Here is a 72089-nt window from a genome sequence, read left to right as displayed (position 1 = left end):
TTTTCACAGCAAATATTGGAAATGTCCCCCATTAGCCTCCAAACATGCTTGCACACGTTTCTTCTTGTTCTCAAATACTCTCACAAGTTGTTCATGTGGAATGCTATGAGCAAAAGCTCGAATAGCTGTTTCGAGTTCTTGTAGCGTGTGGTGGTTAGCTTTATAAACAAAATTCTTTGCATAACCCCAGAGGTAAAAATCCGGAGGATACAAGTCAGGAGACCGAGGTGGCCACAATCCCTTTGAAATTATTCGATCTCCAAAAAACTCTTGCAGTAATATCATGGATTGGTGAGCTGTATGTGCTGTAGCGCCATCTTGTTGTATCCAAGCATTACGAATTTCGTCTTCCGTTAGTTCTCCCATGAACTGGTGAATAATTTCACAATAACGAGTTGAATCTATTGTTTGTCTGAAAAATATGGGGCTATTCTTCTTCTGGATATTGCAATTCACGCCCTACCTTCTGGTCATGCACAGGAACTTCATGTATGACATGTGGGTTTTCTGCACACCACAAACTTGAGTTCTGGGCCTTGACGTAACCTGATAAATCTAACCAGGCCTCATCAGTAAAAAAAATATATATCCAAAACATCGTCAGACTTGTCCATAACAAATCCTGTAAACCATTCATAATGCTGCACTCGTTTTACACTGTCGGGAGGAAGTAACTGCTGCACCGCTCTCGCCTTATACTGGATAAGACGCAGTTTCTTACGATCCGCCTTTTGTGCCGTACCAACACTTATTGCTTCTTCCTGGGCAAGTTTTTGATGTGGTTTATGGGGGCTACGTTGCATTGCATCCGACATGTGTAGCATTTTTTCTTCATCGAGCACTGACGGCCTACCACTTCGATCATAGTCCATTACCATTCCAATGTCTAAATTTATCGATCAGTGCCCTTACAGTGGATCTGACGATTCGGAACAGGTATATCCGGAAACCTAGCTGCAAACTTATCTTTGACTGTCTGTTTGTACTCGCCTTGTTCACGGACCACATGTTCAACCCAGGAATATTCGTTATTCCAAAGTTAACACCATTGTTTCAGAGACCGCTAACTAGATGCAACAATCACTTCAACGTCACTTTGCCCACTGAATCTAAGAAAGGAACTTCACGCAAGGCGATAATATAGCAGTTTTGCAAACCTTCGCATAAAATTTTATTTCATGTGACTTTGAATGCAACTTTGACTTGCCACGATTCAGGTGTATAGAAACTTTTTGAACGCTCTGTATTTGTCATGAATGATCTTTTAAACAGTAAGTATTTTTCACATCTCTTTAGAGTTAACACCTATAAGGTTGCATTCAAGTCAAGTTTTGCATTGAAGTGGAAGTTACTTCTTTACGATAATATGAGCATTATAAGTTAAGTAACTAAAATAGCTTCTTCGTGCATGCCTTAACTCTCACGCCAATGCTCCTGGTGTAATGCAACTATTCAGTCCAAAGTTATACATGTTTCGTCATTTCCGAACTCTACGGACAGAATTAGTAGCGCCGTCTTGTAATCGAGATCATTTTGGTACATGAATTTAGTGGGGACTAGGTGTGAAATTTCCTTTATTTCAGGAAAAATGTGTTATTCGGACAGAGGAAATAAAAATTCCCAAAATTTCAAGATCCACAGCTCAGCTTCTAGAAATACTGTGGACACCTTGCAAGAGGTCATATATATATACAGATGGTGATCAGAAAAATGGAAACACCTGAACGAAATATCAACTTACCAGATTAATATGGTGTCGGGCCACCTTTCGCCTTCAGAACAGCCTTGATGCGACGTGAGATGGAGGCATAGAGGTCGTGAATGGTAGCAAGTGGAATTTTTCACCATTCCTCGTGCAGGGCATCGGCCAGTTCTGTGAGAATGGATGGAGGTGGAAATCGTCGCAGGGGTCGTGTTTCCAAGACGGACCACAGATGTTCAATTATGTTGAGATCTGGGGATTGGGTGGGCCAGAGGGGTTTTGAACTTCATCCCGATGTTCCTCAAACCACGCTACAACAACGCCAGCTGTGTGAATGGGTGCATTATCATCCTGGAAGATGGCGTCATTGTCCGGGAACAACATCCGAACCATAGGATGCAAGTGGTCTCCTAAAATTGCGACATAATCGTTGGCAGTGATTCGTCCACTAAGTGTGACCACAGGACCTAATGAAAAACATGATATTGCGGCCCACAGTATCACGAGCCGCCGCCATGTTTCACAGTTGGGCGGAGACACTGGAGATCATAAGCTTCTTTGGGCGTTCTCCACACATAAACACAGTCCGTGGTTGGGAATAGGGTGAAGGATGACTCATCCGACCATATCACACGTTTCCAGTCCTCAGCGGTCGAAGTTGCATGGTCGCGGCACCATTTGCGGCGTCCGAAAGCGTTATGGTCCCTGATGAGCAGTTTGGCCCGTGCAACACGACCCCGTAAGTTCATGTCATGTAATTCGCGGCGGACTGTGATTGTCGAAACAGGGTGGGGGAGGTGCTGATTCAGTTCCTCCGTCACTTGCTCCGCAGTGGCACGACGGTTCTGCGTGACAATGCGCTTTAATACCCGGCATAACCTGTCACTCATGATTTTCTTCTGCCCACTGTTCCGCTTCCCCGATGTGGTTTTCCCGTGTGTTGTGTAGGCCGTCATCACCTTCGACACTGTCCCACGCGACACACCTAACACAGTAGCCACTGCCGTCACACTCACTCCACATAACCGCGCACCAACAATTTGCCCTCTTTGAAAATCTGAGAGGTCTCCCATTTTACACTACTTCCGTCTGCTGCAGCCACTGGACACTGCTGTTCCACTGCGCCTGACGTAGTATGGAGACCGACCTAACACACCACCACCAGCGGTCCAGCGCTGCGGGCGCCACGACACCACTTCCAACCCATACATCTGACGTGTGTGTTGCCAACTACAGGTGTTTCCATTTTTTTGATCACCATCTGTATATATATATATATATATATATATATATATATATATATACGAACTATCTTCAGCGAAAAAGATTTCGCTGTTTTTTTAACCTTATTTTCAATTAACAGTAATGCGTTTCGTATTTGATCAGTACGCTGATACAGGCAAAACATATATAAAAGGTTTAATTAACAGTCGGAAACCAGAAAAGAACATGGAAGAAGAAGGAGAATATATCAATATGGTGGAAGATTAGTATAGACTAAAGATTACCAAGATGCTGGCAAAGTTGCAGGAATTAATGAAAATTTCCCATTCCAAAGTGTTTCTGAAAAGTCAAATAGTCTCCTCCTTCCGGAGTTATAAAATCCTCCGTTTCTAACTATAAATTAACAAAGGTAGGATTGTATGTTTTCATTTCACACATGGATTTGCAATATGTAATAACCTGAAGTAGTGTGGTTTCACAAAACAAAACTTTCTGTTCGGATGGACACAGTGCTAACCTTGTAGTATCACATAATATGTTGAACAATGCCCCTTGCTGCTATTTGCATGGTACAAAATTTCAGCATTTTTGGTCAATTAGATTAAAAGTTGCAAGGCCGTATCAAGATAAATGGTCCTTTCTATATAGATATCATAAAACATATTTTTACCTACATATACTGTGTACATAGTTCTGAATCTAAAAATGCTCGTGTTTGAAATTCTGTGTTATCAGTTCTCTAAATCCAGATTCGGGATGTAGAGAAGAGAAGGATCATTGATTACAAAAATATTTGAAAGCAATACTTTTCCTTTCCGTGAGCGTCGATCCCACCGGGGACACCGGGGACGTATCCCCACCAATATGTATAAAACGGTCTCCGTCCCCATCAATATTTAAAATATCTTAGGTTAACTACGACACAGAAGAGACTCAATAACGTAACAGTTTGCTACGTTTACTAAATAATATTGAGCAAAATGGATATGAAAATAGTAGCACAAAAGTTTGTTTCCAATTCTGAAAGAAGGCAGTCAGTGTTTGGCCCTATGAAGGCGGAGGGGAGTAAACTGTAAAGTAAAGAATTATTTTTTTAGATAGTGAACAGAAAAATGAGTTTAGTTTAGGTAAAAGAAAAATGAATTTTTCAACTATTTTTTAAAAATTATACATTATTGAGCCTCATTTACATTACTTGTAGGCTTTAGGCGTAAAACTTCACTTCACACTATAATCTATCATTATTTTGTTTTTGACATATATTCGTATCATTTAAATCTAACTAAAATTTTAAAAACAACGTTTAATTTTACCGTTTGAATAACAGCAAAGTGTACATTGTATGTGTGTCTTTTTAGTACCACGTTTCAGAAAAAGACTAGAATATCAAAAGTAAAACCAAAACAAAATTTTTACGTACTTGAATATGTTGGCTTTTTAAGTCAAAAATGCTTTAAACTGCTATGCACGATAAGTAGTTTTTAATTTTAGGGGAGGACTCCCGCACTCCTGAGGTTATTCCATACACCCCTGTCCGCCTGGTAGTCTGTCCCCCCAAGTGTTATTTGCCGCTGATGCCAATGTTCCTTTGGGACGACGTCGAAGTGTACCAAGAAGAACTTTACGCAAATAATATACTTTCAATATCATTTCTTAAGAAAACATTGCCTAGAAATGTAACAGAAATTTCTATTTTCCTCTTGTGCATTTCAACCCTGGATGAAATTTAACACATTGTATTGAACACTTCTAATAATAATGTAATTCGATTTAAATTGATAAAATCCCGATCTGTGTTCCACTACCTGGCGAAATGTTATCAAATTCAGTAAATAGTTTAATATAGTTTAATATAGTAATTAAAGTTTTATATCACATGTTTGATATCATATATGTGTAATATGAGCCACGGAATTTGTCTGGTATGAAACAGCTGCATTTTCTTACATATGAATACGCACTTAGGTATATACACAATGATTTGATGATTTACTTGGTAAAGTTTTCTCTCTAGTTAAGGATTTATCTAGAAAGTAATTTCCAGGGTGAGGTTGAGTTTTTCTTTTAAAATGCCATTTGTTAGATATGCTTGACAGAAACTTAGCTCTCACCGTAGCTTATAGACAGAGCACTTACCTCTGTTTCGAGAGGATTCTGCTTTTATCCATACCATATAAACAATATCACGGTTATTGATTTTCTAGGATTTATCCTACATTCTCATCCCGACAATTTTTCATAATAATTTTCTTTCATTTTTTTTTAAATAGTATGGAACGTAATATCAATATTTCATTAAACGTTTCTTTAAATGACGAAACATTTTTTTTCTTCTAATACAAACTTGCCAATTCATGGTGATATGTCTTGACACATGTATTTGTCCACCACAAAGTTAACTTTTCGCTAGCTGGGATCGAACCAGAGACTCCATGCACTAGAGGTGAATTCTGTGCCACTGAGACACTGCCTTATCTATAATAATATATATTTATATTCATATCCATATATATGCTGTCCCTAATCACCCATCAAATTTCAAAAACAAATATATTATTATAATTTATTGACTGAAAATGCAGTACAATATTTTGTGCTCGAAAGAACAAGATATAGTATGCAGAATGTGGAATGGAAATTTGGATGAAGATAGTCAATAGAAAACTCTATTATAGAAGGGTGTATATGTTAATAGCATAGCAACAAACTCGATATTTCTTAAAGTAACGCTGAATTCCCAGTTGATCATTCTGCCTATAGTGCGTTTAGTGTAATGAATGCTAGTACATCTGTGACATAAAACTTTTTAGATATTGGTATAGAGAAAACAACAAAACAGTTCAGTCGTGAAAATCAGAGTTCATTTGCACTTAATAAAACTAGCATGCTAAAAATATTAGCAGAAGTGTCTTCTTATAATTGTAACATCTTATCTGGGCATTGAGGCAGTTTGCGCCTCATTAGGACAAGAAAAAATAGAATAGAATAGCCTCAAAGAAAACGTTTTATGGCAATGGCTTGATATAAACAATGTATTTCGACCAATAGTAGATCTGTTGTGAAAGAGTTTGCGATTAAGAATATAGATAATGGATGTTCTACTTAATTAAACATAATGAATCTTCAAATTGTTATCCCAGCACTATCAAAAATTGTTTACACAAAATTAATTTTTCAGAATACTGTCCAATTTCTTCAATAGATAATCAAATTAATGCGTACTTCCGTCTTTCATTAATTCAATTCTTCTTTTTTCCTATATAAAGACTCTCCATTCAGATTCTTTCTTGTCATCAGCCAAAATGGGTAAGTAGCTCTTCAAACATTACTTGGCCATCTGTACTGCTACCAAACTGTTCTGGTTATATATATATCTAAGTTAACTAGCAGAAGTACCTAGTCTTAGGATAGAATGGAAATGAGATTATAGCAGTATGTTCTAAAAGTTTAAAAGCACCATTTTCAGATATTGGTTGCCTTTAGTTTGAATTCACATATGACCTTTAAAACCACTATTGCCCTTAATAATTTTCTCAATATTAACAATCAAACCATTTACGTGCACGTACAAACAGTACATTCCTCCAGTTTCATGAACGTTTTCTTATTTTTAACAAAATTGTTTCCCTGGAATTTTCCTGAAAAAGCTTCCAAACTCCGAGACATGGGTAAACAACTATATCATAAGGAAATAATTAATTTCACAGCATTTGAAACTGTTAACAACTACAGGTTTTCCTTATATGAAACGAACATCAGTTAAATAGATTACTTGCCGTAGACATTATTATATGCGGCTGTCAAATTTAATTCCGTTCTTTACGTACTTCTAGTTTCTGGATCAATTTCTGAAGAGGGTACCAGCTACATATAAGCTTCAGAACTAGTACTATCTCGCAAACCTCCCATAAACTTTAATTTAAAAAAATACACACTGTATAAATCTACAACAGAAACCAATTTGGTAGAGGCATGTGATGTACAAGCATTCCTATTCTGTTTGTGCAAATAAATGGCATATACTTGTCTCAGGAAATAGAAATATTTGATACAAAGCTCTATATACTGATGCATTTTGAAACCATTTTGAAACTTACGATCAATAGTCCAAACTCATTTTCCGGTTTCTACTAGTTCAATTGTTGCGAGAACATATGAGAAAAGAAGATTTCGTGCCAGATTATACACTATTCTATCAAGGAGTTCTGAAAATACAGTTATCAGTCACTTAACCCATGAGTTGGGAAGGAAAGCGTGTACTGCATGCGATATGTTGCGATTGACCTTCAGAACATTATAATTAGCATACTAAACTTTGCAAATTTATAAGCTTACTATTCATCTAAAGTTGGGCCCGGAAAGTGTACTTAATAACGGTCTCATTTACGGCGAGAGTGGTCCTCGACTCGAGTCCTTTGGGCACACTCGATCGAAAAGACGTATCAGGTTTTGCAGGACATTTATCCGTATTAGCTATCTCCTTCGTTTTTTTCATTCGGGCCATCCAAATAACAGGTACCTATCATATAGGCCCAACACAGCTTCCATCCTACCCCATTACGTTCTTACTTTCCCTCTTCCCTACGTAAATGCTTAGCGAGGGATGAATTTTCTCTTATGAGATTGGTCAAGGCCGTAGATCCTGTTAATGCACAGGAATATGTATAGATAAAATATAAAATATTCACTTTAAAATCTAAAATTATATAGATATCATGCAGGAAGGAATTCTTGCCGTAGTAACAAATATACTTAAACGAAGTGTGATGTACATTGTTCACTATACCAGTTACAAATTAAACAAGCTATTTGTAGTGAATCCACTCAGATACACTATTGATCCATATATATATATATATATATATATATATATATATATATATATATATATATATATATATATATATCGATAGATAGATGCATTTCTGACAGTTTTGCTAATAAAAATAAATACAAATTAAATAATAGAAAATGGAACAATATTATTTTTTTCAACATAATATCGTGAAAGTATAGCAATTACGTTCAAACTAATAATTTTAAACTAAAAGACAATTATAAGACTATTAAATTCTAATGTAAGTACATAAAGGAAAACGGTTGTACCATATTTGGAAAAAAATATTTAAATCATATCAATTTTGAAACATCTCCAGAGCTTAGCACAGAACTGATTGAAATGATTTTTTAAATTAAATTTCAATAACTAATAACACAGAATACCTCAACTTACAGGAGATAATGGCACGAGAACCTGTCAATGATTAGTGTATGCGGAAGTTGTTTTATTGAGCTGAGCGAAGCGAAGCTCTTATACTCGGGTTAGCCGTTTGGTTGTCCGCAAACTCCTCCTAGACCGTTTGGCCGATCTCAACCAAACTTAGCACGCTGATAGAGTATGTCGTGCTGAGTGACATCATAGGTCGAAATCAAACATCCGATGTACCATCGAGGAATAATCACCGAAAAACGCTTGCTCCTAGACCGTTTGGCCGATCTCAACCAAACTTAGCACGCTAATAGAGTATGTCGTGCTGAGTGACAACATAGGTCGAAATCAAAAATCCGATGTACCATCGAGGAATAATCACCGAAAAACGCTTCCTCCTAGATCGTTTGGCCGATCTCAACCAAACTTACCACGCTGATAGAGTATGTCGTGCTGAGTGAATACTATTTTAGTTATATTTCTCAGTATGTGTATTAATAAAACAAAGAGTTTTCGACACTAAAACTATTCCTGAAACGCCAGTGACTGAATTCGCACCATTTCAATTGCCGCAAACGATCAAAGAAAAATGTGTGAAAAAGTCAGAAAAAACTGATTACGTAGTTTTAGCACGCTCAGCTCATTTCATTGCAATCGGATATATCCATTGCATTCCTAGTTTTAAGATTTCCCTCATGTGTTTGTGTTTCGTCTTTAAAGTATTTCTGCCATATATTAATAAGTCTTGATGTTTCTGTACATGTTGTAAGCATCAAAATATAAAGGTTAATCAAAAACTAGTTTTAGTTACGAACTATGACTTGAACAACATGATTAAGCTCAAGAATTGTCTGGATGATTCATTTACAATCCCTTACATTATAAAAAAATAATATATGTGAAATAATTGTTACTATATTCGTTAAACACATCTATAATATTTTAACACACCCCCTAATACGTTAGCACGCGCAAGCTCATATCGTAAACATAAACTTATTGAGTTGGTTTTACACGTAAAGCTGTGGACTATGAAAAATACATTTCAAAATCTTGAAAGTAAGCATGAGTCTTGAAAGCTCATCCATCAAAAAGAAAAGTGAAAATTTAGTATTATAATAAATACGTCTTTGCAGTGCCGTAGACCAATTGGATTTAGGTGTACCTAAACGCCTAACAAAATGTTGTGTTAACATATTTCATTATATACTCGTATGTTTGATGGAAAAATAATTCTGAAGAACTTTCATAGGTGTTGTTTAGAAAGTTTAAAAATAACGTGTTGCTTATCTACATTGAATAAATACTAACTGGAAGTGTAATGGTGTTAGAAAGAGCTCATATTTCTTATTCATATCAATCTATTTAAGAAACCATTTCCATAAAAGATGAACTTGCTTTTTGTATGAGTATGGAAGTATGTATGATCTTTATGTAGAAGCTGTGAGTATTCGTAGATTTTGAGGTGTGTCAATTTGCGTGGGTGTTATGGTAGTTGGGGTGGTCTTTCGAAAGTTCTCGAATTTGAAGGTTTCGGGTATGGGGCTAATCGGAAATGACTTCTTGCAATTGTTGAAGAAGCCAAGATATCCAGATAAACAATTTGATACTTTTATGTTTCTTAAATATTGGAAAAGGATATATCTTCTTTGGAATTTTTCACTTTATTTTGTCTGGTTTGATCTGGCTTATAACTATACGGAAAGTAAGACTCACATCCGAATCCATGTGGTACGTTATCTTTTTTTTTTTTTTTTTTTTTTTACTTCGCGTTGCCATATACTAAAAAGGTAATTAAGTCCGAGACAATTACTGATTTGTTTAATTACTATTCAATGAGAAAAAGAAGACTAATAGAATACACAAATACTAGATTTGTATTCTCTCTTGAGGTGTTAGAATAATGGAGGTCATAGACATGTGTAAGACATAAACTTCTCATTTGGCGTACATGTAGATCTAGATATGAAATACAGTTGTGAAACAAGAACTCATGAAGAACTTGAAGAGGCATTTCATTGGATTGTTGGTTCACTTCAAGATCTCCAAACTATTAGTAATAAATTGCTGATGTTTTATGAATATACTTCTTGCACTCCAGATTTTAAATAAGGCGAGGTTTCTAGAACTCCATGTATCCAATAGAACAATAGTTTCTAGAACAATAATATATATATATATATATATATTCATTTTAAAATTGCTATTTTCTAATATTAATATAATAACAAGACTTATTTCTATTGTCTATTAAATACTATTCTGTATTAAATGCCATTATTGGATATTTCAGCTTTGTTTTACTATTTGTTGCATACAATTAAGCTTTCAAATATAAGCTGAATAGTATTCTTACGTATATTTTTCCACATATATACAAGTTTCTTTCTAATATTTTTAAACACACTCAATTTCCCAAATATTATGTTCGTACGTACAGTTTTTTTTATTTTGCGTGGAACTTTCGGACAATTCCGGTCGTTTGTGAAGGATACGAACTTTGCGATATACTTTGCAATCAGTGCAACGAACAAATGTCAAGAAGGAACAACCTTTCATTCGGCATCTTGATTGTGTTCTCTTTTCGGTATCTTGTTTGTGTTTTGGTATTTTCAGGCATGTGAAGAGCATTTGCGTGTCCAGAGCCCTCACTCATTTAACTGCCTAAACACTTCTACATCTTTTCAGAGAAGGAACATCATCATCCTAAGCAATAGATATTTTGAGAAGTTATTTCTAGATCAATTTGACTTGAGTTGTACATTGTGTGTCCCACAATCGTGAGTTTAAAACCAAAATACAATAGAGTGTTCTTCTTTGGCTATTTATTGTCTTCAGCATTTCTCCGGTATTCACTCCAGGCAGATGAGATGGTGAAGTCGAAAACATGTGTATTACTCGTACTGTCCAATTTTAAGTTCTAATTATCATAGCATATTTACTAAGAATAATAAATAATAATAATAATAATAAGTATGCACCCCCAAACGTTATTCTAAGGAGGGCATTTTTCATAAGAGAAACATTGGTAAATGCAAGAAGATTGGATTATATTTTACATATATTTGTTCAAACCGCATATTTCGGAACTTGATTTAATCAGAAGAAAAAATTTACTCTCTCCGAATTCCCCTTTACCTAAACCAATGTGCGTAAATGCTTATAACGCGTATTGACAGATTTTGAAGGGGAAAAGGTAAGATATTAATAAAGGAATGAGAAATAAAATGAACGTAGGTAAGTGTCGAAAGTAAGCCTAGTGACTTTTATATCAAAATTGATACATTAAATTTAAGAGAAAATAAAATGATCTTAAAGTAATTTTTTCAGCGATTAATCAAGAGAAACATAAAAACTTATTCTTGAAACTAATTTTCATTCACTGAAGGAATTGAAAACGGTAAAATGTTAAGCATTTCCTTCCTTTTTCTGCTTCATTCTGTTGAACCCGCCAAATAGACACATTCAGCTCGCTGATGTTACCTAATACGTGCGCCAGGAACAAATACAAAAATAACCTGAGCAGAGACACTTCTCCTTTAGACGAGGAAATTTGTCTCATTTAGTTCTATGGTTGTATTAAATGGTTGTATCATATATGATACAAAGAGTCTGAAGAGGATATAAGGGGAATGAGGATTAATTATGTTTCTAGTTTGTTTGTATTATTAAGTTGCGTTCAGTAGCGAAAACGAAGAGAAATGTAACGCAGGGAGAGAAAGAAGTTAAAAATATTATCCGTGTATAATATTAAATATTAACGGTAGATGATAGTAATTTATACTATATATTAACTCAGTATTATACACTTTTCTTATCTGTTTCAAATAAGTAAATGTATGAATGAGCATGTAATAGCAAAAGGCTTTGCAAATCAATACCTAAACAGTTCTACAGAAAACTGTCGTTCAACATAGTCCACATGATTATGAAGACATTTGCGCCATAGTCGAACCCATGTATCTATAACATTGTGGAAACTTTAAGGGTTTACTTGTTGACCCATGATCTTAAAGCTGTTTTAACCTCACCCAACTCGTTGAAACACACTATTATTATTTGTAGTATTAGTGAGGTAATTTTCATGGTTCCTTTACTCAAATAAACATGACAACCATAAACAACTTTTTTTTTTTTTTTTTTTTTTTACGAAAGAAAGCAAATGTAACCTGAAAAAAATAAAGATTATAGTCGTTATTCTAGGATTTTCTACGGTTCAATTTCTGAAAAACTGCGAAATATAAATGTCATTTAGTGTTTGAATATTTCATTTTAAAAACGCAATATATATGAAAATAGAACAGAAAGTGAATTCCAGTCCATTTACTTGAATTATTAACTAGAATACATATATTCTAATGTTGAAAGATTGTTTCCGGAAGATGATGACCTCTTAAGAGGATTGGGCCGCGGTGACTCAGTGATAAAGCGTTCACCTCTGGTGCGTTGGGTCCCGGGTTCGATCCCAGCCACCGCCACGTGAACTTTGTGTTGGACAAACACCGTGTGCGTGGGTTTTCTCGCGGTTCTCCCGTTTCCTCCCACTTTCTTCATTCCACCATTTCATTCATTACTCATCATCACCGTATCCTTTAGCCTAACCGGCATAATCGTGGGACGTAGAACGCAAAGATTTCATTTCATTTTTTCATTTTCTTAATAGGATTCCGTATGCTGAATGTTTTTTTTAATCACTTATACCATAAACACAAGATAAATTATCTCAAACATTATAGCTACCAGTTACAATACAAATCTTGTTTAGTGTAGTTTTCATCGCCATAACTAATTCTGAAGCATGGATTTTTTTAAAGTAGTCCAATACTCCTAACTCCAACTAACTTTAAAAATCTCTGTTAGCTTTAGTAATGTAACAATGATTCTGAGCATGTTTGTAAAGCTATTAAAAGCAAAAATAAAAATTATCTGAGGTTAATTTCCTATACGTGGATTGGTTTCAGAGTTATACACAGACAAAACTTAAAACATAGATTGAGAACATTCAGGGTAGTAGGTAACTCCACCGACACATTTTGGGTGGTGATTCCTTATATGAAATGAAAGAAAAAAGTTCTAATAAATATATGTGGAAAAACCACTCCTTTCAGAGTTATGAACAGCCGAAAATTCCAAAAATCATGTTTCGAAACGCCCTGCTTTAGAAACTATAGAACCTATCCCAGGCGCCCAGGCGGCTAAAGGAATTACACAGGAAATAGTATGAGACCTATCTAAATATCCATGTTTTATCATCCTCCGTTATCGGCGAAATGAACGCGCCATTAGTACTTAAAGAGTATCCCTATACCTCAACTTCCTTTTTACAGTTCGTTTCACCGATAATGGACCACAGTAGAAAATAGATATTTAGATAAAGCGCATACTATTTCCTTTGTAATTCCTTAGACCGCTTGGGATTGGTCCTATAGTTTCCAAGGCAGAGCGTTTCGAAACGTGAATTTTTGAATTTTCGGCGGCTCAGAACTCTAAAAGGAGACGTTTTTCGTTCCATGTTTATTAGAACTTTGTTCTTTCATTTCATATAAGGACTCACCTCCCAAAGTTTGTCGGTGTAGTTACCTACCACCCTGTATATTTCTTTCACTTTAAGATAGTATATTTGAAGATAAGGATAGCATATTGTGATTATAAATAATGTTTCTAGTGTATTCTCTGTTAAATGAATCCAAAGCGAAGTCGAAAATACTGTATGTCCAATCGTAGAAATCGATAATACAAAAACCTTTAAAATCTAAGGAATAAATTCTGACTGCGAACATATTGATAATATCACAATTGATTTTTAAAGGGGTACCTTTCGGGACCTTCTGGATATTGTTTAGTATAACATTTTGAGAATGATCACCAATTTTCTGTTAGTTATTAGAAAGTTTCAAATAGAAACCTAAACGCACCTAACTACTCTGAATATTTGCCATATTCTTGAAGAACGTTCGGACTAGTTAGGCTTCAGAAACTTCTTCAAGCTATCCTACATTATTATGGATGTTTCTGTTAATAACATTGTATTTGTGTTCTTGCTTTGCGACTATAGTCATTTTCATGGTTGCAGTTTGACTTGAAATAGATAGCGTTCTCTGAAGTTTTATGTTTCATGTATGTTGTTTTTATTAATGTCCCTATTCTTTGGCTATTTTTGTTGTTCCCTATTCTCTTTTATTATTCAGGATTTCTGTTTTAGTTATAATGTTGTTCATGTTGTTTGCTTCTTCACATCGACCTTATATGTGACTTAGACTTTTAACAAACTTTATATTTGATTTTAAAGAACTTTTCTGAACTGTATGTATCGTCCATTTGTCTTTTCTGAACGTGAACGAATATAATTTCTCTTAGCGAACCTATTAATCATTATAACCTATCAATGAACTAATACTAAATACTGCCCGTTGCAGTTCCTGATGTACACTCTTGTTCATCTTGTGACATTTAAGGCTTTAATATTCTGTCAGCCATTACTCAAGTAATAGGTTTTTTATTTTATTTCTTGTCATCTTTATGATTGTTTCTATCAATATTTATATATTTGTTTCATTGCAACGTATGGATGAGCTATTTATCACACAATATACATGTACTTTATGTTGTAGAATATAGGAAAACTGTGCTTTCCTGTGCGAAAACCTATAGGACTTGGGATGAAACTAGACTCAGTGTTATGGACTAAAACTTTGAAGGCTGCCTATACAATTTAGCGAGAAGTGTACGATCTGGCCATCCATTTTCGTTTCCACTCATATATTAGAGATATCTCTCCTTTGAAAATCCGATTATTGCAACAAATCTTGCAAAGATCGGGCATCACTAGGAGGTGTAAGATTCTGTACAAGGTTAATATCAAACAACTCTTAGTCATTAATAGCGCACATATATGTTTCATTGCAAAAGTATATTCTTGATGAAGTGAGAATGATCTGCGTGTGCAATTTTCAATATTTGTTAATATTATGAATACGAATACCGTACTTAAAATCCTTCTAGAAAGAATTTAAGAGAACGAAAGAAAAACTACTAAATAAAATATCTGATTACCTTAATTTAATACATTTTTGTTGACTGGTAAGAGAGAAAAAAAGAGTAAAAGGATTGATTTCTATAACATTATTTACAAAACAAAGAGATCCTGACTGACTGAATGAATGAATGGAAGTCTCGCTGGTCAACTTTAGATCAAGCCGCTTATGTTAGAGACGTGAAATGTGTTTAGTACTAGGACTGATGGCGTAAGGAGTACTAAAAAATTGCAAATTCGACTACTAAGGATGGTGGGAAATAGTAATAACTAATGTTATGATAAAATATCTGTGTATCTGAATCTCTGAATATTAAAGACATAAAATTTGGTGGGAGACTCGGGATCGATTCCCGTCGGTATCTCATGTGGTTCGTATACCACGTTAATCAGTAGGTCTCGTTTCATGCTCATGAAATGGACTTTAAACTCAAAATCAACTCAATAAAATTTGGTGTTTCAACTTTTCATTTAAATTAATGAGAAATGAATTTCAGATTTCTTAAATGTTTTATCTGAAAGACAAGAAAACAGGTTGCGAGGAGGAAAGAGATATGGATAAGAATTTTAATAATAGGATTCCCAAATCTGTGAATCTCTTAAGTTAGGAGACATTAAATTTAATATATAGAATCCGCATTTAAAATAATTAGACATATGCTAAGCGCATTTTGATTATATTTTACTTAAAATAAAAGAAAAGAGAGGGGAAAAGTAGTAGGAAATACAATTTATGACTTGAAATGGAAAACGTCCCTCCACGGAGATTTTTGAAGAGGAAGAAAATACTGTAACTTCTACCTTTTTTGTCTTATTAATGTTTTTTCTTGCTCTCCATTCTTAAAGTTCCAGCTACATATAAACAATTATAACATAACAGTTAACGCGTGAAAATTAAGTTTATAATCTATGGACTTGGGATGTTTTTCAACTCTGGTAATCAATTTCAAATATTTTGTGTTGGTAAGTACTGTTACATTTGAAAATGTGAATAATTGGTTGCATTTCAATATACTAGTTGAAACGTGAAACTCTACATATATGGATGAGTCTTCCACCCGCAGTCAATTTCTGAAATGACGCCACTGTATTGTGTTGTAATGTCGTTGATTGATGATTGTGATCGACATATTCTTGTGATTGTTATGATATTACATATAAAATGTACCGAAATCAAACAGCATTGCCGAGACGAAAGATTGCAATTGCTATTTAATATCTGAGACGCTCCTAAATTTGCTTTCTCTTTCGTTATGACTAAGGTCAGTAGTACTGTTCCCTCCTCTCACGAAAAGTTTTTTAAGGGTTAGGGTAAGTATACAGGTATATACGGGCTTACGATACTTTTTATGTGCTTAGAGGGACTTTTTTACCTGTTTGTGGCCCGATAATTACGTAATTTTACCCATAATTCACCTGATTTTCCATTAAACAAACACAATTCATTTTTTATTTTCCCTGTTCATTTTTATTAGGCGTTAAAAACCCCTATTCAACTTTTATTAGCCAGCAGAAAGCCCTGTTTATTTATCAGTCCACAGGAAACCCTGTTCATTTTTATAAGCCCACAGAAAGCCCTGTTTATTTTTTATCAGTCCTCAGAAAGCCCTGTTTATTTTTTAACAGTTCACAAAAAGCCCTGTTCATTTTTTTAGCAGTCCTCAGAAGGCCCTGTTCATTTTTTATCAGCCAAAAGAAAGGCCTTTTCATTTTTTAACACTGGTTCATGTTTATATTTTATTACGCATTAGAAAGCACTATTTATTTTTTATTAAGCAATAGGAAGTTTTATTTATTTTTTAACAGTGTTCAGAAGCACTGATTGTTTTTGTTTAATTTATCATGTATGTGTGACCCTTTGCTGGCGCCCTTACTGTCTGGTTATGCTGCGACTTTGCTTTATACGTTTACCGCTTACTTTGTATATCTTATCACGTATGTGTGACCTTTGCGCTGGCAACATTACCGTCGCGAGTTTTTCGCCCGCCCGCTTTGTATATCCGCCGCCCGGCAGTCGTGGACGCTAATGGTATTTTCCTTTATAGATACCGGCACACTTTGTATGTTTATCCAATACTTTAGCTTAAGTAAAAAGACAAAATTCACTTACCTTTGATAACATTTCCGCTGCTGCCTATTTTCAGGTTGCAGTTGATGGTTCATTGATGTTGACAATTTTCTTTATGACGTAGAAGAACTTGTTGCGCGAACCGAAAGCATACAAATATTGCGATACCGCAGTTGTAGTTTCCGGTTTTAGGGTATATTTATAACCTCAGTCAACTATTTGATTCAGGCTATTATTGAATTTAATAAAATAATAATTAATTGGATGAATATATAAATTTGATATTCTAATTTTATGAAAAACATAATTATTGTGCACTTATGTATTGAAGAACTTTTAAAAAGTACGAAAACTGTACGTTATTGCACTATGTAGCCGGATATTTTTATGTTACGTGTTAGACATGTGGATATTATCTGAAACTAACTATGTTTACAAACGCGCGTTGCATGCTGGTAATTGTTTACTACTCTTTTCTGAAACTTTGGCTTATTTGATATTGATTGTGCGCACCATTTGATTGAAGGATATTTGCTGATCCTTACAAGCTTCAACTATGTTCTTTATACACAACACTTTTTGTTATTGTTAATACAGCTTGAATTGGAATTTTCATTTTTATTATTATTATTATTATTATTATTATTATTATTATTATTATTATTATTATTATTAGAATTATGAAAATAAGTATTATCTTCATGTCCCGACCAAAGTTCACCCGAAGTAAGTGGCACCACTAGGTATATACAACTATTCTGCAAACGTTCCACAATCAGTGGACTCTTCTATAACAGTGCGCAATATGGTTGTCTTTCTAACGATTACTCTTCAAAATATTCAACCAATTCATCGTTCGTATGTGATAAAACAAATCACCCATGCGGCAAAAGAAATATTCCATGTTACATTTCATGCTACTTATTCTGGTCAAAATGTCTATTTTCATACAACATCTTTGGAAACTACTGTTTAACCTACTGATCATGGATATAGTCTTTATATTTCTCAATATTAGATCCATTCGTCAAAATAAAGTTTTATTCGAAGCGCTGTTAGTGGAAGAAAGAGCTGCAGTGTTTATCCTTAACAAAACCTTCCTCACTCCCTCCATCATTTGTTATTTGTCTGGTTATACATTAATTCGTCAGGATAGCACCTTTTCTAGAAGGCACACAAATGGAGGAACAGCCGTGGAATTTTCTCCACGTATTGCATCACGTCAAAATTTTTGTAGGCTGTTAGATCTTCCTGAATATCTCATCATTACTTTATGCTTCCGTAATATAGCTATAACCCTTACTACACTTTATATCAAATCCATAAAGCCGTTAGCTATTGTAATCGTGCAACACATTTCCAATAATTATAAGAGATTCATAATTATGGCCGACTTCAACATGCACATCTGGTCAGAAAGAGACAGATCTATCTTTCAAATCTTTGTCATAACTCACATAATGGTTATCATCCATGATCTTTCAACCCCCCCTAAGCCTGAATCACAATGCATAGCAGATATTGTCATTACTTTTGTTAATCTCGTTTCACAAATCCCTATTGTTATTCTCGATCCATTATGAAGTGACCATATTCCTTCAAATTACAACTTAATACTCATCATACGACTCAATCTACAGAATTTCGAAGAACTACCGTCCACTTTGACAAATGCAACTGGGGAACAATACAGAACATACCTATCGGCAGCAGTAGAGCCTTTCCAATCTCCTACATCAGAGGATGAGCTGAATCACGACATTCATACCATCACAAATTTAATCCAAGCAGCTAGTTCACTTTACATACCAGTAAGTATATCAACGCCTTATCAAGCAACATTGCTACCAAAATATCTCACATCTATCACTCGCTCTCGTCTGTTTTATCGTGACTACCAACGTACAAAAATCCAAAATCACTCCGTCATCACCGACAACTTCAGAGGATTGTCAAGAATTACATCTGTGCTTACAAGCTACGATGTCGGGTTAAAATCTGTAATACACTCTAACATCACTCATCGTAACAAGTACTGGAAACATTTCAATGCTCTTTGGGAAAAAAAGAAAATATAATGCATATCCATTAGTACTTGATATTGATCGATTAAATAAATATTCAAAATAATTAGTCTTTTAGTATAACAGCAAAACATCGTAGTTTGTCATTCAAAAAATCTAATAATTTAAATACGCTGTAGTGCATGGTAATGTTATATACTGAGTCGAATTTAACGTCAATATACCTTGTTACTATGCAGTCATTTTAAAGATATTTATGGTTTAATAAATAAATATTTGAAAGTAAAACAGTTCAATCTGTCATTCATGCAACTAATAATTCAAATAAGTCAACAGATGTCACTAGTTGCTCTATCTCCTATCTAACATGAGTAATCTTGGCATTGTACTAATCAAATATTAATCCTTAAATGTAAACCTGATATATCTTATAATGAAAAGGAAACAAATCAATCTGGCATTCACACATTTTAATAATTCAAATAAATTAATAGATGTCGTTAGTTGTATTGCCTTCTATCTAACATATATATATTTCAGTATTGTAGTAATCAAAATACCCCCACCTTTAATGTAAAGCAAATATATCTTATGACAAAAAGAACAAATCACACTGACATTCACGTATTTAATAGTTCAAATAAAATAATAGCTGTAGCTAGTTGCGCTGCCTCATATCTAAAATAAGTGACTAATGCCGTAAACAAAAGTGTCTCCATAAATGTAAACCAAATATATCTTATTATAAAAGCAAATCATACCTATCTGCCAATCATATTTAAATAGCTTTAAACAAAACAATAGTTGTCACTATTTGTGGTGGCCCGGCTATCTATTAATTAAGTGTCGGTAGTGTACTCTTCAGTTAGCATTACGTCTAATTATAATGCATTTATGTTATAAAGTAATATGTGGGAGTCTGTCAATTATGTGTTTAGTAGCTCAAGAGAATAATACTTGTCACTATCTGTGGTGCTTTGTATCTAAAATAAATAAATCAATAAATAACAATATTCCAGGAATCATCTCTCAATCCTAATATTCAAAATCAATTAGTTCTTATTATTGAAGCAATACATATCAATATATCTCTCAAGATCATAATAATTCATAATCATAGCATTTCGTAGTAAAAACTATAACTCCAAGAATATAATAAGTCTCTACCGTACATTTTCACTGATCAACTCAAAACGTTCTCCAGTGGATCATAATATTGGTCATAATTAAGACTGTTACTTAATTCCAGTTGAACAAATCTAAATAACATTAATAAACATACCATTTATAGATACTCAAAAGAGTCGGTATCATCAATATTTATAAATAATGTACTTCTATCTGCTAATTACAATATTAATAAATTAAAGTTATATAAATAAAATATCTCCAATCCAGTATAATAGCTGTCACTATTCTACTAATCAATTGTCCTTGCTCTTAAAACGTAGTAACCATCTACTTCTTAAAAGACTAGTAATTTCAAACCTACAAAGTATAGTTTGAACTTGTGTTCCTAGTAAACCGTAATTAGTATTAGTTATCAATAGTTCATACTTAACCCGAAAAAGCTAACGTGACGTAAATTTTACGAGCGAGTTGTATTATTTTGATGTTCCTTCCCCTCGCCCGACGAAAATGGAGTAGTCCGCTGAGTTCCGTTTTCTACTAAGCCTGCATTGTTGGGCAGTATTTACTTTCTTTAGTTTCCGGCTGTATTTCTATATGAACTCGTTAGCAGGCCGTAAGATTTACGATACATTAGGAATAACGCTAGGATTTTTTAATATTGTTTACTATTATTTTCTACTTCTAGAGTGAACTTACAGATACATTTTAATGAAAATGTTGGTTTTATTTTATAGTATTTATTCAAGGAAAGTTAAGAAAATGTATCGAACGGGTATTGGTGACAGAGCCTGATCGAGACTTATAATGCAACGAAAGGAGGCGTTGATGCACTGGACCAAATTTGTCGTGCAGCCGTAACACCAAACGATGGGCCTTGTGTGTCTTCTTTTGGGATAATAAACATAACCCTGGTTAATGCCTACTTCATTTATGTTCACAACGTTGTGAAAATGGGTCAAAAGCCTCTTTCTAGAAGAAAATTCGCCATGAAAATTCACGGCAATTTTATTGAGCCATGGCTCCAAGAACGGATTCAATACTCAAATTTTCCCCGGAAACTCCGGCAATCCATTGCTGATATCCTGAAAATACCGGTGCCAGAGAAGAATGTTGTCCAGTCCAAAAAACAGACTCGCACAATTTGTGGGATTTGTCCATCAGCCAAACGGAGAATGACGTCAATGTATTGCTGCCGCTGAACAGGCCAATCTGAGAACATCGTGGGAAATGCTGTGTGTACTGCGCGGAAAAAGTTTGAACAACCAAACTGGCTGCAAAAATGTTCACTCATATGTATTCTTACAAACTGTAATCATTAAAGTCCCAGTTTGTAAAAAGATATATATAGTTAAGTTTTTCTAACCAGTCGTAAATTTTACGATACGTTAGCTTTAACGTAACTTTTTGAACATGTTAGCTTTCCAGGGTTAATATTGTGTCATATTTCAAATATAAAATAAATTCTAATCCTGCTGTAATATCTGCAAATAGTCTCAGAAAACTAATTTATCCTAAATGTATGCAATATTTAATACAATAAAGTAGTAAATCAGTGGAAGTACCATAACACATAATTAAAGTTCTAATCAATATAATAAGCAAATATTATTCATTGCTAAATTGATGCATAGTTCTTTGTCTTCAATCTTACTTCAACTATAGTTACTAATTCTGATAAATAGTTTCTAATATGGCCTAATGTGATATAACAAAGTAATTTGTAGTTGTTTCTGGTAATGTTACATGAATATAATACACTAAACTGGTTTCAAGTTTAAATAGTGTGATTATAATTCAACAAATTTAAAATCAACATCCATAAATAAACCAAATAACATCAAACAAAGTTTTATCTTGCAATCTGAAATTCCAAAATCTTAATGCACACAAGCTTCCGTGAATTCTTTTCCAGATAACCAATAACCCGTATGTCTAATATCCGAACAATAAAGTATCAATCATTTTCACCATAATACAGTAATAACGTGTAGTTAATCTGTATCTCTATACAAACTAATCTCCTAAAGAACCTAGTTCAGCAAAATACAAGATGTAGTCAACCAAATCTTCATATGGTGGTTCTGTAGGGTAATCTTTTACCACAATACAAGATATGTCAAATTCTAATATTATCGTGCATTGTAAATTTAAATATATCTACACTATACTAAATATCAATGTGCCATATATCCATCACACGTCAATTTGTGAATCTCTAATTCCCAACTTCAATTAAACCTGTGTCAAATATTCTGTCAATAACAATATATTCTAGTTTTAGATATAATCAAATTCACATATACCCCATGAAAATATTTTTTACGGTAAACAACTAAGACACTTAACATAAAATTTCGAAACAAAAACAATTTTTACCTATAATGGTTCGGTCACTGATTTAAATGTATATAAATTGAGTCAAATAAAACCATATAGATTAAAATATTGTTGTGCAGTATAGAAAATAAATAATTAGCTATAACATCCAAGTGTTAACCAAAAAGCTTGTAAATCATATCCACTTGTGAGTGCAAAATTAAATATCCGTAGTATATTTACTTCAAAGTATAATAATACACTCCTCAGCAAGCTTAAACTGAAAACTCCCTATAAAAGGCATCAACTATGATCTTCGGCTAAATTAATAGTCTCGGTACTGTATTCATTGTAAGTCATAAGTCCAGATAATATATAAATAGTTCTGCAAAACTATCTATCACAAATTAAATAACTTTTACCCCTACAATTATCAACAATTTCCCATTAAATTCGCTTCAATGAAATACCCTCTATTCTTACTTATAGTAAACACACTTCGTAATTGATATCGCCAATACTCTTGGTTCAATTCTGGACCATATATATTTGAATGGACAAACATTTTACATATGGAATTTTCTCGGTATTCTCCCGTTTCCTAATACATTTTCATTCCACCATTTCATTCGTCTTAAAAGAAAAAGTCACCACAAAATGTTCTGATACAAGTTACCTTAACATGCATAATCGTAGGACGATAAACTTAAAATTATTTAGTGTTCGATTGTAACCTTTGGACCGTAAAATTTTTAGTTCACTTCCTGATAAGACTATCAAAATCAAATATTTCTGTAATCATATCTTCATTCGGTAAACAGATATTCATTTCACCTACAAGAACAATAACCATCATGCAATAAACGTATATACCATTCAAACGTTGTAACAGGATTTCTAAGTAAATTCAACTATAAAGTTTCCCGTTATAAAGAAAAAATTCTAACTTCAAAGCATAATTCAAATAACTCCAATGTAAATCAAACCGTTAATGTTAATTTCATGCAAGCAAAACAGCTTAAAACCAATGCAAGTTTTAGTAAAATTAGTGCCATACGTAGTAAATATAGTTTAATTATTAAAATTGACGCTTGACTTGACAATCCATAATCTCGCCAATATTTTGAATACGAGCTGTATTAAATTACTAATAAAATTATTAAATTCGGGTCTTATATCTTGAATGTCTATGTATTAATATTGTAAATGAAAATGCAGAACCCTAAATAAAAGAATAAGTATCTAACAAAACAAAAATATGGGTATCCTTAAAATCCATCCTCCAAAAATATCTAAAATACAATTTCAGTTTCAACTATATTCGTCCTATGTATTGAATGACTATTCTTATGCATATGTAATATAAAATGTAAAAAGCGCAAAATTAGGTTGGTAAACAAGACTTCTACGCATTTTCAAATTGTTTGTTCGATCTTACCGATTACATAACTGATAAGATATACACACTAAACATTAAAATCTAAATATCACAATCCAAAAGTTAACTAAAATCATATGGTCTCCGCACTTAGTAACAAAATAATAACTGTATCATACATAATTGTAACGTGCAATTTCACATTTAAATAATAGGGGTATGCAATAAAAAATGATCGCATCTACATGTTATGTACTGTTATTTCTATATCCAATTTCATATACTAAACACGCAATCACATTCTTATAATAATTTCCTGCAACATAAAAAACTAACTCTCTTCCAGTCATATATATCCTGACATAACGGAGTAGTAATTCAAAGAGCTCAAGTTCCAATTCTATTTACGTAAGATAATACTTATTTTCATAATTCTAATAATAATAATAATAATAATAATAATAATAATAATAATAATAATAATAATAATAATAATAATAATAATAATAATAATAAATGAAAATTCCAATTCAAGCTGTATTAACAATAACAAAAAGTGTTGTGTATAAAGAACATAGTTGAAGCTTGTAAGGATCAGCAAATATCCTTCAATCAAATGGTGCGCGCAATCAATATCAAATAAGCCAAAGTTTCAGAAAAGAGTAGTAAACAATTACCAGCATGCAACGCGCGTTTGTAAACATAGTTAGTTTCAGATAATATCCACATGTCTAACACGTAACATAAAAATATCCGGCTACATAGTGCAATAATGTACAGTTTTCGTACTTTTTAAAAATTTCTTCAATACATAAGTGCACAATAATTATGTTTTTCATAAAATTACAATATCAAATTTATATATTCATCCAATTAATTATTATTTTTTAAATCCAATAACAGCCTGAATCAAATTGTCAACCGAGGTTATAAATATACCCTAAAACCGGAAACTACAACTGCGGTATCGCAATATTTGTTTGCTTTCGGTTCGCGCAACAAGTTCTTCTACGTCATAAAGAAAATTGTCAACATCAATGAACCACCAACTGCAACCTGAAAATAGGCAGCAGCGGAAATATTATCAAAGGTAAGTGAACTTTGTCTTTTTACTTAAGCTAAAGTATTGGATAAACATACAAAGTGTGCCGGTATCTATAAAGGAAAATACCATTAGCGTCCACGACTGCCGGGCGGCGGATATACAAAGCGGGCGGGCGAAAAACTCGCGACGGTAATGTTGCCAGCGCAAAGGTCACACATACGTGATAAGATATACAAAGTAAGCGGTAAAAGTATAAAGCAAAGTCGCAGCATAACCAGACAGTAAGGGCGCCAATAAAAGGTCACACATAAGTGACAAATTAAATAAAAACAATCAGTGCTTCTGAGCACTGTTAAAAAATAAATAAAACTTCCTATTGCTCAATAAAAAATAAATAGTGCTTTCTAATGCGTAATAAAATATAAAATGAACCAGTGTTAAAAACTGAAAAGGCCTTTCTGTTGGCTGAAAAAAATGAACAGGGCCTTCTGAGGACTGCTAAAAAATGAACAGGGCTTTTTGTGAACTGTTAAAAAATAAACAGGCCTTTCTGAGGACTGATAAAAAATAAACAGGGCTTTCTGTGGGCTTATAAAAATGAACAGGGTTTTCTGTGGACTGATAAAAAATAAACAGGGCTTTCTGCTGGCTAATAAAAATGAATAGGGGTTTTTAACGCCTAATAAAAATGAACAGGGAAAATAAAAAATGAATTGTGTTTATTTGATGGAAAATCAGGTGAATTATGGGTAAATTACGTCATTATCGGGCCACAAACAGATAAAAAAGTCCCTCTAAGCACATAAAAAGTATCGTAAGCCCGTATATACCTGTATACTTACCCTAACCCTTAAAAAACTTTTCGTGAGAGAAGGAAACAATACTACTAAGGTCAAGTGAAGCATTGTTGCCTAATTATTTTTTCTCATATTAAATTTTCCATTGTAGCTATGTCATTAAAAGAGCTAAAGCGTCCTAATGACTGAACTGAATTCGATAACATCACAAGTTCTTTTGTATTAAAAATTAAGATTTTGAGTTAAACTTAGGTAGTGATAAGTATGCGAGTAGCCAGTGAAACATAGATGCGAATAAAGAACAGATGATACTAACAAAATGAGCTTAGAAAGTTTCTAAATTCAGGTTCCCAATTTCTGTAATAAGATGTCCATATCTAGGAACATCTTTCGTTTAAAAACCTAATGTATTGCATTTGGAGGTTTTATTCAAGATATAATTAGAAACGCGTTTCAACATTTCCCAATAATTTACATAGAAGACAAGAAACGTAGTGTTAGCTAAAATGGCTGGGAATTGAAATAATTTTTACAATATATGAGTGGAAGAAAATGTGAATGTACGGGAGTGCAATAGGCTGATAACGCTTTTTCAATGTATCAAAACTTTTGAAGTATTACCATTTTGGTAATTGGGCGTAGTGTGCATAAACAATGGCATTAAAGGATATATTTAAAAAACCTTCAGAGTACATCTCATCGAGCTCATATAAAAGGGAACAGCGATGATAGGATTGAGATCTGCAACAGACATTCTGAAGCAAACGTTAAGGACAAGTATAGTGAAAAGATTTTAAATATAATAATTGTAATTTTGATCAAGGGAATTGAATTATCATATGTACTGTCAGGTTTATTGTGTTAGTGTCATGAATTTAATGCTATGCGCTTACATTTGAAAAGAAAAGCAGAAGTTTGTGTCGAAAGTTTATTGAAATAATTTTAGTTTTTTATACGACTTGTATGCTTTAACATCTGATTTAATGGTTCTAATGGTTTTATGGTCTATTGTTTCCAAAGAAAATAGAATTATGTTGATATAATTTTAAACATAGACAGATACCTTATTAATAATTAAGATAATTAACTTTAGTATTAAGACGATTGTTTTAAAATAATTAAACAGGTAATTCATCGCTGTTACATATTATGTAAAAGAGAAATGTCAATATCAATAATTTGTTAACATGTCCGTAACTCTGAACTCCTAAAGTAAAGATCTGAAAACGATATTCAGAATTTTTATACAAAATAAATAGACACGTGGTTGAGGAGTTTTTGATACTTTACTTAGAAAGGGAAAAAAGGTTGTGGAATAAAATTGTCTAAGTTTCAGCTATTAAAATGTCATATCTATACCTCGGAATCCCTTAAGTTTAGAGCAACGATATTTGGGTTTTAGACTTATTTAAAAATTTATAACACGTGATACAGTTTTAGACTAGCAAATAGTGTTATACTTAAGTATCGGAAGTATTATAAAGTCGAACAGAAATGTCCGTCCGTCAATCCATCTATCCATAGATGTTAAAGGAAAATCAGTACGAGGTTTTCGTAGGTAAAGGAAAGGTTTCCTGGATTCAGTTCAGTATCTCAAAAAGAATTTCCGTCTCCTCCGTTTACCTTCATTTGAAGCGGAAGTAGTAGAAAAATCTATTTACGTTACAACCTTGATTATCATATAACAACAAAAAAAAATTGACCACACCTTTTGAGAAAAATGAACTAACGTTTAATAAAAAGATAAAACTACACCACGCCAATATTACTGAGTCTAAAAATATTGCAAATACTAAAAATTCGCCAAAACGTTCGGTTTCAACATTTACACCATAACAAAAACAGTATTAGATAAAGCTACCTGACTTTCTAATCAATTCAGCGACAGTGGAACAAAATCTATCTTTCTCATTACCCTCCTTTTGCAACCAGAAGCTATAGACCTGTTTCAATATTAAATTTGTGTAGTTTCAAAGTTAATTCTGTGGTTTTATAATTGTGAATCTAACTCATTTCTTTAAATATTTTACTTGGAAGGGAAGGAAAAGAGTCCGTAGCATAGGTGAAATGACAAAATACACTGGAACACGTGTTGGTTTAATTTAAAACGAAGGTGTGAATAAAAATTTATTTTTAACGTAGAGAGTTCCGAGATATAGACTCTGTACTATTGGAAATTTGGCTTGGAAGTGGGTGATATAGAAGGTGTAATTTTAAGTAGATGTCTATATCAGGCTTATCCATTAAGCTTAAAGTAATAAAATTTGGTGTTTAGATTTTTTATTTACAATAATTGAGCATGTGTTCTTGCGTTTCTAAATATTTGATATAGAAACAGAGATAGATGAGTTGTGGGAGACCTAAGATCCTGCCGCTGCGCTATTTTCAATCGCTTGACCCAGCACAAGTTTGCCGATATTACGTGAAGTGTGCTACGAACAGCCACAACCGTGAACATTCACTTTGTGCAAGCTACAGAAACTCTGCTATATAATGCAAAAACGAAATCGACTTCCTATGTCTCATCTTGATGGAAAAATGGATAGATCGTTTCAAATAAATGTTTAAGATAGCATGTTCCTAGCGTGAACTGAGTTTATCATATCATTTTATGAGAGGGGTTCAAAATTTATGCGAGAAATATAGTATCTCCGGAGCCAAAAAACTTGAGTAAGTTATACATGGTATATGAGTTTCTCATTTAAAGAAGGTGGACAAATGCCTAAACCCTTTAAAGATTTTGTTTTTAAAAGAGGAAAGAGGTACATCAACATTTTCTCAATAGATAGGAACTGCATTCAGATTGTTTGTCTCATATTCACCCATACCAACTGTAAACGTGTCAAAACAATTATTGAATACAAGTTCTTAGTTCAAATGGGGTTTGTAGGCAGGGTTTATAAATATTTCCTATATATCTATTCTTCCCTTGCAAACAACGACATTTCAGCTAGTATACACATATGAAATCAGACTCTGGCATTTTTTGAGTGATTGTCGTTTTAAAAAAAGATCAGCACATACTTGCATAAAATACACACATTTATTCCTTTTTAGTTATTCGAATGTCATTTGTCTGCTTTCCATCTTTCCATCTTTCCATCAGAATCAAGAATTCCCTGCGTTTAATTCAAGGACAAACCTGACGGTGATCAACAGGGTTTGCTTTTTCAGATTTCCCATACACTTGTTTCCAATTAGTAAAGTAACCAAACAAACTGGCAGTCCTTAATATGAGCTAATTAAATATTAACACTTAACGAAATGCCGAGGAATTTAATTCGATAGAAGTAGTCATGAAATTCATTACTTTAAATAACACATGATCATGTATATTGAATCAGGAAAGCGAGCAGTGATGTGTGCTAGGAACCTAACCACGAAGAGTTTACAGCACCATTAACAAAATTTAGAATTATATACATAATGAACATAGATTGTATGCATTATTCAATATGGAAATCGCTATAAGGATTTTTACTTTTAATTAAGGTTATATATACCTGTGGAGACCATTCAGTTTCTACAGAAGAAGATACTAAAAACAAGTTTCCATTAAAGGAATTAATTAGCCAATAAATTTTAATCGGCATTGAAGGTCGATTTTCCAAATCAAAATATATGAACCGAAATATATGAATTGTAAGTTTATAATATAACATTATTATAGAGAAGTGTGAGAGTAGAAGTTTGGCATTTTGGTTTTTAATATTCCCTTCGCATTCAAAATTTGGTTAGTAGGAATTTCCACATCGATGATTATATCATTATTCTTTTTATTATTATAATACATTATAAAATATATTTTTCCAATAAACCAAATATTGACTTAGTCCTGGTCAACATAACTCATAAAGTTTATTTATCTCTTTAAAGTTTATTTATCTCCTTATCTCTATGTCACATTTTAGTTACAAATATGCGTTAAACAAGATTGAGAATGAATTTGTCCTGTTCGTAATAGAAAGCACCTAGTCAAAGGTTCTAATTTGTGTCGAGTATAATCAAGATCAGAAAGAGCATTCCCATGAAATTGATTTTTTTTTTCTCCAAACCTAGGAGTATACCTGCTTATGCTGTTTGCTGTGCTGCAAAGCACAATTGTTCAGCCAGCATTTCCTCCTCCACCTCGTGGAACACAAGGAAATCGAAATCTAGGTAACATTCTCGGGAATATTGGAAGTGGTTTGGCGAAACTTCCTCTCATTGGGGATTTATTCTCAGCAAGTCAAGGATTAATAGATGGTAAGTTGTTATAAAACAAGTATAAAACATACAAGAACTTTAACTTCAGCATGTTTTAAGAGGATCTTATTATCATCCTAGTGTAGTTCACCAAATTTATAACCAGAATAATTAGTTTAATTTGCAAACATTTGAGTTTTATTTTGTAACTTTCTGTACATATTTTAAGTCTGATATTTACATATTTAATCTCGTATAATTGTACGCAAATATTCTAAGCTTGAATGAAAAAAGCACCATATACTTTAAGTGAATGGATTAAGTCAAGGTTGTTTCTAAAATTTAATTCTGATTGTTGGTACAAGCTCAAAACTAATTTTGCTCTAGCAAACAGTCGCCAAAACTTTCAGAAAAGAAAATATGAAAGGCGTGCTAAACCATTACAACATTTCATACGAAAGTCTCATTTAGATTAACTCTAGCGTCATTCATTCATTCGCTTATTCAACATGTGTCTAGGCGACAGATACTTCGAATATTTTTTTCTACAGTATCAAAGGTTTTAGCGTAGCTGGCCTCTACAGAATTGCTACAATATCACAATATAACTGCCTTTATTTGTTACCTCTCTAGATCGTTTCCAATCTTACGTCGTATTAGAATACAGAATTTTACAGTCAACATGTGAACAGTAGTTACTTGCAATAGAATTCTTAATTATTTATTTAGTTTTGTTGCATCATCCTCATTCCACTTTTTCTCCTCGATTGTAAGTTTCTATGAGTAATTTGTCCGCGGCATTAGCCAGGTATTATATCCGAAAGTCACATATTTGGTTCTCAGTTGAAGGTCTAGTATATTGTGATTCTTACTTGATGACAGCCTCTAATACGTTAATTTCAATGCTATGCTATAGTGTACAACCACAATGCCCGAACTTTTTCATTCGAGTGATAGTTGTTCTATTTAACATAATCTGAACATTCGATATGTTCTTATATTCTGTAGTGTATACTAAAACTTTTCTATCATTTTCCTTGTTAATATTAGGGCAATAGGCTTTCGGTTTATATGAGGTAATCAAGAAAGTTATGTCGCTTTTCCCCCAGCAACTACGAGCATTGATACCCAAGACATATCTGAAAGATCAAAAATAGTCCCCATCAGCATCGAAGACCGGCTGCCAACGTTCTCGAAGACCATTGATTCCATCGTGGTAGAACTTGGTGGACTATGAAGCGAAGCATGTATCACGTGCACATTGCACCTCCACTATGGATTTGAACTGGCGTCCCCTAAGGTAATTTTCCAAGGAATGGAACATGTGATAATCGAATGGTGCAATCTGCGGGCAGTATGGCCGATGCAATACTGTTACTCATCCAAGGCGTATAATGTTGTTCCGGGTCACGCGGCGGTTAGCGTTGTCCTGTAAAAGGAGGATCCTTTTGAGATTCAAAAGTGCTGGCTCCAGAGTTTTGAGTTTTCCTCCAACACAGCTCACCGCTAACAGTACAGTTTCATTGATGCTCTGACCAGCTCGTAGGAGTTCCCGATGTAAGATGTCGCGAGCAGTCCACCAACAGACAGAACCATTTTCATCTGTGAAGTGATGTTTTGGCTGTTTTGGAATCCCTTAATACTTTGCTAACCAATTATGGCGGCGCCATGGAGCTTCGTACAGGACCCACTTCTTGTTACATGTTAAAACCCTGTTCAGAAATAGCTCATTCCTCAGACGACACAGCAAAGAAATGCAGGTGTCTGCTCACGTTGCATTCTGGCCCGGAGTCAAATCATGTGGGACATATCGACCCAACTTGTAGTGCTTCCCAAGTTGATGGAGGTGCTGTCGAATGGTTAATCCACTCACACTGATTGTAGTAACATTTCCTCACATATCTGGCCATTGTTTGCCTCCATTGCTGCCTGAAGATCTTGATTTTGTACATTTTTTATCATCCGGCATGTGCTGCGTCTTCAAGTGTTTTGTTACCGATATTTAAGTCTGTTAAACTTGTTAAACCACCACTGCACTGTCCGCGTATACACAATACCCTAACAAAAGCCTGGAATATTTTCCACCCCACTGCAGTGGTGTTTGATCCCAGTTGAACTCGTACAGCATACACGCTCTTATGACGCTCTGTGGAGGTTTCATGTTCAGTCTGTCCTTACGCAAGTTCATGGTGTAACTCAACTGCCACAAGTATCTAATATATTGGATATAAACACACCAAACAACTGATCTTTGTCTTATCTCCATTCGCATTCAACTCTCGGTGTGAGGGTCAATTGAACTCAGTCCTCTACAAAGACCGACATAACTTTGTCGGTTACCTTTATATAATGTATACTATTGCACCAGTTGAACTAAACTTTCCTGGTGTTAGAATTTAGTGAAGAGTAATTTTGTAATCCCTCTTCTCTTAATTCCTTTATCCTACTCCGTTCTTAACTACCAATATACTACCTTCCTCTGGTTTCTCACAACAACCTTCATGTAAGTTATAAGGATAACAAAGAGAAGAGGAAGCAAAATTTATGACATATTTTTATGTTGTGTAAATATTCATGAAATAATATTATACACGGACAATTTTACGAGAATTCTTTAGGAGGATAACACACATAAATAAAATACAATATAATTTGAAACGCTTAGGTTGATAACGTAGATCTTGAGACTTAGCGAATCAGTGTTGTTAAAACCTTATACATTGATGTCTCAACCTACGTTGTATAATTCTCCCCATTGCAATAATTCCAAAATCATCTTAAATCAATTTCTAGTGTATTTCCAGACTGTAGTACACTATGATATGGACACATTCAGACTATAAATATGAGTACAAAACTTATAACATGTTAAATATTTTTGGCAAAATATGGTGGTGGGTGAAAACCGTCTTTATCAAGAAAATAATAGAAATCATGTTTGAACATCAAGAGTATTATGGGACAACCACCTACAAGCAGATACTCCAACAACCAAGAATTGGAACACTTCCTGATTCTATTATCGGTTTTTTCAAACACCATCTAAAGATCGCACAATTTTTCAGGTACTTTTAATCCAAGGAGATTATCAACATATAGAAGACAAAATCTTCCTGAGATTTTTTATGTTACAATGATTCACTCTTAAAGTTATTTCCATATGAAATTCCATTAGAAGGCAGATACATCAGTATGGTGTACATCCGAATAAATATAAGACAAAAATGCTTGCATGAGTGTTTCAATAACAAGACGTACCTTCCCACTGTCTAATAACTGACATACATGTCTTATATATTGTAAGAATCCCCACATCACGACAAAAGCCCATGTCAACACAACACGTATTGTTGATTGCAAAGAGTGTCGCAGACGAGAAGCCGACACGAAAGACACCGAGGAACGCCGAAAGAAGACGAACCTCACGAAAGAACTCGAAGAGCACAGATAAAAGCCCGACCACCGAGGAACCTGGCATCAGTCGACCAACTGATTAACTAACCAACACTCCTGAGATCGCATTGGACTAACGGTACACCTATCCTTACCCGAGGTCGCATTGAACTAGGGATCCTTACTACAACAAATCCTCCCGAAGCTGTCTTGGGTTGAGGGGGCTATCCTCTTGTTCACTTTCCAACTAATCACATGTTAAGGAGAGGAATCACGGAATTCATTGGGATAAGACGGAAGTATTGGAGATGGAGAAAATAATGATAATAACGAAGTGGAAAGAAACAGATTGGATAAAGAAGGTAGGCAGAAATAAACTGATAAACTGGACAGGAGACATACATATTAATGAATTATGGCAAGGAAGTTTCGATAGCATAGACAAGAAGAAAATTTTAAAAAAGGCCCTTATATGAACCAAAAGTGGTGGAACATGATTAGTAGGAAAGTGAAGAAGACGACTTACGGGAAAGGCTGAAGGTTTCAGCAAATAGAAGAAAAAATCAAAAAGTACCAAAATGACTATATATATCTGTTAAAAGAATTTTAACTTTTTCATAACAATGACTATATGTATGACTGTTAGAAAATTTAAAATTTGTCTTAACAATGACTATATATATGTCTGTATTTTCATTTATTTTCGATAGTATCTGAAGAAGGATATGTTAGATATACGAAACCGTTACAAATTATAATTTAAAATAAAGTGGGTTTTAAGCTTTGGTCAGTGTCTCTTTTGTTAAAAAGTTATATATTTAACATACAATGTGAATATTAATAACAAATATATTTTTGATTTAAGGAATTATGGATACGTTTGGTGAATTTTTCAACCTCAATAAGGAACAACAGAAAAACTTGTGTTACCCAGAGTTGGATAATATGTGTGTTCCAATTTGGAAAAATGACTTCAGAATTGGTTATCCTTTCAAGTATGACGTACTAAGTCCAAAGTTTATTCTCTATTCATCTGGGAAGTCAGTGGTAAGCTTTATGATATGTCGTACTTTAGGTGAAAAAGTTTATCTTACAACTGTATCTTTGAAAAGGAATATGAAAGAAAAGTGTTTGGCTCTGAATGAACATTGTGACACTATCTCTATATATTTTAATTTCGTATTGTTTAATTCAAGTGTTTTCTGTAGGGTTAGCAAATATTTCATTTGTAATGAAATATATACATCCATTTGTACGAATTTTTAAATATAGTTTTAATGTGGTACTGAATATAAATGTTTCTAATATTTAAAATTAAAGATATGTTAGCAAACAACACTTACACAGAAAACGCTTATTAATCAAATTGATTCTAACACAATTCAAGAAATCGTTATTTTATGTACTTTTCGAGTTTGTCACTAAAGCTCTGCAAATTTCTCGAGTTAATGCCGGAGGAGATTTGCCGTTAATTTTAACGAAGGAGAAGCCGGAAATATTCGCATTTCCTCAATCTTACTTTGCGTACCAAGTATGAAAAAATATGAAGTTACAAATGGAAAGACTTAGTTTTCTTGGTGGCATCAAAATATCAACATGTGGTGAAATGACCTGTAGGGAATCATATCGTGATACAGAATGATTCTGTGTGTATGTCTATGCAACTTATTGGAATTTCTTGCAACAGAAAGTTAAACTACGTGCAAAGTAGCGAACTATATTCACCGAAACAGTATTTGGAAGAGATCTCTAATTATCAAACATTACACGCAGTTTATAAATTTGTCGCTCCTTCACAAGTAGTGGTCCCATCTGGAACATTCCTTGGATTTATTTCAAATGGTTTACAAAAGCTCTACTGGTTCACACAACCAACGAGAAACCCACTCAGGACGCGTGAACTATTTCACTGTAATTATATAGCTTTAGTGGAAGTAAAAATCACGTGTAAATGGCCAAGTCGAAATTTTCGATTCGCCAGATGACTAAAGCTTTTAGTTTGACGATAGATGTTTGCATAATTACATATTTTCCAGAAAAATGGCGACCAAACTCTCTGATCGGGCTGCTGGATTCTAACTTGAAATTTTGAGTCGTGCTCATAATATATAACATGATATATAAATGAATTGGATATACTAACATGGAGAGGACAAAAATAAAACGTTGGAATCTATTAAATCAACATTTTCAGGACCGAGCCATCATACTTTGGCGCCCAAATGTATGCTTCAGGATCCCTGACCAGCTCAAAGAAAATGAAGTTCATGCGTTGTAAATTCCAATGAATAAATTGTCATCCACAGTGGATTAAGTATTGAGTCGCGACTACACAGAGAGTCTCATAATATGCGTTTATTCAGCAGCATCACTCGAAAACAGGAAAATTTATTATAATATGTAATACAGAAACGACCACATAGGATATCTCTTGCAAAATAATCAATTTGTTCATTAGGATCTAATTAGTCGAGTAAAATTTGAGAGAGCCAATTAGTAGTGATCGTGAAATATGTGGCTCTACGCTCAGGTTTACTAGGTGTAGGTGCTATTTCGGTTCTGAACACTATCATCGGCAGTAGTCTGCTTATAAGTTTTCTTTAGTTATATCGTATTGAGAAACTAATGAAATTTGTTATCAGAAAAAGAGAAGTATTAAATTTCCTTTCGCTACACACCATACAGATTTATAGCCGATCACATATCACTCATTCAACTGATCAAACCATGCTCTTCTAGACGCCGATGCTTTTGGTTTTCTGGACCGGAGTTTTCTCAACCTAATTCAGATAGCTTCTTAACACTGAAAATTTTAGTGGCTAAATCGGTTGTAAGTAATTGTGCACATCGAAGTCGAGCGCTTTAACAATTCTGAATATAGAATTCTGAACTCATGAATATATATATAATCATCCACTTTGTTGTTTAATATTTTCTATTTGGAAATCTCAGTTTGTGAATGTTGACTCACATCACAAACAAAGAGATCAAGAGAATATTGTATATTGCAAATCTATGCAACTAATATGTTAAAACCCTATATAGAGTAAAATTCTAGGCCTGTCGTAAAAGCCGACTATGGTTCTGGAAAACCAATATACTCACCTGGTATTTTCGTCTACATAATTTCCTTCAAAATAGTTCTCTTCTACTTCCACTCATCGAATTTGGTAGTCTTTTCAGTGCTCGAAAGAAACCTAAAACCCCTCATTGAGAATTACTACGACAGCAGCCGTCGTGTTGCACTTGATCTCCTCTTGCGTGCTAAAGCAAGTTTCTGTCGTGCACGTTTTCGACTTTTACGGATAGACAAAAGTCTCATCGCACTCTACTCGGAGAATATGGAGCTTGACAAAACATCGTGATACTTTGTTGTGCCGAAAAGGATGTAATCGTTGTCCTGGTGCAGTCTTCGGTACTTTAAAGTTCATATGTCTAGTCATTTCGGATAAGGAGCGCCATGTAAACGACGGAAAATATCTAAATAGAAGTCATTTGAATGTGCAGCCTTCTTGTACGTATTCATGATGTGCATTGCCACAACGAAGAACACAATCAATATGATTTGGTTTCTCTGAGTACTAGACTGTCTTCTCTGGGTGTCGAGGACTTCGTGAGACCTTGCTGCGGTCGGATGTATCCACGTAGTCAGTTGCTCCTTCGATCCGTCATCCATATCTTTACAATTTTAGCCGCGACGAGATCAGAAAGGTGCTCTCAACTTAACCACTACTCCACAACAGCAAATGCAAATAAAAGTACACCATCTACAGGCTGAAGACATCTAGAAACCCTCTTTCACTACGCAAAATTTGGTCAAACGTCGCTATAGTTTTCCCAAAAACAAAGGTAGTTTCTCAAAAACAAAGATACTTTTTCGACAGGACTCCTATGGAGCATCTTGGAAATTAACAATGAAACACAGTCGGTGAACCGAACTCAGAAGTGTTCGACTTTGAGAGTTGTGGAACATAGAATTTGCTGCTAAACCGAATCTGCCTCTGGTCCGGTTTTGTCAACAATTGTAGTGATTCTCGTTGCTTAGACAATGTACTACTTTCCCTTTAAATTTCATTCAGATAGAAGTTACCGAGAAGCAAGAGCAGAGCTGAGTCAAACCTGGCTTTGACGTAGCTCGATCTCTAAACAGAGCGGTCTTTGGGTTTTAGATTGTGGTATGTTTGCCCATCAATTTTCCTTCATATCCGGCCAGTAGTTACCGAGAAATAAAATAGGCTTACGAACTTGAACCAAGTAGAATCTGTCCCTTGTCAAGATCGCAATCAAATATAGTTATAACTGTTTCTAACTGTTAGACAAAGCGTTACTTACCATATTTGGATGAGGCTCGGTCTGCAGTTATCATGAAATAAAGTACAACAAAGAAAGCGATCAAACCGATCATTTGGTTAGAATCCCAGTAGTTGTTAACGAGATATAAAATACTAAACACATATGCACACAAACACTTGGAGCGGGACCGCGGTGGCTCAGTGGTAGAGCGTTCACCTCTGGTGCTTGGGGTCCCGGGTTCGATCCCAGTCCCCGCCAAGTGAACCTTGTGGTGGACAAATACCGTGTGCGTGGGTTTTCTCGGGGTTCTCCCGTTTCCCCCACTTTCTTCATTCCACCATTTCATACATTACTCACCATCACCGTCTCCTTTAGCATAACCGGCATAACCATGGGACGTAAAACTCAAAGATTTCATTTCATTTCAAACACTTGGAGTGAAGCTTACCGAGGAAACTTAACACTTCCTTTTCTCCTGTATTCCAAAAGGATAATACTTAATGTAAGTAAAATCCACTTTCAATCACTGCACTAAAGGGGGTTCAGACAGGTTAGCCCCCTCCTGGCTACGCTAATAGTGTGACGACCGTTGACTATGGTTTTATTAAAGGATAAATTTCAAACTCCAATATTTGTTAGCATTCTAACACTTCGTAGTCTGTCGATTGATTTCACTGTGAATGATGAACTCTTAGAGCAAAACTTTTTCCACTCACAGTCATATTTTGTTTCGGCTGGAACTTTAATAGGTAGACAAAACCATATAATATTGTGTGAACTCTTTCTAGTTACTCATTGAAGTTCATAAGTTTTGAAACAATTTTCAATAGTAAACGTCCACAATATGCCGCTCTATTGTTTATTATTAATAAAATCGAACGAGTAGCGCAAAGTATAGTCTGATAACATTGTCGGTGTTCCAGGTAAAATTACAGTGAATTTAATAGCTGCTTATTTTTTCCGGATGAAATATAAGTTAACAGAAGTTTTCTAATACTTTTGTTTCAATTGTTTGCAAGAGTAGTCTTCTATTATAAATTACAATAATTTACTGACATTGGTATTATACATGCCTCATTATTTCGAATAGCTTACGTACCTTACACAGCTTTCTCGTTTCACCACACCTTTGTCATTAGTATTCCCAGTTATTGCTTGTCAGAAAATAGAAGCATTTAAAAGGCATAATGAAAATGAAACAACAACGCTATTATCTCTTCTACCACCATCAATTCGAATTTTTTACTTCACCTTCCTCGCTGTTCTTTCATAGTACCTGTTTTATCACCATCATATAAATTGTCTGTAAATAATGTAATAAATAATTTACTTTCTTCTCTTTGACCATCATGAATATTACTTCTTCGTATGTTATATTCTCCACTCCCTACAACACGTTTTATACGACTTATGTAAAGTTATGGCAAAGCACTGCCGCCATGTATATTAAGATCAGGAAGTTGTAACTATTTTGTAAAAAATGACACGTTTATTAATATATAAAATGTGAATGAAGGAATTATCATTTTCTTAATTTATTAATTTAATATACGAAATTGGTAAACCTAAAACAATTATTTTTTCTTGCAGTCAGAAATAAAGCCACAACGCCAATATGTACGAGGTTTCGACGGAAGTTTACCACTGAAGGTCGTTATTATAGGTTATGTTGGAAGGGCAGGAACCACGTATTATAGAATTATAGACGACCTGGCAAAGGTTAATACTTTAACTTCAGTAAAATTGTTACTAGTTTAACGCAGAATACAGCAGATGGCAAGTAGTTCTATGTTCGGAAATTAAAACTTTGTTACTATCATAAAGATTGACATTATGAGATAAGTAAAATTTCATATTATCATGTTTCTAGAATATAATTTCTCAAAAATGACATGGAATCTAATAATCGAATTGGCTTAATTAGTGCAGCGTTTAGTATCGACTCAATAGATTAAAAATGTGGAAAAGTTTATCTTTTGAGATAGCTGCATACATTTTAATATCATAATTTAACCATTGTATTACATTGATTTAGATAACATAACGTCTGAAATCGTTCCATGAAATTTATGAAATCCCTTGTGTTATTGAAATTGTCAATTCTGGATCATGATAACTACACTGAATGTCTCACTATGCAGCTAAGATAATAGATAAAGTCTTGGTGGCAAGAACGGATGTATACTAAGTTGTATCAAATCAAACCAAATTGTAAATTCTTATGAAGATCGCCTTCATTTGTTTTTACTATTTTCAGAATACTTTAAAATATAACTTTGCTATAGAGACTTACGAAATGTACAAAACGATTTTTGAAGGACTTTGCTTTATTTTGATAAAATGGTTGATGCGATTTGAATTCAGTTTCCCTATACAATTTCGAAATTTACCAGTAAACTATAAGTTAGCTATATAGTATTTCATGTTTTTTTCTAAGTATAGGAAAATTATGCTGACAAGTTGCCACAGTGCTCTTAGATTTTGAAACACATAATAAGAACATATAAGCCTTTTGTGCACGTAGGAACAAGCACTGAGTAACCAAATCCTTAGGCATTACTCCCGACATATCAGGTATATAAATAACAGTAACGTTTCGATAGTAATATCTCGAAGAGTATCCGTATTGACCATGCATGATGTCCTATGAGGGAATGTAATCTCCAACGCAGATAATTTCAGCCTAAAGCTGCATGAACCAAATTATCTTCGAGTTTATTAAAAGCAAAAGGGAAACCAAAAGATTATTGTTGTTTGTATTATGTACGAAGCAATTCAAGGGGAAATGTTAGAACCAGGCAACATATTTTTTTTCAAGCGCATCTAGAACAAATTACTAGCCTTAAGACCTCAGACTACTCCATGAGAATTTTGTACTTATAATTGATTGATTTATTAATCACATGGTTGGAAAGCTACCTGGCTACTTAAATAGAGTACAATGGTGCTGCGAGGGTTCAAGTATAAAATTATAGCAATCTGTAATTACTCAATTCTACACTGATTGTCATATTGTCATATTGTCTGATTCTCATTATACGTTCTGGATTTATTGAAAAGAAATGGAACTTTTTTCTTGGGAGCATATCTGCATTATAAAGTTATATTTCTTTAGGTAGTAACTTTATTAGGATAACTTACTACTGTACCTTTTTCTCAAAATTTTACAGGCAATTGCTAACAAGTATGTCGTTAACCAAAATGCAAACGTTATTGTTGTTTCTTGGAATGGAGGAAGAAGATATGAAGAAGCTGTATCAAACGCCCGAGTTGTAGGGTTGGCAGTTGCACATTTACTCAAATATCTTCAGGTAATTTTATCAAATTTATTTTGATAACCGTCGTAAGTTTACTGTTTATTATTTTGTTTGTTAAATAAAGTTCAGTGTGCCTTCCCTTGTTGGAGTCTTGGGAGAGTGGATCTGCAACTTAAGGTGTAATATGAACCACTATTAAGTATTCAAATTTCGATACTCTCCATCGAGAGTGGAATCTTAGAGAACACGCACTAACTATAGGCCAGTGGGAAGGACTATTCCATCCTTATTGTACCTAAATATAAAATAAATCATCAATACCTCAAAACGGAGAGATTTAATATAAGAAGAGAGCCAGGTAAGAGAGGAATACCAGGTTAAAGTTTCGAATAGATTCTCGGTTTTAGAAGATTATTTGTCTCTAATAGTAACAAAATTTCGTAGACAACAGGCAGGAAACTTACAAAACGTTTAGAACAGATAAATGAGATTTTCGAAAGCTGAGATTAAGGAAGTTTAAGATAATAGTAAAACTCAAAACATTCGGAACATACATGAGGGGATAAACACATTGTAGAAAGGGCTATCAACCTCGTGCTTATATATTAAAGAAAGCTGACCGAACTTTCTCACAGATAGAGATAGCATCTTAAAGAGATGGAAAGATTTTTGACGATTTGCATAAAACCCAGCCAAAAACTAATGTGCGTGGATAAACTTAAATACACACCGCAGAACTGTATATTCCAGAAGCTAACCGAATAGAAGTAGATATTGCAATAAATAAATTAAAGAAACGCAAATCTTCGTAGACGAAATTCCGGCTGAATTAATTTTAGCTGAGGCTCAAAATTGTGGAACAAATACACAAACTCATTCTCCTTATCTGAAGAAAGGAGGAATTCCCGGAAGAGTGAAAAGAATCGATCATTGTTCCAATTCACAAGAAAGGTGACAAAAGTGACTGGAACAATTATCGAGGCACTTCTATTCCGTCAGCATTCTATAAACTCCTTTCAAATATTCTATTAGCAAGATTGAACAATATGCAGATGAAATTATTGGAGATTATAAATCTGAATTTTGACGAAATCCATCAATTATCTACCAAATACTTACCATTTGACGAATGCTCGAAAAGAATTGGGAATTCAGTATTTCGGTACAAGTTTAGAAACGCTTACAACTCGGTTAGGAGAGAAACTTTATACAACATTCTTTCAAAATTTGGAATAATAAAAAAATATTTATATTAATTAAGATATGCTTAAATAAATTCCAAGTAAAGTTTGGGTAAGAACGTTTCTGTTCACTATCTTTCACGTTAAGAAAGAAATGAAACAAAGAAATGCGTTACCCCATTATCATTCAATTATGTCGTGGAATATGCTGTAAGGTAAATCAAAGGTAACAATCAGGGCCTAGAGTTGAAGGTATTCACCAGGTTATGACGTATGGTGACGATGTAAATTTAATGGGGGATGATAGGAGAACAATAGAAATAAATGCAGAGGTTTTATTAGATACTTTCAGTGACATGGGTGTAGAGGTAAATGATGAGAAAGCTAAATAAATGGAACCTCGTGGGATCGTTATACGGCAAATTATGGTTGCGCTGTTAATATTGATGCTAGATATTTAAAAGTATCCCCTCTATCAAAAGTATTATTTGATATTTAATACTTTTGGTAGAGGGGATACTTTTAAATATCTAGCATCAATATTAACAGACGAAAACCATATTCACCAATAAATTAAATGTCGACTAACAGAAGGGAATTCGTGTTATTATTTACTTCAATATCTCTTGTCGTCGTGAATTCTGCCAAGGAATTTGAAGCTTAAAATATATAAAATGATAATCATGAATGTTGTTCTGTATGCTTGCGAAACATGGTCTCTTATTCAGAGGGAAGAATATAGACTGAAAGTATTCAAGAACAAGATTCTGAGACGAATATTCGGACCTAAGAGGAACGAGAATGGCGAATGACGGAAACTTCCTAACGAGGAGCTACATGATTTATACGGGTTACCAAACATTCATCGGTTCATTAACTCTAGGAAGCTCAGGTCAGCACGTCGTGTAGCCAGGATGGAAAGATGTAGGAACGCTTTCAAAGTCATAACTCGAAGACCAATCGGAAGACGATCAATAGGACCTAGGCGCAGATGGGAGGACAACATTAATTAGGATCTCGCAGAAATAGGAATACAAACTAGAAACTTGATCCAGTTGGCTAAAGATTAAAGTTAGTGGAGAGCTATTTTGAACTCGGCATTTAATCTCCGGATTCCATAGGCCATAGAGTTAATTAGTTAATTGTTCCTAAATAATCACGAAAGAGAAAAGAGATAGCAAATGAGTTAGATGTTATGTATCCTTTTTGTTATACTGTAAGATAAAAAGGATTTTGACTTATTGACTATGTCTGTCTATGTCCCAAGATCCATCACTTGTATGAATCCATTCTATATTCTCTTATTCATTCACTATTATTTCTTGCATCGTAGAAATTGGTAATAAATACAGTTAAAATACCTTGTACTGCCTGCTACAATGCAACTTTGCTCAATAAACTTAAGACTTCATTATTTATTTTTAAAAAATATAGCATAATATTATGCATATTCCTTATCAGAATTCACGTCCATTTTGCAATAGTTTCTTGAATTCCAATTCATTGTTGCAAATGACGACCTAAATTAGACATCTTTTTTTAAATTATATTTTCTCTACAAATTTTCCTGTGAATACCATAATACTACATTCCTTCTCTATTTACGGACCTTCCGATTATAAAGACCGTAATATACTGAAAACTGAACTAACATAGGAAATTATATATTCAATACAATTTATATGTAATACCTTGAAATTAAAAATCCTTTTATATCTGTTTCTACTTTCTAATTTGAAAACGTATTTATCTTCTTCCTATTTTATCAATCCGTAGTAACTGTACGAATGCGGAGTAATACGTATATGATATTTCAGTTCGACTCCTCGTTTGCTATGAATATCTAAGAAAATACGAATTTGCCTCACTCCTATATCACACGTAATAGTAATCATCATATTAATTTGTGCAGTGTTTCATGAAATTCCGCCGTTTCAGAATGTATTTCCCATGTAGTAATTCAGAAACTGGATTACTTATAATTATAATATTATACCTTGTAAGTTCTGATAACACCTTGTATTGTAAAACGTTCCAAAGCACTGAGTTAAAAATAGATTAGCAAGTGCGGAACTGTCATGATCTCCTAATATATGTGTACCTACGTATATTTCCACTTATTAATAAAATTTCTTAATCTTATTAAATTAGATTTTACAAACTCTGTTTGGGTTTATACAGAATAAGTAGGTCTAAAAATATAACACCTATAGAGATTTCTAAAAATGCAATTATAATCTTGTAGCTACATGCATTTTTTTCTTTTACCCCATGATCCAACACTTGCTCATAGCTTGCTTATTATATATTCATTTTTTATACCACAACTGTGAAGCCATTTTTGTAAATCTGAAATTCAATTTTAAATTAGTAAAATAACTGAAGAACTTCTCATTACGCGATTAACATCCTTTTTATACGTAGTATTTAAAATATGAAGAAATTACAGACAAATAATTATTCACACTAGTTTAATGGCTAGCCTGCATATTCTCGGTATGCACGGGTCCAGTGTCGATTTCGGGTGAGAAACCCTTGATATTTGAACACATTATGTTGGTTTGGATTATACCTTTACCTGCAGCTCAACATATAATATAACCTTAACGTTGAATAGGGACCCTAAGCTCTAAACAACCAGTTTTAAAATGTACAATTACAATGAGTTGACTGTTTAGTAAATATTGAAATAGTTTCAATGTGTCAGGTGTCAAAGATTGTTATAACTTCAGCGGCGACCCAGCACTAAGTGATTAACATGAATTGCAAAATGACGAATCTGAAACGACAAACTCTGACAATGATGTGAACACAGCAATCAGATATCAGTAAAATATTTTAAGTTGAATATAAAATGAAAGTGCTTCGAGAAAAACTTCATAATTTCATTCTCTAAGAAATAAATGAGTGAATAATTTATTTACTAAAAGTAATGCATTAGTAAATCATAGACTGATATATATATATATATATATATATATATCGTCATTCATTTAAATTCTTGAAAAATCAAGGGCATTATATATAAATCCTAACGGTTCAGCTGAATTTATCTGATTGAAACCAAAATTGGTATGGTGCAGGACCATGACCTGCTAAATAAGTGTATGCAATATTCTATTGTAGAAACTTGCGTTTTTCTCAGTTATGGACGATAATGGTTTTCTGATTTTTCGAAAGCAGAAGCCCATACACAGAACTTTTCCGACTGTGATCTATCTTGGTATAGTGTACGAATTCCATCTACTCAAAAAACATGTAAAATGTTTTGTTCTGCAAGATTATGGCTCTCGAGTTATTGGCGGTCAAAGTTTACGTCATATTTTCAAAACAACCCACGCACCAAACTCATCCGATCGGAATCAAACTTTGTATCATATGTTCGGAACTCATCCGATCGGGATCAATCTTGGTATCATGTATACGGAACTCATCCATTCGGGATCAAACTTTGTATCGTGTATACGGAACTCATATGATGGGGATCAAATTCTGTTTCACATTTACAGAAGTAATCCGATCGGGATAAAACTTTGTATGGTAGTAGACCTTAATCTATTTATTGGTGTTTAAAATATTATATTGCGCAGGGATTGGCTTGCGAAAGTTTGCTTAATCGAATTTCAACATCATTAGACATAACAAACACAAATTAAATATCCTGTAAATCACAATCCGCCTTATGCAGAGTCGTTTTGTAGTAAGATTAGCGTCATACTAAAGGCTTGACTACTGCAGAAAACATGTTAGTCGAACTCTTTAGTATGTCACTAATCATGTGTCAGAACGTCTCTGCATAAGGCCCAATAAGTTCAGTTTTCACGAAAAAGAAACGTAAACTTAATAAGCTTTTTTTTTTTACAGCTATGTATATTACACTTGCAGTTAATGATGTTTACTTTCTGTTCATTCCTTAAGTCATAAACATATATAGGAAATGCGTGCATTGCCTTTCGCTCTACATTATAAGATTTCTTCCTATCTTATATCTACTACACATTAAGTCAGCGACCGGCCAGAGTTGTGTGTACATTAGAGTTTATATCTCAAAACTATCTTAACAGCAGTTTGGCAAAGAATTTAATCATACATTAATATACAAGGTACTAAATTCATAAAGCTATTAATAAGTTATGTGTTCCAGCATCAGGATAAAAGTGTAGCTTAAACTCTGATTTTGTACCGAAACAGATTAATTCACGTTTTCTGATTCCAGAAAGAGACAGGTTTAGAATCATACAATGTTCATCTGATAGGAGAAGGCGTGGGTGCTCATGCTGCAGCATACGTATCACTTTTCGTGAAGGATATTGGACGAATTACAGGTATTTGTTATCAATTAGATTTTTAGTAGAAATGTATGTAATAACGTAAATAAATATGATGACAAATATGATCACGGCAGGGAACTGACTATCAATTTCCGATCTGAGTATACAAATTAATACTGAATCATCAGATGCGTCACGAATTGACGTTACAGTATTCGTTTGTCAAGTTTCTAATACATGCTAGCTGGATCGTTAGCAACAGATCTATGTCTTCTATTACTTTATATTATTGATGTTACGACTGCATTTTACACATACCAGTGACTACAGTAAGAAAACTATTTGATGTACACTCTAACTTAACCAAACCTAACCTAATCAACTATTGAACTCCCGATTTTAAGCATTTTATCCTCTAGCCTCTCTAAAAATTATAGTAAAACATAGTTTAATCTGAATCTTGTTTCTTATATAGATCTGATCCGATCAGTGTTTTTCAAGTCATATTTTCGAATGACTTCTCTTTTGGGCTAGCACCTACTGATGTCCCAGTGAAAACATCTCGACCTTTGATTTTACTCTCCCTCCGGGAAAAAGTAAAAGAAATTATGAGTGTTACAATACTTATTCTTTATCTCCTAGGGAAAAAACACTACTTAAATTGCCACATATTCTCAAGAAGAACAGCATTGCTTCTATGTATAGCTCTTCACTATTGATATTACAATATAACATGTAGGGCATGCGTTTAGCAAATGAAGTAGAATAAAGAATACGGGCCGCCGCAATAAACTTTTTTGCTCCAATTTCTTAAAGGATCATGTTATACCAGATTTATAGTGGACACTTTTACAAAATATAAATATATACGTTTTCGGAATACCTTAAGAGCAAAACATTAATTGTAGATTTTCTCACAAGAAATATTTATGCCATTTTGCATTGTTCTAGAAGAAATATATATTTATGGAATGTGAAAAATATTAACTTAACAGTTTTCGATTTTAAAAGTCTGCAAACAATCTTCCAAGAATAAACTACCTTTGAGGATTTCCTTTATACAAAATAACTTACACCATATTATATAGTTACCAATATATCTTTCTAAAATAATACTAAATGGAGAGTGACATATTTAAGAAAATTATGAGAAAAACTCACCCCCGAGAGTAAACCAGCCTCATTGCTTATTTTAATTTATTGAAATCAGTTACCCCACATGATAGGCCTTCTAATAACGTATGTATCTGCGAAATATAAAATAGTTGCCCGAATCCTTTCTGACAAAAAATATATCCATAAGAAACTAAGCTATTAACAAACAACTCTGCGTGGATTTTTCCGCGAAAAACGTATTATATTATATTGTCTGGCACATTAATCAAATATTTACTTATGGGATACGAAAAATCGCTTAACCAACGTTAGAGAATAGTAGTCCAAAGAAATTAGCTTCCATTATTAAACTGTATATATTGCTGATTGATCCTTTCAGAATAAATAACATGCTAAACATTATAGGGTTCTACTGGATGGTTAATGAAATTTTGATTTATGAAATAGGAAAAAAGTCGTTTGTGTTATATTGACTCTTGACCCAAAATATGCTATCCGAAAAAGTGAAATATCTTTTTAAGAGAAATAACGTACAAGAGATTATAGTGTTAGAAGTTAAATGTGTATTTATGAAAGGAGGGGAAAATTATCTTCATCGTTTAATAGAAACTCCTCCGAAAGGAAAAGAGTAAACTAGTTATTATGAACATTTTCAGATGTGACGATATATATTATACGCTTAATAATGAAATATTTATGATGGAATATGAAGAAAATTCCGTTAATCGTTTCTGGGAAAATTTTCAGAAAGAACCAACCTCCAAGAGGAAAATATATTGTCTGGAATGTTCCTACAGACAAGATGCTTGTACCGTATTATATGGTTCTTAGTGATGCAATGATTTATGAATTCAAAGAAAATCGTTGAAGTTGTATTTCAAAAATTAACAAATTTTGTTTATTACTCTTCAATAAGCATTCCTTATTTTTTGGAGTAGGAAGAACATTCGAAAAAAATATAAGGAAAAAGATGAATGGTATAAGGCTAAAGTTTAATTTTATCCTGAACGAACGAACGGATAAACAATACAAAAATGATCACCTTTAATTAAGTTCAATTAGGTGGAAGTGCTATAGAACATATAATTTGTAAGTTTGTTTCTTGGAAATGATCTCCAAATAATTCATAAATTGTACCTACTTGGAAAATTATTTCATCGTTAAAAGCATATATATATATATATATATATATATATATATATATATATATATATATATATATATATATATATATATATATATATATATTACTTCTAAAAGATTGTACATAACAATTATCTTAAAATGGAATACAATTTGTGAAGAAATGGTTACTATATTTTGTTTTGTCCTTTCTGTACTAATTCAGTTATCATTGTAGTCACTTCCATGATATAGCGAACTATTAGCGATAAATTGGTGGTGTAAAAACTTTTCACATATATTTTATAATTTCAGCATCATAAAAATCGGTGTTAGTTTCGAGGAGAGAATGTCGCTAATAAATGAAATGGAGTAGAAAATAAAATGGCTCAACTGGTTTCGAGCGCGACAAACCGATTTAACAAAATCCTCATCCTTAGTGAGCCATGAATTAAGAAGGTGTCAACTGCATTTTGCACCTCAACTAGGGATTTGAACTGGCGTCCTCTAAGGTGATTGTCCATTAAATGGAACAGGTGGTAATCGGATGATGCAATGTTTGGGGAGTACGGTGAATGCAATAGTGATTCCCATCCAAGACGTAGAATGGTATCCTGGTCATCCTACCCACGCGAGACTTAGCGTTCTCCTTTGTGTGAATCTAGACTTTTGAGTTTTTCTTCAACATAGCTCAACCAACTCCTTACAGTACACAGTTGCATTGATATTCTAACCAGCTGGTAGCAGTTTACGATGCAGGATATAGCGAGCAGTACATCAAACATACAGGAGGACTTTCTTCTGGTGTAGTGCCGGTTTTGGGCTGTTTTGGAACCGGTTTATGGAATGCTAATCAATGATGACAGCGCCGTGGAGCATTCTGTACATGATTCACTTCTCGTCACGTGTAAAAACCCTGTCCAAGAATAGGTGTCCTGGATCTATTTCTAGGGCCTTTCTCAGACGAGACAGCAAAGAAATATGTGTCTGCTTGCGTTGCCTTGTAGCTCAGGGTTAAATCATATGGGACCCGTCGGACCAACTTGAAGTTCTTCCCATGTAGATGCAGGTGCTGCCGGATGGTTTCTTCACTCACATTGACTTGTAGTCTAAGTTCCTCACATGTATGGCCACTGTTCACCTCAAGTGCTGCCTGTAGATCTTCATTTTGTACGTGTGTTTGTCTTCCCGCAAGTGCTTCTTCTTGTTTCGTAACCGTTCTTAAACTTGTTAAACCATCGCTGCACTGTTCACCGCTGCACCCTCACCAAAGGCCTGGCATATTTTCTACCCATTACTGCGTCGTTTGACCCCAGTTTTGATATCATACAGCATACATGCCCTTATGACGCTTTATGGAAGTCCCACGTTCACTCTGTCCTTAAGCACGTTCACTATGTAACTGATCTACCACAACAAGGTAGTATGTTGTATATACCCACATCAAAACTGACCTTCGCCTTATGTCCATTCTTATTTAACCCACGATGTGAGGGCCAATTGAACACAGACCCCCACTAAAAGCGACATAACTTCTTGGTTACCTTTATTTCATTAGAATGGTCGGGATTCTAATAAACGAGAACGGTGGAAGATTTTAATTTGACCCGTCATTCAATTAGCATTGGATCTTGTTATTTATAATGGAACGTTATCCACATTTATTTCACAAAATATTTCATAATCTACTACAGTACATTTAAGACATTTTATGTCACTCTTGGCTGGGTAGTAAATTGACCTACTTATTAAATAAAGGATACATTTTGATATTTAAATATTGTCAGTGATGTTTCATTCTGGACCAGGATACTTATCACTCAACACGTTTTTGAATAATACCCGCAACAACAGTTCACACATATTTTCTCTATTTTTTCATTGCATTTCTACAAAAAGCTCTGTTGCATTCCGGACACACGTACACCCTGCATTATTCAATTTAGTATTTGTTCATTTTCTTCAGCACATTTCGTTTATCATTAGTCTTCTGCTGCTTTTCTTTTACCTCTAGCCACTTAGTCAATTCTTTAGCAATCTTGAGAGTAAAGATTTTCCTTTACAGTATTTTTCCTGTTATTTCACTGTAATACCCAAACATTGATTGAGTTGAGTTGAGTTGATTTTAGTTTAGCGCCCCTTTCAGCAGCGAGGCTATATGAGACGTGGACCTACTGATTAACGTGGTATCCGAACCACATGAACTCCCGCCGGGAATCGAACCCGGGACTTCCACGCCAAAGGCGCGTACGCTAACCGCTTAGCCACGGAGGAGCTCCCAAACATTGATTCTTCGAATATCTAAGGAGTTGTTGAAAACGTACGTTGACAATCTCCTACAACCAGATTTTGTCTAATGTTTTTGGCATATTTGGTCAAGAATATTAACACTGAATTTTGAGGCGTTGTAAACACAAATACTATATTCTTTTCTCATTCTTGATAACCTCCACAACAGAATGCAGTGCATTTAGAAGAATAACATTCTCATTTTCTCTTGCCTTGATACCCTCTCAAGATGGAGTTCGTTTTAGATATTTCTCGTAAAATAACACTTGAATGAAGCTCAGCCATGTCCATCTTCACTTCGTCAGGAATTACCCGACCGTTATTTTCATAGTTTCACCCAAAGATTTTTTTATTCGTGTAACTTTTCAGCCATTTTTTGCTATGCGAAGAAGTTACCAGTTCTCACATTTATCTTCAGAGCCAGAAATTGCTCCATTATTTGGAGTACTACATACACACCAAGAGGTTGACTTCCCAGGAGTGTGTCGTCCTTTTCTGGAAAACCATTGTATACACATTTTTTGAGATATCAGCAGGTATTCAAAATTGGATCCTGTATTTATGAGGCTTATTTCGCACAATTGACTTGCCTTACTTACGATCAACTTCTCATTAATAGTTATGTTTTCACTTGGGCTACAATATCTGAGACAGTTTTCCACAAATGTAGCCAATATGTCAGAGACGAAATCAACCTTGTCACCTAGAGAGCAAACTGAAGGGAAGATCTGCCATCGAAGCAGAGAAGTCTTAGAATTCCTTTGAATCGGTCTCTCAAGATGTTATATTTGATGAACTGTAAGCCCCATAGACAATTAATGAACTTTAGGTAAAGAAAATTGATCACCAAAGGATATACTTTTGGCATAAAATGCATCCCTAATGCTAGAAAAAGTTGCCATCATTTTTCAACTCTTTCAATTACACCGTCCAATCATCCTTGAGTAACACTCTCTGGGATTTTCCTTTCAGTGCGCTTATGAAACGAAGCATAGATTCATCAAAAATGAGACAGAAAATAGAAAACATTTATAACACTACCATCTACGTGACAAGAATGGATAGTTGGATCGCCTCCCTCCTTCAGCAGGTTGACAGCACGCCTTCTTCCAGATGTCAAGGAATATATATCTAGAACTTCCCACTTAGTAGAATCTTTAGCAGTAATTTCGATGTACTTGGTTTTCCAGAAGTACAGACGGTTTGTGGGAAACTTGATAAATTGGATGTTGAAGGATGAGTTCCACCTATTGGTAACCATTCAATCTCATCAGTTCTCTCCGCACTACTTGTAACTACAAAGACTTTCACAACATAGCCCTGCCAAAGAGTTTCATTTCACCCCTTGTGCCGTTCTAGAATATCTAACATTATTTAGATAAAGTTAATATAATTAATTGTGAAAGAAATCCATATAAAAAGCTTCTAAAAGTATAGGAAAAATCACAATATTTGAGGATTAAAAAATTAAAAGCTGTAAGAGTTACAGAAGAAATAAAAAATAGCAGGGGTCATTTTGACCCAACGAGCAGTTCTAGTGATATGAAAGAGAAGTAGCTAGAGAGAACAAGTAAAAGGGAAGATACGGATTTAAGTTCTGATATTGAGCATTCTGACATAACATAATGTCATAAGAAGTTATTCAGAAAAATATTCTTTAGTGAAGAGGACTATACCGTATTATACGCATAAACTACTTTGATAGGGAAACGTAATTTTGCTCAAAATATGTTGTCTATATTAGCACAGTACGAATATTTTAAAGGCTAATAAATTGTCTGGTAATACGAGCTGTTGAGTCATTTGCCTAAGAACAGTTGCAAATAAAATGAAAATTTTAGTGGTACAGCTTCCCTCAGGAGTAGCCAGTGAGTATTACAAGCAGTAGTGTGTAAAAAAAATCTCATGAAGAATAGCTTCAAGCGCTCACTTGCATACATTTTCAGAAAACGTGTGTTTGTTATATCCATATCTTAGTTTGGTACGTTTTACTTTTTATAATATACTGTGAAAAAAGAATAAAACTCGGAAACTGTGATTCCTACGCCAGTTCATATGATATTAAAATACGAATGCAACAGAAACAATATGTTGATAGTAACCTGAAGCTTCATGCTACTAATAAATGTTAATAAATATAAAACTAGATAAGAACATCTTGAATCATTTTATAATATTTCTATGAATAACCTAATATTATATCTTACTCCTTTCTTACCTAATGCTATATCTACCCGCGTCATATTACCTTAGTATTTTACGTCAACCCTACGTAAAACATGAGAACGATATAAACGATCATGAATGCTTGATAAATAGAAACAAATGCGTATTACAAGTCATAAATGTAGATAAGTGTGTAGTGATTTTTTTATTCTCTTCCATATTATATTTGCCAGTTAATTCTATCTATTTAGGCAGGTACCATTGTTCACTTATTAATATTGAATACCTAATCGTTTCACTAATATTTCAGAAATCTTTCATGCAATATAAACTATTTTCAGGTTTAGATCCACCATTCAGAGGATACAGAAATAATGTTGATATACATAGGTTGGATAAGGACGATGCTATGTTGGTTGATGTAATACATACGGATCTTCAAACACAGGACGGATATGGTATTATATTTATTTATAATAATACTACTTAAACTAATTTAACGGATGCTACAAACATATTCTATGCAGTAATATTAAAATCTGACAATTGAAGGTACAATTTACTTATGATACAGGATTAAAGAGTCGAAATGTTTTCTTTTCTTTCTTTTTTTAAATTAGAAACTGAAATTTGTCCAAAAGTTGATTGTACCTGATAGAACTACATAATACATTGTTCACCATTAAAAATGCAACACCAAGCAGAAGACATTATAGGAAACAAAAAGTTTCGAAATAAGCGAACTATGGAAATACATTCATTGGAACGACAATGCTGTAAAGCAGCAGGTTCGCTTGTTAAGTCGTTAGTGACAGCAAGGGGAGGATGGCCAGACAGCTACCATTCAGTGCTAGACGAAGGTCCGTGTGACGTAAGTATGTACATAAGGTGAAAAGATGCCTCGTCATCAAATATGGCAGTCCTAACAGATAATTTCAGTCTTTGATACCGAATAAGTAGTGACTCATCACGAATAAGTAGTGAAGTTTTATCCTCCCACAACATTGGTGCACACCTTGGACGAAATGCGGCCATAGTGCAGCTTGTATGGGCTTGATAGCTCCGGAAAGGCATTATACAGCGACATACTAGATTCTAGTGACCACGTCAGAGAAAGAACTGAGAATAGATGGCCTATGCGGATGGCTCTCGTGGATGGAAAAGCTATATCCTACACAATGGAGGAAGCACTTGATACTATTTTACACTACTCAAAGTCCCCGTGAACGGTTGTACGTTATCTAGCTGGACAAATGTGGACAGCTCCGGTTGTTGCGGCTCTCGCTGCATGTATACCATATGCATGGGATATTCAATGGTGTCATGAACGTTGGACATGCAGAGACAAATGGCAGGACATCTTCTTTTCAAACCAATCTCACTCCTGGCTGCAAATTCAAGATACGTATCTGGCGCCTTTGTGTCACTAGACTGGGTTATGTCTGGATTTGCCACTTCAGTCGGAACCGGATGATATGTGTTTTGTGCCATTCGATTCCGTGCTTTATTGTGTCTCCAAAACATAGACAAACATTTGGCCAGCCAACAGAACACCAAGGAGGTGTGAGATTCGATTAATATCCCTTTATTGCAGGTTCTAGAAGGGGAAAATATTCCAGCAAATTAATTAGTGGCGTCATATTGTACGTACTGTCCTACACTTCTTGGCAAAACAGAATGCTCATTACTTGTCAGACAAGTTTCCCCGATGTCTCGCCGAATGAACATGTGTGGTCGGTGGTTGAACAACATCCCTCACACCTGCACACTCCACCAGCTACAGTTGATAGCACATGCCATCGTATCGACGACACATAGTTTACCATAACCAAACATGGCAAACAAGGGATCATACCCCCAATGCCTTGTCTGTGTTGGAGCTGTTCATGCCCATTGTAGGCCAGTACGCTACTGATTTTGGTCAGTTCTGCTCTGCTGCTGCTACATTGTCATGTATCGCACAGGCCGTTAAGTTTAATCATTTCCAACTTATACTGTCATGTCTCTGCCTGCCACCTTTGGTGCTGTTCCACTGCCCTCCATCGAGATGCACTTTAATAATGAATAGTGAGCTTGCACTGAAAAACACATAAGGGATGTAACACAAGATAGTGAAATAAATTTCTAAAATTGCACATCTTACAGACACACTGGTGTAAATATTTAATGGTTGCATTTCGTATAAAGGTGGTTTCCTTTAGAAAGAAATTGGTGTTTTACAAAACGACACTGTTATTGTTATTTTAATAGTTGGTATTTTAAAATTGCATTATTTGTGTTTATGCTTAATGGCAAATTGGTGTTCTAATTTAATGTTAAAATGCATGAATTCTCCATGTTTATACAACCGCATATAAACAACGTCACGGCGATTTAAAAATTAACACTTAGCACTCTATTCAATACAATTAATGTTATATGCAATTATATTTATTTTGAAATGTGAACAAAATTGTTGATTTTGAAATACAAATCTTCCAAATATGACCCATTCCTAAATAAATTGCCTTTCTAGAATGTTTCCATTTGTATTATATGATTGCTGATTAAATATTTATTTATGTAAAAGAAAAAAACGTGTTTTACACTTTCGGGACAATTTTTCGAAGAACGTTTAGTTTTAGTATATGTGAAAAAGGACTAAGATGATGGAGAGAAACAGATTAAGTTTCGTTGCAGTGTTGTTAATGAAATATGAATGTAAATAAGGTGTGATTCAGCATAAGTGTCGCGAAATTGTAATCAAGATAGAAAGCGCCATACTCACGATAAACTATTTATTCTTTCTTGCACGAACAGAAGGTACAAAACGCTGCAAGAAAATGTTACAACTTGGTTGGCATTGGTCCATGCCTGTAGGTCTCCACCAGCTTGCTCCGGAAACTCATGAACAGCATTTTTCCGGACTTTTCTGCCACTCGCTTGGAAATGGTTGCCCCCACGTGCTTGAAACCATTCAAATTTTTTGGAGGCGTTTTCCTTTTCTTGTATTTAGCCTTGTATAGTGCCCAATATCTTTCGATAGGTCAATTTTGGGGCACATTTACGAGGTTTATGTTTCTGGGAACGAAGTTGATGTTGTTGTCTTCTAAAAGCTTGGTCACTGTACCCTCATAATGTGAAGTTGCCAGATCTGGCCAAAATAATACATTACCCATGGTCCTCTTCTTCCCCCCAAAATGGCAACAGCCGTTTCTGGGATGCACTCTTCTCTATATATATTCTGGTTCATGGTACCGGTGGTAATGAATGGTTCGGACACAACACCGTCTTCAGAAATAGTTTGCCAAACCAAGTATTTAGCTGGAAATTTCGTTTTTAGTTGCACTCGAGCTTCGTGTGGGATAGCATGTCCTGGAACTAAGCTATAGTACTCAGTTCCAGCCGTTTCTTTGGGATTCGCGAACACGTATGTTTCGTCATCCATTACAAAAAAATGTTCTCCGCCACTAGGAACACTCATCTTGTAGTTTTGTTGTGCCCCTTTTGACTCGCTCCACTTGATTTTTCACGTGCTTTGGTCTATGCTGCTTCTTCCTAGTGACAATTCCAAGCCTCATTTTTGCTCGATTCACTGTAGATTGCGACGTTCCCACACGCTTTGCCAACTCAAGTTCTGAGCATGATGGATTTTGGACCAATAGTCTCTTGAGCCTTGGATCTAGCTTGGTGTTCGGTTTCGGTCGGTATGACGGCTTTAGATCAGTGCTTCCAGTATCCACGAAACGTTTTATGGCTCTCTGGGTTGTCCTGTCAGACACACCTTGCTTCCGGAAATGCTCTAAAGTTGATTTCGATTGCCGTTTTGGCTCTGGAAAAACTTGTCTATCGCCTTGCTAAGGTATTTTGACTCTTCACGCTACATTCCGCACCCACTCTTACACTACAACTAGCTGGCTAGAAACTGTGATAAACACACTTTACAAGGACCTATAGATGGCGCTTCTCGTGCGATTTGTTCCGTGTTGGCTTGACGTTACACCACACGACACTTATGCTGAATCATGCCTTATTATAGAGTCTTTCCGAAAGAAATGCTATTTAAAAATTAATCCCATGTTTGTACGATCTTGGAGAAATCAACGAGACAATAGTGTAGGGTCATTAAAGAATTACTTCTTTTCAAAAATGCATAAATTCGTATCAGATTTATTTTAATAAAATTATCAAAATAAATATTATCATAGAAACAAATTACCTTACTTGACTTCTCAAAGAAATTAATATTTTTCTTATTGAGGCTGTAAATAAAATAATTGTTAATGAAATAGGACCAAATTGTTAGAGACAGTCTTAAGAAAATAATTCGAAGAAATACCCACCCTAACAGCCAACTAATCTTTCTAACGCATTTCGAGACATGCCAATTATACTAGGCATATTAATAACATAATTTTATAATGATAATCGTTTCCATTAATTTATATATAACAACTTATATACTAGGAGTTACTGTTGAATTAGTATATTCTACATTGCCGTTAATGACAAGATACCCATAGGAAATTCAGTAACCTCTTCCATTTTGTGCCGATAAGGAGATAGTATTACTCTGCAACTCTCCATCAACCCTTCGAGAAATATTTTCCAAAGATTGCCGTAGACTTCGAAACGTATTGTCCTGTATTCGTCCACTAACATGATGAAAGTGTGATGGTGATTTAAGGCATTGTAGAGTGCCCTCAACCGGGGTTTTAGCTCGTCCTAAATAATTCCCAGTAGGATTAAGGTGGGGCATTTGGCCGGGCAGAAGAGCCCTTGCACCTTTTTCTCAAACCACTATGTGATGGTGTGTTCTTTACGGACCTTATCATTTGAAACGCAATGCTGAAACAAAGGCCTACTTCAAAACTGTTGCCAAAAGGTTGACAGAGCAGAATTGTCTAGGATTGTTTGATAGGCGTTTAAATTCATGATTAAATGCAGTAACACTAAACATTTCAGTTCAAATCACGATAAATAGACCCACACCATGATTTCCCTACAATTAAATTTCATAGTAGAGAGAATGCCCCCTGGTAAATAGATTTCACTTAATATATATCCTAGACTTGTACGTGTTCGTTTGATTCCCACCACATGATGAGTGATTCGGCCTGCACATGACGTTCTTCCACTATTTAACTGCCCATTTGTGCAGTGTTTTGCACTACTGTAATCGGAAGCACGCGTTCACTTCTGTTATTCTTGGATTGTATTCTCCAAATCACCCACGAAATCCCAGTGAAAACACCTCACGATCAGTGTTAATACTGGTATCACTCCCAGTGCTGGTCACATCTCTGTTGGTAAGGTGTCTAATGATTTTTGCCGCATGCTTTTACTGCGCGTCTAAGTTATCATCTGTCCCTAACACACAATTTTTGTACTTCCCTGGTCGGGATTGCGTTTCATAATTTCCTCTCCTTTCCATTTCACACATTGTAAGTCGTGAAAAAAAATATACCTTGAAATAGCCGAATTAGTGGCCTCTTACGATCATGCCTATTTGATCTAATTTAACTACAGTTGTCCCATATTCTTACCACCACACGATACATATTCGCGACTTGAGGAGGAGTTTACCAACCCTTCACTGGATATCCGAGGATTAACTGTAAAGTGATGCATATATATACAGAGTATATCATTTTAGTTTCATTAAACATTTGGCTACTCAGTGTTTTGTAAATGATTTACATATTACACGTGCAGTAGGAAACAAATAATCAGAAAACTTAAGTTCTAGAAATATATTTGTTTGAATACTATATATTCTATCAAGGGATACCCTGAATTTGATCTATAAACTTTCATTGAAGAAATCCAGATAGATAATTTAAATGTTTTAATCTAATTTCAAGGTTTGCAATGAAATCCTTTAAAGTAACGGGAAAATGCAAATAATATATTTTTGTCATTACCAGGGTTGGGAATGGCTGAAGGCTTAGGACATCTAGATTTCTATCCGAATGGAGGACATTCACAGCCTGGGTGTCCGAGGAGTCCTAATAGCTGGGTCAACAATTTACTTGAAAATTCTGATGCAAGTGGTGGTGGCCTATGTAGTCACGTGCGAGCTATGACATACTTCGTTGACACTATTGGAAACACTAGATGTGCGTATGTGGGCAGAACGTGCGATAATTTCCAATCATTCCAACAGGTATGCTATTTATATTTCCAATATTATTTATGTTGACCAACTAAATATATTAATGCTAATCTATGTTAATATATTGCTACGCATATGCTTGGCATGATTGGTTAGCTAGTTGAATTAGTGCTTGGAGTTCCTTTGAGCACAAAAGCCATACGATACATGAAATCTGAACCAACATGAAATTATCAATGTCTTCAATGCTCTCTCCGTACGCTAATAGCGGGCACTGGCCATTAGACACGGAAAGGGCTTAGAGTACTAACGATGTAAATTATTGAATGATTGATTTTTCAGTTTAACGTCCAGTCCAGCAGCGAGACTACGTGATACATGGACTTATTGGTTAATGGAGAATCCAAACCACATGAGCTCCTGCCGGGAATCGAATTCGGGTCTCCCACGTCAAAGGCGCTTGCGTTAATCACTTAGCCACGAAGGAGCTTCAACGTAAATTAATAAACTAGGGTATAATGTATAGTGAGACAAAAGTAACAAAATAAATATATCGTAAATATTCGAAATGTGTCATATGTAAGGTACAGTACAACGGAAAACTGAAGTAATACCGAAAATTGTCTATACCGTAAAAATTATGGTGCCATTCAACTCTTTCAATATTCTATATCAGCACAGGAATTCCTCCATTGTTGGCAGGTCATTTGGTGCAACTGAGAAGCGTTCATGCTCCACGGTATTCCTTTAACCTCTTTCATCTCCATATGAATTCTCTATTTTCATATCGTCAATTAATTGTACTCCTCTTCGCCCTCTCTCTTAAGATTCGAATCTGAACCATTTCTTTTGTCTTTCTGATATTCAATTTCCTGACACCATATCCTCTAGCACGTCCGTCATGATACAGTTCCTTCCTAGCCAATGTCCCAAACAGTTTTGCTTATTCTTCTTAATAATATCTAAAATTGTTCTTTTCTAGCCTACCATCTCTAACATCCTCTTATTCGATTTCCGCTCTACCCACTAACTGGCTCCATTCTTCTCCACACTCAAATCTGGAATGCTTAGAGTCATTTTCCATCATTTTGAGTAATATTCATGTTTCTGACCCATACAGCATAATACTTCACACGATGCATTTTATGACTCTCCTAAACTCTTTAGTCAGTGTCCCACAAAATAGTCTTTTCTGCTTCCTAAAGACTTATTTTGGCATTCCTATTCTTGCTTTTATTTCAAGTTCGAATTTAATATCATCACTGATAATACTATCGAGGTATTGAGAACTAGTCTATTTCTTGCCCTCCTACTTCTATATTTGACAACGACCTCTTTGTTCTAATCACCACAGCTTTTGTCTTTTTAATATTTATTTTAATCTCATATTCTTCAGAGCCCTCCCTCAAGTTTTCTAATATTTTACTGATTTTCTCTCCAGATTCTGAGAAGCGCCATAAGCTGCAAACCGTATACACCTTAATCATGCTATCTCCTACTGAAATGTTGTCTTCATTTTGTAGGGTTTTTTGACTATCAATTCTAGATAGATATTAAATAATGTAGGTTAGAGACAGCCTTCCGCACGAACTCCCCTTCCAATTGCACTCTCGTCTGCTGTTTCCTCTCCTATTCTAACACATTCTTGTTGATACGTATTTAAGTTTTATTTATGAGTTTCGATCTATCCATTCCAAGCCAATCATCTTTAAAACTTCTAACAACAATCCCCAAATCTAAGGTCAAAAGCATTTTCTGTATCAACAAGTACCATATACAACTGTTTCCCTTTTCCTATAAACCTTTCACCGGTCACCGTTAATAATGCAATTGCAACTGTTGTTCCTTTACCTCTCCTGAACCGGAACTGTTCCTTGTAAATTTCTTCATTTGTTCTTCCATGCAACCTTCTGTTCAAAATTGGAAGCATTTTTTTTTGCTGCCTGAGACATGAGACTAATAGTTGTATATAATACTCACATCTCTTATTCTATATAGAACAGAAGCTTTGTGTTAGGTGAAGAATTTATTCAATAGATGCGTATTTTAAAAAACAAGAAATTTTTAACTACTTTTATACTGAACAGTACAAAAAAGATCCTGCTTTGTTGCTCTCCACGCTTCTTCATGAAACATTTATTTTCCAAAATTTCGAGTTATTAGTAACATATTAAATAGTTTGTCTCATTGATTTGTTACAGAAATCAAACATGATGGCTTGAGACAACAGTAATCACAGTCTTAATGAAACACTTTTCCGACATACAAACTAGCACATCATATATTGTTTATAGTGGTTCCTGTCCAGAAACGAGCTTCTATAAACACATTGCACTTTCAGAAAGATAATGACATTCCTTCAAGAACCCAAAGAGGAAAAAATATAACAAATATTTTCAAAACTTATTATAAAGAAATAGAAAAGAAAATACCACCTTCAGCCAGATCTGACCGCTGAAAATAATTTCTGAAAACAATTTACAGATGTTTCTACCTCTCAGCAAGTCAGAGATGTTAAACATATTTCCCAACCGTAGTGATACAAGCTTATTTTAAGCACTTTCGATAGATTTAACACAAGCGCTGTAAATATCAATTCCTAATAGTGCAAGGAAATGACAGAAACTTTAGTACACATCCAAAAGGTAATATGCTAACGAAAACGCTGCGTTTACCAGTAATAGGAACCTCTCTACAATATAAAATATTATTTGATAAACCATTAGCAAGACAGATTGCTGCCTCGTATCTTCTTTCCTGCGTTCCTGAAGTATAGAAGATCCATTCGGAAGTATATTTAGTGATGAAGAAAGTAAGATGTAGCTACTAGAAAGGAGAATGACATTTTGCCATTGGCCAATAATCAACAAGAGTAGACTTACATAATTATTTCTGATGTAAATTTAGATTTTAAGACTTAACTTTGCAAAATTTTATTCTACTAATTGTTAATTTGCTACATATTTAACTGAGAAAGACGTCATGTATTCAAACTGATCTAAAATCACAAATTTTACTATTTCTAGATGTCATTAAATATTTTGTACACTCACGTTCATATGTACTTTCAAGATTCAGTGAATATGTAGCTTCTGCATTGGATAGAGGGGGTAAAAGGGGTAGGTGTAAGTAGCTTCTGCACTGGTAAGAGAGAGGGAATATGAAATATATTTGCCTAATAAGGAATGAGTCAAATTTGCCAACGCAGGAGCCATATATTCGTTTTCAATCTTGAAAATACACATGAACGTCACTGTACATTTGCGAAAAAAAGATCTAGATATTAATCACTACTTAAAAAGGTAGTCTCTTTGCAATTGTAATGTTCGGAGGTAGGTATGGGAATTCACGAAAGGGAGCGGAGATCAACTTAAGAACTGCCAAAGTGTGCAAACCCAATTTTATAAACGGGGGCGCGGTGGCTCAGTGATAGAGCGTTCACCTCTGGTGCTTGGGGTCCCGGGTTCGATCCCAGCCCCCGCCAAGTGAACTTTGTGGTGGACAAACACCGTGCTCGTGGGTTTTCTCGGGGTTCTCCCGTTTCCTCCCACTTTCTTCATTCCACCATTTCACTCATCTCTCATCATCACCGTCTCCTTTAGCCTAACCGGCATAACCGTGGGACGTAAAACTTAAAGATTTCATTTCATTTTCCAATTTTATAAACACCTCACTCTTCATATTAAAGCCCTGATCACGGAGGACACAACGTTAACAGGATTAACTATACAGGATTCTCTCTTTGAACAGTTAGAATAATTTAGCAGACACCTGAGACTGTGAAGGTCAGTTAACGTAAGGTTCCTCTAACGGAGAAGTCTTTTTACAGAAGATCAAAGTGCTCTCTCATCCACCCTGATTCAAGTACTATTCCTCAGCGACCTTTGTCCGCTTCCAAAATTTGCAAGGGGGAAACTCTTTTGTCCAGAATTTTAATGGATACTGTCATTTTCCGGGGTCTTAAACACACATCCACTCAAAAAAGACTTCCCAGATGCTTTCGTAAGGTAGATACAGCGAATGGTGAATCTGTGTGGAGGTGGACGGAGATTACATTCAAAAGTAACTTTTGGTATTCGCCTCGTATATACGTCTGTGACACGTGCATACACATGAGCTTCCACCATTAATCGAACATCTATCTTCCGCTATTAAGTTGCGTACTCTAAACATATAATTACATTTGAACTTGCAGAACTAGTCTGCCAAGATCGAAAGACGATTTTTTAAAATCGAAACTCTTACACGTAATGTACACGCAACCTTAGAATTACGTGTCACTACAAAGAATATCTGTATGACTCTTAGGTTTTCTTATACACTGTGTTTTGTATGACCATCTTTTTGATTATGTACGCGTGAATATGATTATAGGTACACGCTATTAATAACGGAAACAAGTAGTATGATAAGTTTCCGAAGGAATAACAGCCAATCAGACAACGACAAATGGAAAGTAGAGTACTGTCTAAAATTTCACTTCACAGAGCAGGGGAAATTCAGCAGTATATAAAGTCCTACAGCGGCTACTTAGAAAAGTACGGATAGTCTTGAACAGAAACAAAACACAAAGATGCATGAATAATTTATTCGTAATATTGAGTAACTTTGAACTATAGTCTAAAAGAAAGGGAATACGAAGGAATTTTGAATATTTATTATTATTATGTCCCGTTATTATGAATATTATTAGTACGCATGTAAACTATCATTACTTTCTTTGACAGTTCAAAGATACAATGTATATTGTCGTGAAGGCATATGGGTACTACAATGTGAAAGAAGTAAAAGCGACTCATTCATCAATGCCCTCAACATACTACTGTGGTTAAAAACATGAAGGTTGAACAGAAAGTATTTTTTTTCCGCCAAGGAAAAAAGGGACAAAATAGCATATTTAAAAAAAAAATAGTACCTAAGAGGAAGATAAGGCAAAAGAGGTTAAACATTTTAGCCAAGAACAAAATATCTCAGGAATCTCTAAACGTAGGAAAATAAAAGTTCAACAGCTGAAACAACTTAATAAGCTCGAGCGTTTTCAAGGAGGGTGTGAAGAGGGAGACAATATCTATAATATACAAATTTCCGAATATTTATTCAGTAACTGTTAAGTATGAGGATTCGTTTAAAATTGGAAGTGTGATATTCTGCAAATAAACTCTCAATTAAAAATAATCGATAATATGCTTTAGAGTCTTCGAAAATGTTGTTCCGAAGGGGTAGTTTCTATTAATATTCAAATTTATGTTTCTTGAATTGCAAGATGTGAGAATTTACTTAAGTCGCATATGTGAAATTCAATATATTAACTCTTGATTTGACAAAAGGGATACTTATTTCAACAGTTGAAAGTAAAGTAGGGACACTTATAAAATAATATAATTTAAGTTGCTTTGGATGATATATATAGGATAGGTCACTCCACACTAGTTGAAACCGTATCCTGTACGAGAAGATTTGTGACGTAATGAACAAAATGAATACCATAACTGGTAGAGATGGCCTCGGCCTACAATACAATATCTGGCTGTATTACAATATCTTACTTAGTGATGCTCCACATGGTACACATTTATGTGAAGTAGCGTTTGCGTATTCGCGGAGAAGAGAGGTAGTGTTCTATTGAACTGTGAAAAAGCAACATGGAAAACGATATTTACGGTCAAAAGTGCATTACATTATCTCTGTGGAAGAGACATATTTCTGCAGGATAAGTTTAACAACGTTTTCGAGCAGTGTCTGGTTCAGTAGCCCCAAGTCGTGGGACTAGGTTCCGTTGGGTAATTTGTTTCACAGCTAGGACAGCGAGTATGCAGAAAAGAACTGGCCCTGGAAGGTTCTGTGAGCCACCAACCCCATGTAATGAATGTTAAACGTGTTGAATGGTTCGGAGAATGCTTCAGATTTAGGAAGGCAACAACTTATCGTAATGTGACATAGGAACTGAAGATGAAGGAAGTGTGTGGCGTTGAGTATCATATTAACTAGCTGTCGAGTAGAAATGAGTGCATGTGAATTGTAAAGTAAGTAGTTTCCACTAGTTTACAGAATATAACTTATGTCTTTCAAATGTGTAGTATCGAGAAACTGAAAAAACTTCTGCTTGACAGGAATAGAAAAAACACGCATCTGTAATTATTTCACTCCTGATTCGTTGATATCGAGCGTGACACATCGGATTGGAATTTAATCCTGCAATACGTGCACGGGCTACTGTTGTAGCCCGGCGTTTCTGTTTTCCTTGCCACAAAGTAGTTCGAGATGCTAACATAAGGGGTGTCCGTGCACCTTTCTATCAACTATCATTCTGCTCGTTCAGTGTGAGGTCGAACGTAAAATCGAAAGAAGCTTATTTTTCCAAAATGTAGAAGAGTTTTTCATCATAGTTAATGTTGATCAGATGGTCAATGAGTTTGCAAAATGCCAGTTCTGACAAGGAATGTTTTGTGGATGGCGATAATGATGGTGAAGAACATTTTGAGACCGAAGAAGTGCATTTTTCGGACACAGAAACAGTTAGGGAAAATCCAGAAGATCAGATTGAGAATATCGGACGGCAGGGATCACTGACACCTGTTGATGATAGTTCTAGTAAAGACAGTTGTGAAGTAAACTATTATCTGACAAAAGACAATTTGAAATGGAAAAAAGACACTCTTACTCGTATTATTTGCACTCGTGCTTATAAGATTGTCCTTCGTTTTTCAGGACCTAAATAAAGGTAAGGCTAGGTCTGCATTGTCGCAACTTAAATGTCTAGAACTGCTTTTAGATGTAAACATTTTGAGATATATGAATGATTGTACCAATATTTACATTGGCAGTATCAGAAAGAGATTTGTACTTTACCGTGATTCAAACCTTACAGACGAGACTGAAATACGTGCCTTTATTAACATGCTTTCGATGCGTGGTCAATGCTTGAAGAAAAGTGTGTATTGACCATTCTATCACTTGTGTGCAGAACATGCTTAGAGAGATATGAACAGAAAAACAGAAAATTGAAAATATATGAATGTAAATAGCATATTTATAATTATGCAAAATCATAATCAAACTTTGATAACAAGAAATCGTAAAAGATATTTTGCTGAAATAGAATATGTTTTGTGGATAATATGTTTATTTCCTGAAAGTATTTTCTAAATTTTTTGTAAAATTAGACATATTTTAAAAGAATTCTGACATATTTTCGGGAAAGTAAGCTTTAAAATACGCCAGATTAAATATAAACTAATCATTTGCTGAGCAAAACTATATATTTTCATTAAAATTCGACACGTGTTACAGTTTCGCCAACTAACTCTTTGGCTTCATCAGACGCCAGATTAGTATATTCATTGCTTAATACAAATAACTTTTACATTTTATTTCGTGTATTACTTTTGAAGAATGAATGGTATTGGACTTCTTTGTATATATATATATATATATATATATATATATATATATATATATATATATATATATATAGTCCAAAATAAACTTATTTCTCAAATTGTGTATAAAAACGTTAAAACAGTTTATCAGTACAATTCCCTATAAGAAAGGTAGTTTATTAACAAAGCTAGACAATATAATAAACCAAGCGATTATCCATGACACAGTAATCGCGCTCTTATTGCAGGGTTAAAGACCACATACTGGAGCCATCACCCAGAGGGCAGCATGACACGTTATTGACTTACTATTAACAAAAATCTTAATAGGCAATAACCAAAATTTAGAATAGGATTGACATTATATTACCACCCAAGAAATATTAATACAAGTAACAGATACAAAGGAAAACAAATGAAAATAATCAAGGATTCCTAATGTAATTCTTGGGTAAAAACGTCTTCGTGAGATATCTTCTATGGCGAGTTTCATTTTTGTACCAAATTTCCATAACTGTTTCTGTACCAAATTTCAGGACTACTAGTCACGAACGAGACACGAACACAGATACATCGAGGACAGTTAAAATTCCACCCTTGCTCCTCAAAGGAACTCGAACTTCCAATGAGTTTCACCTAAAATCATCAACCTTATCCCTCAGACCGCTTGGCTACATCCACCGGCAATCCACTGAGTCACTGCGGCCCGTTGTCTAAATAAGAGATTTTCCGCGAATGATATTGACTCCACTGTAGCTTTTTCTTTTACCATCATCTAGGAGATAACTGAATTACTGTTTCTTGCAATTCAATGTGCCATTTAATTTGTAAGATTACTTGAGCCCGATCATGTACTTCTCATTATTTTCCAAAACTTAGTTTTTTATGAATATATCGTACTCCTTGAGTGCCAGACCTTGTTAACAATATATTCTGTGTGATCCTTTCTGTGTGAAATACTCTGAGGGATTAATTGCTATTCTAAACTTTTTATTCAATGATACGACTAATAAATACACATTTCTCATACCATTGGAGGCAATTAATCTGTCAGATTAAAGACTTAATTCCAGAAAAATGTGTTATTTTATTATACTAATGGGCGTTTTATTCTTCAATTTTAGCACCTAATATGTAACTTGTTTTTTTAGTGGTATTTCAGTGCATTACAGAAAATTAGAAAATATTTCTGTTATTAATGCCACAGATTAGATGCGGCCGATGGTATTACACCTAACCTTTAGGTTGTAAGAGAGTTAAACAATACTGTAATGATTGCGAAGGCACAGTTGAATTGTAAGAGGAACGGAATGCAACAAAGATTTGGTTCTTGTGTGGTTTACGTTCTGGTATCGAATTTAATTATGTTTGCAAAGGACACACCCTATAAAGTTGGCACTTCACGCTCCACAATCTAATACATGTGTCCAAAACGTATGTAAATTGCAGGGAATATGCGACGGCTGCTATGGTACGACTGATTGTGCTGAAATGGGTGACAGAGCGGCTAACTATCCTGCAGAACCGTCTACTCAACTCTTGCTGTATTTACGGACTAAGACCCAACCTCCATTTTGTGATGACCAGAGTGCTAATTACCAAACCTACTTGGAAATTATTCGAGCGAACCAACAACAAAACCAACCAGCTGGAGGAGGTAAGTCACTAATTAGATTCTGCTAGTGTATAATGAGCACATTACTTTCCATCCTGTAAAGAGTAAAGAAACGAAACAAAATTAGCTAGCATTACATAAAATTAGTACAAGGTAATTCTAATGTATTGGTTTTCACTGTACGGTACTCATCAATGATTCTCACTTGTGATGAACTGTCCAGAAATTTGTTCTACATATTTGTACCGGCTTTTTAAATTTGGAACTTAACTCCCTAGATTGAGCACGAATGTGTGTTTTCGAAAGAATGATTAACTAAATAGAACAAAGAAAGGAAACTACGAGATTATTACAAAATAACAAGTCATTTGATATGAAAAAATGTTTAAGACGCACAAAACAAGTTGATGGTGTGAAAATACATGGGCTATACGTTCTATTTGCGAGACAGGCAAAAACATGTTATCTTGATAAATAATGAAACCGGATTGGAGGTAACATAAATCTGGTTCTTAGGAAGGATTCTCAAGATAGAAAAGGATCCAATTTCTTACGTTTGTTGCTCAAGTTCCGAAACATATGGAATATGTATTAGGATAATATCAAAGAGCATTTTTAATATTCAATTTAGAAATATGGTAATCATTCGAATTAAACGAATTTAGCTCAGTAATCCTTATATATATATATATATATATATATATATATATATATATATATAGGGTGCACCATTTGTCCAACCGTGATAACAGAGAAACCAAAACAGGAGAAAGGCGAAACTTTACACGAAGCAGCTATGAGGGGGAGGACGTGTTCGCATTTATTAAATAGGAACACAAAACAGTGTTGCCAACACAATATAAAGTTATATTTTTCCCAATGGCATTACATCAGATTTTTACATATTTCACAAATGCCAAATGAAAGGTAAAATATCACATTCATTATTCAGTAATGCAAACTAAGGATGTTATATTATCACAAACAAAGTTTGGAACTCTCTAACACACATATATACACACACAGCAGAACGAAAATAGACAGGATATTGAACATAGAAAGTACCTTAGCTATGGATACCATAGTCATGCTATGACGTATTTCGAATGAATAGGAACTAAGTTTCTAGGGCTTGAAATTTTTTGAAATTCTTTATTTAAAAAGAAAATACATAAGTATCATACCTACTTGCTTGTTTGGTTTGAAATCGACGTACCAAACAAACAGATTTTACCGTTTCCAGCACTTCGATATCTCAAACAAATCTCTCTTTCTCATTGATTGCGAAAATTTTTCCGAAAACTATAAGTTCTTAGATACGTTTTTTAGTTTGAAAAGCTGCACAGTCCTTAGGCCAAGTAGAATGATTACCCTCACAGCATACAGAAGTGAGTTTGTCCGCAGTTTAAGAGATGTGCACCGTGGCTTCCATGCCATAATTCATACAAGTAGGAGTCCCAGTATTCATAACGCGCTGGATTGCCCAAAATGTTGACATTTAAAGCAATGAAGAGGAATGTGGGGTCGAATTTTCTGTTGATAATATCCGAAGCCCTGAAGCGTACAGAAACTGAAAGTAATACTCAAGGACTATGTTGGAGACCCGGATTCGATTCCCGGCGGGAGCTCATGTGGTTCGGATTCCACGTTAATCAGTAGATCCACGTCTCATATGGCCTCGCTGCTGAACGGGACGTGAAACTCAAAATCAATCAATCAATCAAGGACTATGTTGAGGATAGTTCACCTAACGTTTTCAACTTTCTTACTTTTAATCCATACTAGTTGCAGGGCATGATGATCTGTGAGTTGAAGTTTAGTTTTCAGAGTAATGGAGTTCTACAGATTCGATCATGAAATTATCCCAGAAGTAACATTCTGCAGACGTTACCGCTAAGTGAACTAATGCAATCTACTTTAAGTAGCTTCTCACCTTGATTTTCATCTATTATTTCTGCCACCAGTGTACTATTTCTTATTACAATTATTTTTAATTTGCCCTGCAACGTACTTAATTACTGCTAATTGCGAACGAGGACACACTTTTAGTTTCACTGAAACATGTAGGTTCGTTACTGACGCTTTCAACTATGATTTAACGTTTAATGACAAGGTAACAAAACGCTGGAGTTGAAACACTTATTTTGTCCACTTTTGCTTTGTACATAGAGGTATCTTTCTCTTCCTCTTTTGTTTTGGACTTCTTTCGGAAAGTCTAACACCGAGAAGTTTAATAAAGATTTACTCGTAAATTAACATTTTTATAATTTATAATAGATTGGAAAATGTGTGCGCTCAAGTCGGCACTATCTGAGCTATCGCGAGAACTAGTGCTATTCCCCTAACAACCCCGTAGACAATCTCTCATTGAAGGATTACCGGAAGCAGACGTACTCAATTAGAATTAATATATTACTGAATTTCAATTTCAGTCGACAGTAACTCGTGAGCCCGCAATCAAAAAGAGAAACTAAAAGCAAATGAAAATCAGAAATAAGGAATATAACTGAAATCAAATAAAAACAATAAAATATTAACGAGTTTCTTAAAACAATTCTTACAATTTTAATACCCTTTCGAGCTTTCGTATGCAGAAACTGTAACGATCCACTGGTCATTGGAATACCCAAAAGAAAATTGTGTGGGTATTGATGCACGTACACGTTAGATAAAGATTCACGGACTGGCCATTTGTAAGACGCCAACCGAAACTAAGAATCCTAAAGCCCAGAAAGTCTTTCAGCGGAATAGAAACAAGCAGGCAAGAAGCATGAATAGAAGGGAGGTAAGGTATAGAAATGTAGGAACATGTTACTCTAAATTTGTTATTAGAATACCTGTGAGTCACAGGCTGAGAGTTCGCCCTTTATTACGAAATAGCTACAGGATTTTTTTTTTTTTTTTTTTACATTTGACATTTGTATTTTAATAATTTATAAGAAATTCTCAATATTGGATTTGATTATTCCTGGGTATTTTATGAGGTGTATTCAATTAATATCTAAAACAAATAAAGTATTTCTATACAAATTTCATGTTTTAAAATGCAGCGTTATATACATATATATTTCAATTTTTTACTTCAGGTAATGGTGGAGAAGTCTACGTAAATCAACCAGGAGGTGTGAACAGGACTGTTGTTTATCAGGTCGTCGACTATAATTATAACTATTAGGAACGTATATAACACGTTTCGTCCATCTGTTATATCAGCAGTTTTTGGAGGGATATCAAAATAGATAAATCAAAATCGTTTTGTTGTTTTACACACAATAACAAAATGGTCACAATTATAACTGTATAAAATATCTAAGCTCAATATACGAATTTATTAATAAATTAGTTTAATTTCAATTCCTATAAGTTTTCCAACAACGTATTTGTATTCAACATTAGCTTGGTCTATAAAATATTGATTTTAGTGTGGCTAATTTATTAATGTTAGTCACTAACGGTACGCCTTCCGTTCATATTGTTCAAAGTATTTTTTCTCGTCCATCATTAATGGTGTTTGGAAATCAAAATTCTTCATGTAATATATGAGTACAGATTTCAGAAACAATGTACAAATGTTGAAATAAGAACAACGATCGATGAATGAAATGGAAAAATGGCGATTTAATTTTTTTAGACATTTTTTTTAAATTTTAGACATTTTTAACATAAATGCCTCTAAAATTCTTTACTCTCAAGAGAACAGCTCATGCAATAGTGCAACACTTGAAGTTCTCTTTATCTCATTACACCTTGTTACATGAAGGTTGTGAACACTACAAGCACGAAATCATAAACAAACGCACT

General features: G+C 34.4%; 1 protein-coding gene across 1 annotated transcript; it reads left to right on the top strand.

Annotated features, from left to right (window-relative positions):
• The first annotated feature begins 29991 nt into the window (after positions 1–29991).
• Positions 29992–71609, top strand: LOC145669123 (pancreatic triacylglycerol lipase-like). Its single transcript, XM_081737469.1, has 9 exons — positions 29992–30172; positions 34371–34552; positions 39389–39517; positions 40969–41109; positions 46453–46561; positions 53542–53658; positions 59107–59345; positions 68123–68330; positions 71375–71609. The coding sequence occupies exons 1-9, from the start codon at positions 30001–30003 to the stop codon at positions 71461–71463; spliced, it is 1386 nt and encodes a 461-aa protein (XP_081593595.1). The 5' UTR covers positions 29992–30000; the 3' UTR covers positions 71464–71609.
• Positions 71610–72089: the final 480 nt, after the last annotated feature.

Source organism: Thermobia domestica, chromosome 13 (assembly GCF_964235325.1).
Source record: "Thermobia domestica chromosome 13, izTheDome1.hap1.1, whole genome shotgun sequence".
NCBI classification, from domain to species: domain Eukaryota; kingdom Metazoa; phylum Arthropoda; class Insecta; order Zygentoma; family Lepismatidae; genus Thermobia; species Thermobia domestica.
This window is presented reverse-complemented; position numbering and strand designations above follow the sequence as displayed.

Coding starts and splice junctions, on each gene's coding strand:
- LOC145669123 (XM_081737469.1), top strand. CDS start 30,001: ATGCTGTTTGCTGTGCTGCAAAGCACAATTGTTCAGCCAGCATTTCCT. Junction 39,518..40,968: donor TTATAGACGACCTGGCAAAG/GTTAATACTTTA, acceptor AAAATTTTACAG/GCAATTGCTAACAAGTATGT. Junction 59,346..68,122: donor ATTTCCAATCATTCCAACAG/GTATGCTATTTA, acceptor TGTAAATTGCAG/GGAATATGCGACGGCTGCTA.